Source organism: Prionailurus viverrinus, chromosome B1 (assembly GCF_022837055.1).
Source record: "Prionailurus viverrinus isolate Anna chromosome B1, UM_Priviv_1.0, whole genome shotgun sequence".
NCBI lineage: Eukaryota > Metazoa > Chordata > Mammalia > Carnivora > Felidae > Prionailurus > Prionailurus viverrinus.
Window position 1 is genome coordinate 172,521,268 of NC_062564.1, and position 60,707 is coordinate 172,581,974.

Below are 60,707 nucleotides of genomic sequence, written 5' to 3' on the forward strand. Positions count from 1 at the left end.
ATTACAGCCCAGTCTAGGGAGCTCGGCCTAAGACTTCTGAGTTGCCAGGGGTCACATAATTAGACCCTTGGAGAGTTAATTGAATAATGTTAAGGACCAGTAGCCAAAATATGAGACATACTGAATAAAATCTTGGAAAAATATGCCAATCAAGGAACTTCTTTATTCTAAAATGCTAATATTATTATTAGCTTACCTTTGAATAGCATTTCACTGTCCACAGAAGGCTTTCTTCACTTTCTTCACTTGAGCCTCAGGACAATTGTTAAGACAATTACAAAAGATATTCTTCTCCTTTCCCTTCTCCTCATTCATTCATTTGTTTATTCAACAAATGGTTTTTGGGGAAGGGTCTTGGGGTTTTGTTGTTTGAGCATCTGTTGTGTGCTAGGCGTTGTGCTGGGACCTTAAGAAACAATGGTGAACATTAGTATCTCCATTTTATCAAGGAAGAAATTGAAGATGTCACCCAAGATGACAGTGATACTCTACATAATATAGTGTGACTGTTTGCACTGTGCCAAAGACTTTAAACACAGCATCTCATCAAGACCTCATGACAACTGTATGAGGCAATTACCATTATTTTAAGTCCCATTTCGTGAACGTAGAAACTGAGGGGCAGAGAGAAGTTAAATGGCCACTGAGTCCTCACAGCTGTGTGGATGGAAGAGCCGGCATCCACACCCTCGTTGGGTCTGACTCTGAAAATGAGAGCATAAGCATGACCTTACAGATTCAGTAACCAACGTCCTATTTGGGCCCTAACTCACAGGAGCTTTGACTCTGAGGCAAGCAATAGAAGGATAAGAGCTGCATGGTTCTGTGGGATACTGGAAAGGGACTTGGTTGAGCCCTACTTCTTGGGCAAAACAGGTATTTCAGTGGATCTCTCACAACAACTTTTTCACCCAAATGTTAAATATGGCCATTCAAATGGAACTTTGGAATTTGAAGTTTTAAAAAAACATACTACAATATCTTGATGCTTTCATTCACTCTGCCCTGAATAGAACTAGGTTATCCCACTGACAGAAGGGAGATTGGCCTTTGAAGACTTCACTTCAGCTTTTTAGAACGTTCCCCCTCATAACCTGTTTCTGTACCTCATTCCTCCCAAGGTTGGTCTCACTAAGGTTAATCACATGACGTAGTGTCTGGCTCCTTGTGTTTTCAGATTTCAGTGAGAAGAGACAGCATCCCATTTTTTTTTTTTTGTATGGAGCACCAGCAACACCCTAGTACTGTTCTACAATAAGAACACTGGCACAGGCAGCCTCCTCAGGGGTCTTCTTGCCTCCATTCTTACTCCCTTTCCATTTTCTATGCACCCTCCACACGGAAGCCAGAGTGATCTTCCTAAAATCAAACTGGAATGATACATCAGAAGTCGTCAGTGGCATCTCCGTGTTGACTGCACAAAGTTCAGACACTAGCTTACAATACACATCGCCCTCTATAACTTGGCCTCTGTGCAGCCTTCTAGAATTAGTTCCTGCTTGTCACATACAGGCAGAACTGACATTCAGGCGATATGCCCCAATATGGTCATTCTAGCCATTTACCTCCAGAGTCCCCTCTCACTGACCAGAGCCTGCGCTGGTGGCTGAAGATTTTGACTCTGTTGCTTTCACCTGGTTACCATTCTCTCCAATTAAACAATCTTCAGTTCTTTGTTCAATTCATTCATTTTTTTGAACATCAAGTATAGAGTAAGCATTGTGCTAGGTGCTCAAGATAGAGAGCTAAAAGTCCTGCTCTCAAGAAAGTTCTGGTCCAGTGGGAGAGCTGTTAGGACAGAAAGATATTCAAGTGCTTGTGAGGCACTGAGGAAGGACACTTAGGCCAGACTTGGTGTTCAGGGAGCTGTTCCTGGAAAGGGGGAAACGGTTTATGCTGGGTTCTGAAGGCTGAGAATGGGAGAAAGAATCTTGATAAAGGGAGCAATTGACCTGTAAACAGCACCAAAGAAATAAAGGCTAAATAGATAGGGATGAGACTAGTGATATAAGATTGAGGAGAGAGGCTGCTAGTGTGTGTGTGTGTGTGTGTGTGTGTGTGCGTGTCTGATGGGAGAAGATGCATTCAGTACAGAGCTGGCCATTCAGGAGCATGATTCCATCCTGACCACAGTGGGGAATTGATAATTGATTGTCATCAAAGAAGTGACTTGATCAGAACCACATGTTAGAGAGAATGCTCTGGTCACATCATGTAGAATAGACTGGAAGGGAAGAACAAAAGGAAGGAGATCAGGAGGCTGTTGCAGGAAACAGTTTAGAGATGAGAGTAGGCTGGATTAAGGCACTAGCAAATGGGTTACTGACAGAATGGACTCAAGAGGTGTTACGTTAAAGTCAACTAGTCTGGTGACTAGTAATGGGGCAATGGGAAGTGAAAAATAACTCCCAAGTATATGGCCTGGGTAATTGGGTAGTGGCACAGTTTTATATAGCTAACATCATAGAGCACTGTGTTAAGCACTTAACATGAATTGACCCATTCAATCCTCTTAACAACTCCATGACATATTATTCTTGTTGTTGTTGTTGTTGTTAGGGTTAGGGTTAGGATATGTGCCTGGTATTCTGCAGTTCTGAGACCTCTCCAGAGAATAAAACCCCAGACTTCTGCTGAGGTGACAGTAGACATAGCAGCCTTCTACCCAGCTGAGGCAAGGAGGGGATTTGGAGCTCTAAATGCTCTTTAAATAGAAATTCAATTGGTCCTTCTGTTTTTACATGAGGTATTATTCTTACCTCCATTTTAGAAACAGGGAACCTGAGTCACAGAGGGGTTAAGTTGTCCACCGTCACATAGCTAGTAAGTGACAGAATCAGGATTTAGACACAACAGACGATCTGAGTACAGAATCCACATTCTTAACCAGACCACTGGATTTCAATTTATTTAATTGAAGGGTATAGAGGAAGTAGCAAATTTGGCCAAGCACATGACAAGCTCATTCTGGGGATGTGTTGAGCTTGAGACACCTGTAGAGACTCCAGGCAAGGTCCAGAAGGTAATTGGCTATATAAAGTTGGGTTAAAACCATGGGTTTTAAAAAGATGACTCTTTATAACAAAATATTTCTGGCAAATTTCAATGAATGCATTTTTTACTTGATTTAAATCATAGTGCTCTGGGACTCCTCATACATGGGATCAAGGGGATTCAATGATTCAAAGAGTGAGATGCCAGTTTCTTTTCAGTCCATTGTAAGACTAGTTTTGAGAGTCAGGTATTATCAAAAGAGAAACAGAATTTCTGAACTGTGACAACTCCCTTTTCAAGGGCCAGTTCTGTCAAGTCAGACCATTGATCACTGTCAGGATTGTTCACCTGACAGCACAGTCAATATCCACTCTGATTGACCAGCATCCACTGTGATCTGTGGATTCTGTGTTATACCCACCCAACAGGAAGGGAGGGGGAAGGGGCAAAATGTAAGAGAAGGATAGGAATCAGTGGCAAAAGCTCCAAACCAGAGTCAAAAAAAAAAACAAAAAAACAAAAAAACTTGTTAAAAGGAAGAGCCTGGATTTTTAAAATATCTTGGTGCAGAGAAGCAGGATGAGATAACCCAAATACAATAGGGACCCAGACATGTCCAAAGAAAGTCAAAGAATATTGCAGCCAGTACTCTACTTCTCTGTCAAATTCAACACGGCCTAAGAAGCAGAATAATGTTTTGGAGGCAGGTGACTGAAGAGATATTTCCAAGATAGTGCTACAGGTTCTAGGTTCTTCACAATCTTATTATGATGTTTTCCCACATGCTCCCACCTGTCTCCAACTCCCCCCCCCCCCTACCATGCCCCACTTGCCCAGTGGGGAAGGGAACATACCAGAGTGACCATAGCAAAGGTTGCCATGGACACCCAAGGCAAAGGGATGGCAGAGGATGTGACTGAGACTCCAAGGGGTTGCAGCTCCAGCATCATGGAATGCTGTGGGGAGCCAGATAAAGCTTTACTCCTATGCGTGGCCAAGAAAGTCAAGCACAGCTTCACCGGCCACAGACGTCATTGGTTAGTACCAGGACGAAACCCTCAGAGATCAGATTTAACAGCTCACTGCATCAGAAACCAGCACCCACAGACCAGCCTGAAGATCCAGAGCTTCTCACCTCCTGCCATGATGTTACATGAGCTCCTAGCAAATAGCAAGCGCCATTTTGAAGGAGAAACTAGAGGAGCAAAAGAACTCTGGAAGGGAGGTGAACTTTAAATAATTGAAAATTGACTGAAAAAGACTTTTTAATCTAAAATAGATTATTGTAAACCAAAAGAGCCTAAGGTACCTTTACTGCAAGACCAGACGTTGCAGTTATCGTGTCTACTCAGGAAAACAAAGGTGCAAACCATTGTATTGAACTGAGAAAACTATTTTTCTACATCTGAGTGCATATTTTAACTGAGGAAAATGTCATCCCTTCTCCTGATGTTTCTCTTTATGTGTAGAGAGTTCAATGAACATAAGTCTTTGCCCCACTTTTCTTTTTACTCCCGGAATGATAGCTTCACATGTGATTGATCAATTTGGGGAAAATCCTGCATTCTGGGCTAAGCAGTTCCCTCCTCCTCTTGGGAGGGAACCTAACAGTAGATGAGTTCCTCTCCGTTCCTCCTCTCCTAAATCCTCCCAGACCCGGGGCTGCCTGTGACTGGGTAGGATAAGTCTGCCTAATTCAGGAGTTTAACAGATCTGGCTTATGCCAAGCCAAGTCCTCGAGCATCCTGTAGTCTCCTCCATCAGTAGTAAACATGATACACCTCTATTTTAAGTTTATTTACTTCTGAGAGAGAGAGTGCACGCACATGAGCGGGAGAGGGGCAGGTAGAAAGGGGAGAGAGAGGATCCCAGGCAGGCTCCATATTGTCAGTGCTGAGCCAGATGGGCTCGAATTCACAAACCATGAGATCATGACCTGAGCCAAAATCCAGAGTTGGACGCTAAAGCAACCGAGCTACCCAGGTGCCCCTATTTTTTTTAATTGAGGATAAAACTATAATACTCACCATTTTAATTATTTTAAAGCATATAATTCAGCTGCATTTATTATATTCACAATGTTGTGTAACTATCACCACCACATAGTTCCAGAACATTTTCATCACTACCCAACCCCCCCAAAAAACCCATCCCCATTAAGCAGTCACTCCAACCCCCCTGCAACCTCTACCTGCCTGCTGTCTCTATGAACTTGTCTATTCTGGACATTTCATATAAATGGAATCATATTGTACGTGGCCATTTATGTATGACTGGCTTCCTTCACTTAGGATATCTTGAAGGTTCGTCTATCTTGTTGCCTGTATCAGTACTTCACTTCTTTTTATGCTTCAATAATATTCCCCTGTATGGAGATGCCACATTTTGTTTGTCCATTCAATTATTGATGGACATTTGTTTCTAGTTTTGGGCTATTATGAATAATGCTGCTTTGAATATTCATGTACAGCTTTTGTTTTAACACTTGTCTTCATTCCTCTTGGGGATATACCTAACTAGGAGTACAATTGCTGGGTCATATATTAATTCTATGTTTGAGGACCCACCAAACTTTTTTTTGTACAATAAAGGCACCATTTTACATTCCCAACAGCAATATATGAGAGTTAACAATTTCTCCATATCCTTACCAATACTTTTCCTTTCTTTTTCTCTCTTTTTTCTTTTCTTTCTTTCTTTCTCTTTCTATCTCTATCTCCCTTCTTTCCTTCCTTCCTTTTCTTTTTTAAAAATTTTTTTAATGTTTATTTATTCTTAAAAGAGAGACAGACAGAGACAGAGTGTGAGTGGGGGAGGGTCAGAGAGAGAGGGAGACACAGAATCTGAAGCAGGCTCCAGGCTCTGAGCTGTCAGCACAGAGCCTGACTCGTGGCTCAAACTCACAAAACTGTGAGGTCGTAACCTGAGCCGAAGTCAGAAGCTTAACTGACTGAGCCACCCAGGTGCCCTTTTCTTTTTTTATTATAGCCATCCTAGTGGGTGTGAAGTAGTATCTCATTGTGGTTTTGAGTTGCATTTTCCTAATGATTAATGGTGCTGAGAATGTTTTTATATGTTTATTGGCCACCTCTACATCTTCTTTGGAGAAATATGTATTCAAGTTATTTGCTCAATTTTAATTGGGTTGTCTTTTTGTTGCTGAGTTGTAAAAGTTCTTTATATATTCTGAATACCAAACCCATTTCTTTTTTTTATTTATTTTTTTAATGTTTATTTATTTTTGAGAGAGAGACACAGAGTGCAAGTGGGGGAGGGGCAGAGAGAGAGGGAGACACAGAATCTGAAGCAGGTTTCAGGCTCTGAGCTGTCAGCACAGAGCCCAATGCAGCGCTCGAACTCATGAACAGCGAGATCATGACCTGAGCTGAGGTCAGCCACTCAACCGACTGAGCTACCCAGGTGGCCCCCAAACCCATTTCAAATACATGATTTGCAAATATTTTCTCCCATTCTGTGGGTCATCCTTTCACTTCCTTGGTAGTGTCCTTTGATGAAAAAGCTTTTAATTTTGATGAAGTCTAATTTATCTATTTTTTTTTCTTTTGCTCCTTGTGCCTTTCATGTCATACTTACAAATCCATTGCCAAATCCAAGGTCCTGAAGGTTTTTCCCTGTTTTTTTTGGGGGGGGGTGCTATCACCAGATGCAGAATTGGGAGGAAGGTGCAATTATCTAGCAGCCTTTAGCATTTCCACCACACAGATAAACAGATACAAATAACCTTATGCGAGTGTTGAGTATTTATTACCTTTTTAAATATAATTTATTTTGTTATAAGTTTATATAATTTGATTTTTAATAATGGCCCTATTTAACAATTTGTTCACAAAATTCCTGAAAATTAAACAATCAGCTCTCATGAGCAAGCACAGGCCAGCTCCAGCCTGGGCTGGAGGCATGCTTTGACCTAAGGGACACATGTCTCCACGTAAACGAAAGAGCATAGGCAATGAGGTCAGATGGACCTCTCTCAGACTTGTGAGAATTTGGGCAAGTCACTGAATCTCAGCTTCTTCATCAATAAGATGAGATGATAATGTTAATCTCTCAGGTTTGTGATAAAGATTAGAGGTAAATACATAGAGTCTGATCCATAAGAGGTGTTCAAAAATGCTAGTTTAATATTATTTTGCCACAGCTTTAAGCATACCTTCAACTTTTCTTTGTACTCAGAGAGACACCTGAGAGTCCCCCAGGGTACAATTGGGAGTTACCAAGACCCACATTAGGTATAGCATTTGCATGAGGACACAGATGCAAATACGTTTCACTTATTATACACTTGGCATGGCCAGAGCCTTGGAAATCTTGTCTCTGGGAGTTTGGGAGGAGGGGAAGCAGAGTGTCAGGTTCATGGCAACCCTAGAAATTGGAGAATCCGATTATGATTATGTGATTCCCTGTAAGGCCTTCGTGCTCCTCAAATAGATTTCTGACAAGACTGCTCAGAAACTCACCAGTTCTACCCTTTACCTTTCAAACGTGTCACCTAAAGGGAACAAGGGTTGGCCCTGCACACATCACAGGGATCAGCTTATCAGCCAGCCTAGAGGGCAGAGAGCAGGGCCCCAGGGAAATGTCACGCAGGCAGGTATGTCTTTATGTCTTTATGGTACGGAGGGAGGGAGGAATGGGGCAAAGTTTCTGGCATAGAGGAAGGCTTTGCAGGGGGCAAATGAAGGATATGAAGAAAAGAAAAGATACCAAGCAGTGGTGAGAAGGGAAGGGGCAAGAAGAGACACAAAACCTGTTCTCCCCCACCTCCCAGAGCTGCACGTAACCTCCGCCTTCACACCCCCCTGTGAGAAAGCTCACATCCTCTTTGCTTTTTGTGTTCTCAACTGCAAGTGCCAGGGATGCAGTTAATCAGGAAGTAAATGCACAGTGGCTGGCGCTTGATCCAACTTCAACTCGTTTGTCAACATTTCACAGCCTCTTTAGAGAGGCTGGTGGAAAGATGACCTGAGACGTATAATCCTTTTGCCCTGGGGAGGCCAGGTGCTTTTCCCCTTCATTACTGGCCACTTACAAAATAGCAGTTGCCTCCTGTCAGTCATTGTTTAGGTATGGAACATCCAGCATGCTGACAGCCACCAACAGCAGGGTCTTCATGCAGAGAATGGTGGCCAAGAGTGTACAGGGAACCCTGGCTTTGTGCTCAGCTGGAAGACCCTGAATAAATCACCTGCCTTCTCTAGGCTTCCTTATCCTTTCTGTAACTTAGAGATAATAGTACCTCCCTTGCAAGGTTGTTGTGGGAGACATAACTGGAGTAAAATGCTTTGCCCAATGGTAGGCGATGTAATGTGCATTCAATAAATGGGAGCAGCTGGTATTATTACTACTGCCTGTGTGATCTTGGGCAAACTATTTCATCTTTTTGGGTCTTAGTTTCTTCATTTGTGTATTGTGGAATCTGGCTCTATCTACAGCAAGAGATTAGACCATTGGCTTTTTGCTATTGCAGTGCTCAGATAGCAAAGAACTAAGACAGCAGAGAAGGCTTGTTCACCCCTCCCTCTGAATGGAGTTTTAAGGCTCTGGCACAAGAGCAAAGTGGGGTGTTTCTCCAACCACAGGATTAGAAAAGGGGATACGGTGCTAGGCAGTGGGACCTGGGTGTATTAAAACAATCACCCTTAAATGCTGCCAGGAGGGGGGAATAGATGTGCTCTCTGGCCGAGGTCATGACAGACATGTCAACATTTGCTTAGGTGCCAGGATTCTACTCCCCAAATAGGTGGTGACAGAGTGGGGATGAGACACCTCTACAATTTCAGAAGAAAATTCCCCCTCTGGGCTCTGGTTGAATGAGGCAAAGCTTTCCTTTTCTGAATGGGGCCCTGTGAATAATTATAATAAAGAGAGACAGAGACAGAGAGAGGTGGGTGAAGTCAAAGCTGTGTCTCTAGGTTGGAGGGGATGAAGGGGTAGGTTGAAGGACAGTGGAACCCTATCAATTCTCTTAGTCTTGCCTAGTATTTTGAGTTGTCCTAATGTCCTTAATTCAGGCACATAATGGAATAAAGATTGATGTTCTTGGATACAGAGCAGAGGAACAGGCATCTTTTCCTCAGACCTGGGCCCCTAGGGCAGGATGCTAAAGACTTCGGGCTTACTTATTCCCAGCATATCTTGGGTCAACCCCATCTCCATAAAAAAGAAAAGACAAGAAAAACAAAACAAAACAAAACAAAACAATACATATGATTATATGCAGGGCACATTTTCTACAATCTGCATTTTCCCAGAGCCTCATTTATTTCACTTATTTTGCTCCCCCCCCCCCCCAATTTCCATTAGTGATTTCCGGATGTGCATTAAGGAGAGCTGTTTTCCAGCTGGTAGAAAGCATTGCTCATTAACAACATTCACAAGACCCCAGGCCTTTGGATGACAAGTCCCAGGATTCCTGTCACCCTCCCAGCTGGAAGGTCTCTGCTAAATGGCAAACTTCCTGAAGTTTTTCCCTACACATCTTGTACTGTGATAAACTTTCAAGATCATACTTTGGTTTTTTACACTGTCTTGAATTCTGTGCCACTAATTCCATGCCTCCCCATCAGGATCAAAGAAGCATCTGTCACAGAAGAGTGACTTGAGTGGGCCAGGAGCACCCAGCTGCCATCTGTGTGTGTGTCTGGCACTCTGTCTCCTACCTGGACCCAGAAGGGTGAGAGCTGTTAAGTCCTCTCAGAGATTGTGTATTCTCATTTATACCAGCCTGCTCACTGATCCGTCACACCATGGCCACACTTTTATGCTAAATGATGTCAATATATTCTCCAAGTCCTCAGAACAGGACCCCCATTTTAACTTAATCACCTCTTTATAAGACTTATCTCCACATATAGTCTTCTTCTGAGGTACTGGGGGCTAAGGCTTCAACATATGAATGGGGGGGACACATTTCAGCTCATAAGAGCTTCCGTTTTTGGTGTTGTTGCTGATGTTGATGAAAAGGAGGCGAAGGAGAACATACTCTAGAATTTCAGAGGAATATAAAAGTTCAGGAAGTGTCCAAAGGTTAGCAACTAGAACCAAGAATGTGAAATTAGAAGGAAAGTGAAGAAACCCTCAAATCACTGGGCCTGAAATAGAAAAGGCTGATTTTCTTTTATTGAAATGTAGGGTGGCAGGCTTAAATACGGATGTGCGGGGAAAATGTTTTCTTTTTGTTGTCATCCTATTTGTTGTTATTTGCTAGGTAAAGAGGAGAAATATAATTGAATGCCCAATCCAGCTTAAAACTTAGTTCAAATCAATCTTTTAACTGGTCTCTTTTGGGCCTTGCTGAGGGTCTCTGATTTCTGCTGGCCCCTCCCCCATTCTCCCTGAGACGGTTTCTGAGCCTTTGGCCCATGGCATTGTTGGGGGGTGGGGGAAAGAAGGCACCTTGGCTTTATGGAGGCCCTTAGGTGTGTGCTTGTCTCTGGAGGTTCGGCTGGTGCCCTATTAGTGTCTACAACTAGCATACCTCCTGTTCGGTGCTCCCTTGTCCCCAGTTCCTCACCTCACCTCAGCTCCTGAAGCTCTGGACCCTTTAGAGCTCAGCCCCAGCCTTCCTCTGCCATTCTGGTACAGTGGGCATCAAGGCTGGCTTGCAGGTTTACCAATGGGAATGGAAGAAGGTTTGGGACTGTAGAGTAAGCAGTAGGCGCTCTGTCTCTACCTGCTCAATATGCAGCCTGCCTTTTGTACCACCTTGGACTGCCCGCTTCTACCCTTGGCCCCTATCCCAGACCACATCCTGCTACTAGAGATCTCCTTCCACAGTACTAAACAAACAGGGAGTGGAGAAGAAACCTGTCTTCTAGGTGCCTCTCAGTTTGTCGAACATACCTTTTAAAGGGACATCAGAGGATGTATCTCGCCATTTCTCTGCTTAACTAGGCTTCTGGTCATGGCGTCCTCTTCCCACAATGCTCTGGGACAAGAAGACACATCCGACTCATTTACTTTCTCTGCTTATAGCTTCCTGACTTGAACCTAAACATAACCTACAGACTGCCAGTTAAACCCAAACTGTTAACAGCATTATCTTCTCTGTCCTATGAGAGAAACTCTGTGATCCTGACCAACTGGGAGCTGAAGTTATTTAGAAAAATCCTTTCTCTCATTCCAAACCTAACTTTCAAGTTACTGTCTTTCTGTGAAATCTTATTTTGAATGTCAGAAACTGAATACTACCACTCTTTCACTTTGAATTCCTTTAGGAACCATTCTAATCACTTCTCTAGATAAACAGATTCCTCTAGCCAGTAGCAAGAAAGCAAAAAAGAAAAGCACATTAATTCCCCCAATTATGACTCTCATTACAACAAGGTGTGTACTCCTTGGTGGGCAAAGGTAACTTCCCCCAAAGCACTTGCTTAATGTTTTTTTAAGGAAGGGAAAAGAAGGAAATTAATATTTTAAAAATAATAATTAATTTCCTCCTGTTTTGATAAGATAGAACAAGCAAAATTTGAGTTCAATCAAAATGGAAACTGTTTTGAGCAGTCTGAGAGAGGCTGAGCATGTACCCATACTTGGGAATTGGAGTAAGGAAGGGTAATTTTGCCAAAGATGAAGAGGTGAACTAAATGACCTGTGCAAATCTCTTCTAGATTGTATGCCCACTCGTCTAAATCCCAAGAAGACCCGGAGTTGATATCAGAGACTTCTTTTCTCGAGTGTAGTGTATGTGCATGGCCAAAGGGGCCACATCCATCATGGTGGCCTCTATGAGAGCTAGTACATTATGGGACCAGGAAGTCTTTGGTTCTACAGTGTGTAAATCCTTCCCAGCCAGGGGAATGAAACTCTGTACACTTTAGGGGACTCAAAGGCTTCTGGCAAGAAGCACATCAGAAAAGCAGCAGAGATTTCTTTACCCCTGGATATTGGGAAGCTGAGGGGACTTCGGGGAGAATGAACCAGCCCCACCAGAGGGCCTGCTTGTTGACTCTATGCAGGCTGCTTTTAAATAGGGCTCTTGAGAAAAATGTCATTTGGTTTCTCTAAGCCCCAGTTTCCTCATCCATGGAAAGAGGGTATTGGTACCTACCTCCTATACTTACTGAACGAGTTACATGAGATAACATAGATCCAGCTCCTAGCGCAGGGCCTGGCACATAGCAAGTTGTCAGTAAATGATAGTTGTTTTTATGACTACCATTCTTTTTAGTGAAACTCTGAAAACAAAACATACGCAAGGTAGAGTAGAAAAACCTGCATGAGGATCCTCTGGTATACAAAATAAACAAACCATGATTTGTATGACTTTTTCCCCTCCTTCTTGGGTAAAATCAAGGAGCAAAGAGATGATTCTAAACTTGTAGCCCATGTTGTCAAAAAAGAACCTAATGTGACTCGGATCATGTGGGTTACTGAGAAAATGAAAAGTATATTAGACTCCACCCTGCCGGGTAAGGGTCAAATGCTGAGAACTCAGTCCCTGTACTGTTCTCTCGTGACCCCAGAAAAGTCAGAATCCTCAGGCTGAGTGATTTGGGGCAATGTATGCGTGATACTGAGTGGGAGGACTCTGGGTGGAGTAAGGAATGGAAAATTCCCATTTTTTATTGTGCTTTATAACTGGTGGGTTAAAAATGAACAAAAGGAATAAAAATGATGCCAACCAGAACTAGGGGTGAGAGAACCAGGGAAGTCAGAAACCCATGAAGCAAAATCAACAACAACAAAAAAGATACTCGATTTAGAACCATAATCATAATGATTCAGCAGCTCCAGGAATCTTTATCATCACCACCCCCAAGATTTTCCAGATAAGGAAACTGAGGCTCATAGAGTTAGATTACTTGTCTGAGTCCACAGTGAACAAATCTGGGTCTCTCGGCTTCGACTTAGCACTCTTTCCACATCCAGGGATTATAGAGAAGACCCTGAGAGGGGAAGAGCCACTAAGGAAAAAAATCTAGCCAAGTCCCAAGATCTATGATTGGTTAACTGGCAGCTTGCAGCTTCATGAAAGGAAACTTGACTCCAAGAACCGCAGCCAGAGAAGGCCCTGGGGATGGAGGCCCAATGTGAAAATAGCAAGAAGTCAGAGTTGAGCAACAGATGGCAGGACTCCAGTCCCCAGAAGGGAGCACATGCACCTGTTCAGGTACTGGAGCATGACAGGACTTGGGCAGGCCTGACCCCAACAGAAGGGGAGCTGGAACAGGGCAGAGCAAAGGGCCTGGTTGAAAAGCTCATTTTACAACACTCTCCGTATTTCTGGCATGTTGGTAGCCATTCTCTCTCTCTCTCTCTCTCTCTCTCCCCCTATCTTCCTCTCTCTCCCTTTCTTTCTTTCTTTCTTTCTTTCTTTCTTCTTTTCTTTTTTCTTTCCTTCTTCCTTCCTTCTTTCCTTTCCTGCCCAGCATCTAAATCCCCCTTCTTAATTTTGAGGACCCCCCCACCCGCTGTAAGTCAGAGCTGGTGTCCCTTGCACCAGCATCTCCAGAGTCAACCAGAAGTTACGAACGTACTGTAACTATGCTAGAACCCCCAGTTGCTAGCCAATGTGTGTGTGGTACAGATGTGAAAAAACAGAAATCCTGTCCTTGTTCTCGACCGCGAAAGGAACCACACAGGTTCTAGGACCCCACCACCCAGGACTTTGAACTATGTGAAGTCACAGAAACGGTGGTGTTGGATCCATGATGGCAGCTGAGGTGGTCTTGCATTAAGATTCCTATCCAAGGATAGTGACCATGGTTGGCGATGATGGTGGCATCCTGGCCACATTGTGTCTGCTGCCCGGCCTCCTTGGTTTCCAGGCCTGCTTCTCCAAACTTCTTACAGATTCTGTGAGCAGGCTTCCATGAGTTCATTTTCCACCATTGGCCAGCATTCGACTATAGATACCTGGCTGACACAGGCACTATTCCTCACCTGTAACAGCAGAAGCCAAAGAGTTTTAGAAGGCTAGGACTCAGCTCAATTGTGACTCTTATAAAGGCAGATGTGAGAGCATGATGGCAGATAAAAATGTTCACAGTGGAACACATGCTGCAGGAACACATTTGCAAAACCGTCTGTTATCCTTGCCAAAACCACTTACGTGATGCTGGGAGAGAGTTTGGCCTAATAGTCCTGTCACTGCTGCTCTCCATTAGGAACAAATCCATGTTCAAGTCTGAGGCTTAAAAACTCACCCAGGGTCACACATGTAGCCAAGGGACAGAACGCATGGAAGCTTTTGGGTTCAACTGAGCTTTGAAATAAATGTCAGGAAGAAAAGAAACTTTGGCTCCTTCTTAAAGAGGCATTGGATGCTAAAGGTCTGGTCTGAGTTATACAATCTGCACCAAGGACTTCCTTAGCTCCATAAACAATGAAGTATTGACTGAGGGAGAAAGGGAGTTGAGAACCGTTTCCTGATTGGAACAAGGAAGACAGTCCCACGTTTTGTAAGCCACACTGAGAAAGTTACATTGCCACACTATGTCCCTGCTTTTCCATGCTGTTCCTAAAAGAGGAAGAAGGAAAAAATCCATGCTGGATTTGGGGAAATGCCCTCTACTCTTCCATTAGGCTTTCATTTTCTAGGCTCATGCCCTAGGCTCCTCTTTCCTTCTTTTGCAACAAGCCCCAGGAACTTACTCTGTTTCCATTTCCCACTTGCTCTGTTCTCTGGAGTTCTTATCACTCCTCCACCCCATCCCAAAATGGCTACAGAAGAACAACATCTCATTCCAGCTGCCTCCAAAGACAAATTCAAGCCCTGATTCTCTTAAGGATTTTCTTCCTAAGAATTCAGGACAAACAGGCAACAACAACAACAACAACAACAACAACAAAAACCCACAGAGTCAGTTCCAAAAGCGTAAAAATCTTACAAGGCTCACATAGCCGTGGTTCCTGCATGCTGAGCGGAAACAATACTAACCATAGCTAACCATAGCTAACATGTACCAGGTATTTATTATTCACCAGGCACTGGGCTGTTCCAATAGGTGTTATCCACTCTATATTCCCAACTCCCCTTGGCATGTTATTAATGGGACCGAAGCTGACAGAGATTAAGTAACTTTTCCAAGGTCAATTGGTAGTTAGCTGCAGAATTGGAATTTGAACTTGTCTGTCTGACTCTAGCTGCTGCTTTTCTTTTACATTTTGTTTTAGTTTTAAAATGCTCACCGCGATCTTTGTCCTTTCTTCCCAGCCTCCTTCCCCCTTATAAATTATTTCTGTTCATTTCTGACTTATCTTTGTAATATTTTGTTTTGAGAATATATGTACACACACACACACACACACACACACACGGGTTAAAATTGGTACTCTTTATACCATTCCCAGTCTGTCTTTTTTAAAAAATCAATTTAATCAGAAGGAAAGGATTTTCGAGAGCCAAATAAGAGGGGAATTGGAGGAAGTGAATGCTGCTTTTAGATAGTTGAAAACAGACACTCAAGAATTTTCCAACATTGCCCCAAACCCCCCAGATAGTTTTTTTTTAATTTTTTAAAAATGTTTATTTTTTTTTTGAGACAGAGACAGAGCATGAACAGGGGAGGGGCAGAGAGAGAGGGAGACACAGAATCTGAACCCAGATAGTTTTTTACAGTGTCTCAGCAACAAGATTAGCATTTGGATATCAGAAACAAAAGTGTGAATGAACTGGAAGTATGCCTAACATAAAATAGAAATCAGCTATAATCCAGTAAGAGCAAGGTGCCCATGTGGCTGAGTCTGTGCACGGAGCCACAAATCAGGACGCAGGCTACTGTAAGCAAGAGTGATGAAAACTGAATTTCAGTCTTCACTCAAATCCTTCAAAGAATAGCAACAGAAATCGGACGCCTAAGCCTCAGCAAATTTCTCAAATCCAAATTCCCTCCAGTATTCAGTCCATGATATTTTTTCTTCCACCTTTCTCCCTTTCCCCTAGCTCTTGAGTATGCAGATCACCTTACTTTCTTTTTTTTTAAATTTTTTTTAACGTTTATTTATTTTTGAGACAGACAGAGCATGAACGGGGGAGGGTCAGAGAGAGGGAGACACAGAATCTGAAACAGGCTCCAGGCTCTGAGCTGTCAGCACAGAGCCCGACGCGGGGCTCGAACTCACAGACCGTGAGATCATGACCTGAGCCGAAGTCGGCCGCTTAACCGCTTAACCGACTGAGCCACCCAGGCGCCCCAACCACCTTACTTTCTTGTGCTAAGTTGTGCTAAGTCTTCTGCGCTTTCTTCCCACTTCTTATATCTGGCCTATTCTACCTATTTATTCCTTCCAGAATCTAGGAAATTGAACTGGCAATGATTCTTTTTCAGTGGCAGGAGAAGGACTACTTTAAAGAATCCTTATGTGCTGATAAAGCAATTTCATGTACACCGCACAGTAACTCATCATTGGTAATAGATGCAATTTAGTGGAGAAACATATCAGATATGCCTCTGGTAAGGAGAAAGAAATTACATCAATTACGTGAATAAGGAAACTTCACAATAAAGAAGGGTTGACTAGTAAAAGGTGATTAACTACTGAAAGGAGGAAGAGAGGCCCACAAGGGGTTCAGCAGTAGCCAGTGTGATGAAAAGAAGCTTCTACCTTTAGCCTGAAAGAGCCTGGACAAAGAAGGGACTAAGGGCTTGGGAGACCTCTTCAGAGAGGATGTGGCTGCTTCAAGAACACCAGCTGGATGTGGCAAAGGCACTTAGCAGAGAGCACAGGCTAGAGCTGTCTCTGGAAGCGTCCTCTACTGTCAGAGGTTGTGGGTGGATCAAAGCTGCTTAAAAGTCACAGTAGGGAGAGCAAGCTGTTAGGGTGCAGCTGAAACCTGTCCGCATGGACTGTTTGTTGGGCAGTCATATTGACTAATAACAATGGCAGGAACTAGAATGAGTAGCAACTAGAAGGGAGGGAACTATAACGAATAGCAACTGGAAGGGAACTCTCTTTCTGTGGCTATGCCCTTGCAGTGTCACTCCAGCACCTTCTTGAAGAAACCCAACATTCTGTCAGCTGGCAAAGGAGAAATGTTTACAGGCTCCAGCTCTGATATCACCAGGCTGTGTAAAGAAGGTTGAACTTAGAACAGAAAGACAATAAATTGATCAAAGGCACAGGCCCTGGCCAGTCACAGTGGATGCCAGTGGCAAACAACCAGTATAGATTACTGGTTCATTTCAGGTAAGTACGTGAGTTGTGCAAAGATGTCATATTTCTCTAGACTCTGTTTCAGCTTTCTGCCGTATCCCTAGAGATTGCATGGTAGAAAAGCCTGAGATACAGGATATCCTGTTCTCAAAAATCAGAAAGATTCAACATGAACAGGGCAGGTGATGGGGGGCAGGGTACCCAAAGGCTAATTTTTATGGAGGACATTTATAAAGTACCAATTGTGAGCTAAACATTGTACTGGAAAATTTACAAGAATTATCTAATTTAGAGCTTATAACAATCTTGGAAGGCTGGTGTTATTCCTGTCTTTTAGGTGAGAACCCTGAGCTTTGCAGAGGCTCGGTAACTTTATGGAGTCCACACAGCTAGTACGCGGTGGAAAAGGGGTATGAGCTGAGGTCAGCATAATCGCCACCAAAGCCTGTTTGATCTATCGTTTCTTAGAGGGATGTGTTAAGTTGCTATAGTTCTGTAAGTTGTTGCTTTACATATCTTGAGGCTATCTTCTTAGGGGCATATTTGTTAATAATTGTTGATAAAGGTCTTATAACCAGCATATAATGTCCTCCTTTTCTGCTTATGATGATTTTCAACTTAGATTCTATTTTATCCATTATTGAAACTGCTACCCCACCTTTCCTTTGGCTTCCTTGTTTGTGCTTCTTCATTCCTTACTTTTAAATTCTCCATGTCCTTTTACTTTAAATATGTCTCTACAGACAACATAATACTGGATGGAGGAGAGGAGAATGTTTTGTTGTTACCGTTTTAAAAATTCAATCTAAGAATCTGTCACTTTTTATCTTTGATTCTAAAGTCTGTGTACTTTATTTTTTTATGTTTTTATTTTATTTTTGAGAGAGAGAGAAACAGAGTACCAGCAGGGGAGGGGCAGAGAGAGAGGGAGACACAGAATCTGAAGCAGGTTTCAGGCTCTGAGCTGTCAGCACAGAGCCTGACGCCGGGTTTGAGACTGTAAGATCATGACCTGAGCCGAAGTCACACAATTAACCGACTGAGCCACCCAGGTGCCCCTAAAGTCTGTGCACTTTAGATCAAAGCACACACAATATATCTCCTCAGAACAAGCTGGCAGGCAGCTGGGAAGATTCAGAAGCAAAGACAAAAAAAAAACCCAGCCGTGAGACCAGTGGTAAGTGTGTGGGTGCCAAGCCGTGCAAGGCCTGTGAGGAATGGACCAGATAGGACCTCAGTTTTCAGAGAAATACAATAACAAACAGAAAAATGATGTAGAACCACAGATCTCTTCTTAGAATAGGCAGTGCAGGTTGGGAGTCTGACCACAGAGTCACAAGAAAGGTTGGGGTTATCAGAGCTGGGAACAAGCCAAATGAAGTACAGAATATGAAAAGACATGGTGTTTACAAATATGAAAATACTTATGATCCCATATCCCAAGATCACGTGGACTTTTTTTTTAGCAGGTGTGCTAAATGACTTTTCCCAACAGTGCATTCTGAAAAAATTGCTTCCTTCTCTCAGCGTTTGTTTTCCCATCTCTGTTGTTGTAGTGGTTGTATTTGAGGGTAAATCAAATTCCTTTAAAACAATTGAACAAATGGTTTCCAACACAATGTAAATCTGGCAATTAGTCTTTTACTGAAAGATTGAATTACTTAACCGCCTTTCTCTTCCCATTCTGTGCCTACTCCCTGCCATCAAAGCACTCATCCGCAAAAGGGAATGAAGTCATCGAACACCGTACTTCTAGATCTATTCATCACAGAAAAAGAAGCGGAAAGATTGTCCATAGGACAGTCCCAAAGGGTCACCCATTTGACTCATTTATTACTTTCCTGTGATAGTCACTCAGATTATTCAATGTCGCAGAAATTGAAAGTTTGGAGTTCTATCGACTCTCACTTTGGTTCACTAACTATGGAAAAGTTATCTTGCATCATTTGACCTGTGGATGCAATCCCTTACACCCAGGGAGCATTTTCCAGGTGGGAAACACTTCCACCTTGATCATTTCTTTTAAGGCCTCCCATTGCTCACTAAACAGGCTGAGAATGCAGGATGATGTTTTAAAGGTGAGTGACTGAACTGGGCCTCAAATCAAGTTAGTTCTCTTTTCACTTTTCATAGTTTCCTCCTCTCCTTCGATGATTTTATTCTCTGTTCTGCCTCAGCCATTGCCATGGTCATACCTGAGACCTTGTCATTACTAATAACCTACTTACAATGTTAGTTTTAAGTATCTCTACTACCACCAACTTTTATTTTTCCAGCTCATTCCCTCTTGACACTGACCTCAACATTTCTTTGATCCCACCAGGACCTGTAATCCATTAGTCCTGCCTCTCCAACGTTCCCAGCTCAGATTCTGTGGTATATCTTTGTCGTCATCCCTTTTATGTACATCTTCAACTCCCTCGCCCCCGTGTCCTTCCTGGTAAAATCTCATTTGCCACCAACTTGGCAATTGTCCCAGGCAGCTGAATGTTGCCAAACACTCACATCTGCATACACACACACACACATACGCCCACACGTGCACACACACACATACCACAGATTCATTTTCAGTCTCTGAGGTTTTCCTTCAATAAATAGCACCCCTCTACCCCATCCACGTCCTCAACAAGTTGAGAAATAATGCAAAATAAATGGGGAGGCCAAAAATCGCCTTTATTACTAATAAAGACCAGAGTAGAGGATAGGCATTAGGTCAGTTGGTCAAGGTGCTAAGTCCCAGTACCCATCCAGCTCCAGCAGCAGCAGCAGCAGCACTGAACTAGGGCTCCACCTTAAGTTATTTCCATAATCCAGCCCCTCCTCACCATCTAATCACTACCCCCACAGCCTGGGCCACCATCAACTCTCCGCTGGTACTGCAGTAGCCTCCTAAGTGTCTCCATCCATCCATTCTTACCCCCACTCCTCTTTTCTCATCAAAACAGCCAGAGTGAGGCTTTTAAATCAGTAGGTCTCTACCTTGGCTTGACATTAAAATCACCTGGGGAAGTTTTAAAAGTCTTGATGCCCAGTCCTCACCAATTAATTCAGAGTTGGGGGTGAGACTCAGGCATCATGATTTTTTAAAGCTTCCCAGGAGATCCACTGTGAAGCCAAGGTTGAAAACCTGTGCAGTCAGATCTGTCATTCCTCTGTTCTAACCACCTCCATATGACTTCCCTTTTCACCCAGAGTAAAAAGTAAAGCCCTTTAAAAGGCCTGCAGAGCTGCACATGAGCTGACTTTCCTATGTCTCTAACGTCATCTCCAACCCCACTGGCCTTCTCACTAATCCTCAAACATGCTAAGCGAGCTCTTCCTGGAGGTCTTTACACTTGCTGTTTTTCTCGCTGTCTGGAGAGCTTGTCCTCAAGAGAGCCACATGCCTCACTCCACTTCCTGTACATCTCTGTTCAAAGATTTCTTTATTAAGAGGCCTGTTCCAAGTACTCAATCTATAGAAACACACACACACACTTCATCCCATCAGTCTCTGTCTCCATTACTCTGCTTAATTTCTCTTCAAGGCCCTGTTGACTCTTGCCCCTACTGGAATGGAAGCTCCTTCAAGGCAGAAATTTCTCCAGTTTGTTCACAGACATATTCCCACACCAGGAACAGGGCAGGACATAGTGGGGGAACTTAATATATAAATATATAAATATCTGTGAACGAATGAATGAATGAACTTCCCTTTGCAGAATGTTGGCTCCACCACACTGTCTTCTTTAGGTGTATGAAACTAAACAGTTACCATCAGCCAAGATATATCCAACTGAGGATACCAGGCCTGACTCTTAACTTGCTAAAGAAAAATATGAGTGGATAGGAAAAATACCCTCTCTCCCTTCTCCTTTCCATTTCCCCAGCCCTACCCGCACCTTTGAAACAACATGAACTCTCAGCAAAGCATGCTGAATTAAGCGTGAGGGTCCCCGCTGGCGAGGTGCCCTGCCCAGTTCAGCTGTGATGATAAGCAGTGTGGTAGGGTGTCTGTGGATCAGCGCCATTGAAAGACACCTCCTGCAGAGCTCCATCCATGTTGGAGGACAGCCATACGATCACAGTCCAAAGCCAATAGCAAAATCAACAAAGGAAGACAGGAGGATCAAAAACAAAATCCACAATGGGTCATCCAGTGCCTGTCATTACCAGAATAAGTAGGCTTTGGGTTCGCAAAGGGAGGGAGGCAGAGGAGGAATGGAAAGGAGGAAATAGATTTTTGTCTAATGCATTTATTTTCAAATACATTTTTCTTACAAGTAAATATTGGAGAAATCTAAGAAAATCTTAAAACAAGTAACAAATTTTCATAATTCCACTACGCAGATATAATAAGTGCTCAAATTTTATGAGTTTCTTTACAGTCTCCTTCCTATGTGCTTTTTGCCTCTCATGTAAACAACATAATGACATCCCTTTCATTGCTGATCATTTCTATAGGATACTGCTCCAACGTTTGCACCCAAACAGATGATAATTAAAAAATTTTTTAATTCAAGTATAATTAACACACAGTGTTATACTAGTTTCAGGTGTACAATATAATGACTCAATAATTCTATACATTACTCAGTGCTCATCATGATAAGCGTACTCTCAATCCCCTTCATCTTTTTCACCCAGCCTCCCACCCACTTTCCCTCTGGCAACCACCATTTTTATTTCTATAGTTAAGAGTCTGTTGTTTTGTTTGTCTCTTTTTCTCTTTGTTCATTTGTCTAGTTTTTTAAGGTCCACATATGCATGAAACTATATGATATTGTCTTTCTCTGACTTCTTTCACTTAGCATTATACCCTCTAGATCCATCCATGTGGTTGCAAATGGCAAGATTTTATTCTCTTGTTTGATGGCTGCATATTATTACATTGTATATATACTCCATTTCTTCTTTATCCAACAGATGATCTTTTTTTTTCAAAATATTTTTTTAATATTTATTTTTGAGGGAGAGAGACAGAGTGCGAGTGGGGGAGGGGCAGAGAGAGATGAGACACACAATCTGAAACAGGCTCAAGGCACAGAGCCCGACTCGGGGCTCAAACTCATGAACTGTGAGATCTTGACCTGAGCCGAAGTCAGATGCTTAACCGGCTGAGCCACCCAGCTGCCCCACAGATGATCTTTTTTTATTTGAGATAGAGAGAGAGAGAGAGGGAGTGAGGGAGGGGCAGAGAGAGGAGACACAGAATCCAAAGAAGGCTCCAGGCTCTGAGCTGTCAGCACAGAGCCTGACACTGGGTTCAAACTCATGAGCTGTGAGATCTTGACCTGAGTCGAAGTAGGACACCTAACCGGCTGAGCCATCCAGGTGGCCCCATAGATTTCCAAAGAGTTTTACTAATTTACATTCCTTCCAGCAGGGCATGAGAATACATACCTCACTTGGCTTCCCCTGGCCTAACCTGGATCTCATCTCACCAGTGCTGACCAAAATCACCTTGAAAACATTTGAATCATGACACTGTGTAAAAGATGCAATCAATGGGAAACTGCCTTCTGACTTTGCAGAGAAGCAGTGAAAAGGCAAGGGATCAAACCTGATAGGTTGAGGTGCCCTCTTGGTCTAAAAACAAAAGTGCTGCTTGCCCCCTGCCTCGGTCTTTTATAACCACGATTAACTGCCTCCCAGTTCTCTTTTCAGATCTATGGCCAATCAAATCCTTGCCTCCAGGACTTCTCTTCTCCCATAATGTCATATTAAGCTTTTTTTTTTTGTAATTTCCCTGCTTTAACTCCCTATGAGTCTCCTGAGCTCAGAGCCCATGGCCCTGCCCACAGCAGCTTTCTCAATAGCTCTCACCTGTGTCTTCTCTCCTTCCGGGTTTGCCCGTGGCTTCTCTTTCTGTCATTTGGAGATTAGGAGTATACATGCCAGTATCCCTAACCTGGATTTTTCTTCTGTCGGGTGTGTATGTACATGCATGTGTTTAAGGACTCAAAATACTTCAGAGATCATGGTGATGACGAGATCATGCTCTCTGCAGCAATGCCTGGCCTTGGCTGAACATTCCGCTCACTGTGCTCAGCGACTGGATACATGTGTCTTCTTAACCCTCACAGCTCCCCTATGGGGTGGGCACTATTATTACACCCATTTTACAGACTAAGGAGATTTAAGGAAAGAGGTTTGATTTAGATCACTTAACCTGTAAATAGCAGAGCTATGTCTAGAGTTCCATCTCAGACCAAAGATGGTGTTCTTAAATCTTCCCCTGGGTTTTTTGGGGCGCCTGAGTGACTCACTTGGTTGAGCATCAGATTTCTGCTGGGGTCATGATCTCACGGTTGGAGCGCTCCAGCCCCGCAACCGGCTCTCTGCTGTCAGTGCGGAGCCCATTTGGGATCCTTCGTCCCCTTCTCTCTCTGCCCTCTCCTGCTTATACGTGCTCTCGCTCTCTCTCTCTCTCTCAAAAATAAACATTAAAAAAAAAAAAAAAAAGCATGACCTTAAAAAAAAAATCATCCCCTGGGTTTTCAACCTATCCATGCCAAGCATTCACAACGTTTTCACTCAGCTATTTCTTTCATAACGTAATAACAACAATAACAATATCTTGAAATCACATCTTCTATATGTGTAGGAAGTCTCTTTCCCTTCCAAAGATTTCTCAAGATCTTGGGGAATGGGGAACACTGTCACCCTCAGTACCGACAGCTGCTCCAGGCTGCTTGGTCGATTGTTCCTGCCGTCTCGTTGCTTTTCTCCAGGCAGCCGTTCGCCTTAAACACTGCTTCTTTCCCCCTCTGCCCTCTCCCTTCATGACTCCACTACATCCAGAGTTGAATACAGATTGCTTTGCTGAAGAATTGGGAGGAACAGGAGATTACTGAACAGAACCGGAGGGATTAAAATTGGCTCTCAGACTTGATTGCTGAAAAGCCTGGTGATGAGACGGCGTAGTAGAGTGTGTCCCAGAGTAGAGGCTCCGGAGCCCAAGTCCTGGCTCTACCACGAAAGAGCGAGTTCTCAGTGATGGAGCCGTCCTCGTTGTTTACAGTGGATTCAGTTCTGATTGGTTAGAATTCATTCTGGCGTCTGTTCTGATTGGCCAGTTTCTACTGCTGTCTATTCTGAGTATTTGCTATCAACATCAGGTTGGTCATTAAACGTTTTTAATATCACTCTTTTACTCGGTGTATAAAAGTGAGCCCATTACTTAAGCATTTTTGTGCCTCAGTTCCCTCATCTTTTTGCCAGAGGCCACAAAGCCCTTGGGAGATGGCTAGAAGGAAGCTTAGAAAATGAGAGAGCTCTGCACATTGGTGCCGACATAGACCATCATCCATATAATTTAAGGCCTATGAGTGGGACTGGGCCCTGGATGGCACCATAAAAAAAATCCTATGCCGGCACGACTGTTTGCTGACCATTACAAACAGTGCAAAACACTTTTGTGGTTATTACTATAAAAACTCCTTACAGTCTCCTCTTGCATAAAAACAACTCACTGTCATCTGCCCCAGGTGAGCAAGTTTCAGATAAATGAGCTTCAGAGGGCTCTCTGGAATGAGATAAGGGGAGATTTCCCGGGAAACTGACAGAATTATGAAAAACCGCTGCTTTGAGGCTAAGCTTGCATCAGAAGAAGAATTCACAATAGATTTAACTACTATAAAAATGTAAATTATTTTGTTTAAAAATATAAAAAGACTAACCGCAAACTAAAAATATATGTTACAGCACATGGCAAAGAGTTTAATCCCTTTAATACATAACTCGTGCCCGTAACAGTTAAAGGAGAGATAGTACAGCAATATGGAGAAAACCTTGTCTGTTGGACCTTAATTTTTAAAATGGCCAAAGAAAATAAAAATAAAAATGGCCAAAGAACGTGAGTAGATAAAACATAGAGAAGTAAACATAAATGACTAAAAACTTTTTGGAAAAAAACATTCTCCAACTTTCATAACTAAGTAAATTTTAATTAAAAAATACTTCACCTGTCAATAATTTATTCATATCATTGTATATTTGAAAGTTGTAAGAGAATAGATCTTCAAAGTTCTCAGCACAAGGAAAAAAAACCGTAACTGTGTGAGGTGATGGATGTTAACTAGATTTATGATGGTGAACATTTTGCATTGTATACAAATATCAAATCATTACGTTATACACCTGAAACTAATATAATGTTATATGTCAATTATATCTCAATTAAAAATTATTTATTCATTCATTCAATGATAAACATGAGCATGAACAACCAGGAAAATGGAGTTCTTGCTTATTAATGGGAGAAGATATAAATGTGAGTAGAGGGGGTGGGTGTGATAGCAAAATCTCCATTTGGTATTTAGACGTGTTAAGCTTGAAGTACATATCAGACATCCAAGTAGAGCGGTGGTGTAGGTAGTTGGATCTACGAGTCTGAAGTTCAGAGGAAAGATCAAGGTGCACATAAACATTGTTGGAGTTAATAATTTTTAAAGTCTTGAGACTCTGAGAGGTCACCAAGAAAGTAAGTAGATAGAAAACAGTAAATTATTGTCAGTGGAATTCAAATATACTGCTGATAGGCATCCAAAGCACCTTGGCAATATATATCCAGGATCTTAAAAATAGTTTGGGCTGGTGTTCATCCTTCCTTTGACCACCTAGCATCTGAACCCTCTTCCTTATAAAATGGAATCTGGTGCCCATCAAAGAAGTAAAATTTGCCAAATACTTCCTTTCCTGGTCTCCCTCGTAGCACGTGATGGAGGCTTCACCTATTAGATATACTGGCACAGACCTGGAACCAGTGTCACGAATGTATAAAAGTGGAGACTTTATGGAACACCTGCTGTCAAACATGGCAGCAACAGAAGTTAGTTCCAGGGCCTGTGTCCACTGTCCAAGCTCTGTGGCATCTGTGCTACAAACTGCAGAATCTGTGCCCTGCAGGAATGGCCATGTTGAACTTCTATTATCAGCACTATAGTATAATTTGAGGCATTGTTCCCATCTGGGAACTCTGAGCCTGGTTCTCTTGTCCCAGAGATCCTGTGTGCTTGACACACTGGTCTTTCAAGAAAGTAAAATTAGTTAAGGGGGTTGGTGGGGGGCAAAATGCGTGAAAGGTATCAAGAGATACAAACTTCCAGTTATAAAATAATTAAGTCATGGGGAGGTATTGTATAGCATGGGGAATATAGTCAATAATATTGTATTAATTTTGTATGGTGACAGATGGTAACTAGACTTATTGTGGTGATCAATTCGCAACGTGTACAAACGTCAAGTCATTATTCTGTATACAGGAAACTAATAGAATATTGTAGGTCCATTATATGACAATTAAAAAAGTAAAATTATTTTGTTAATTAATTCTGCATAAATGAATCCGAGTTGGAGTTTTGGGCTACAACTAAGAACTCTGATACAAGTCATTTTTTAAAAATCAGATCTTTTTTGTGGTGATTCTACCCTAAGAATCATAATAAAACTGTAGAAAATTCCAACTGAGATTTCTTTTTCTGTTGCACTTATTACCTTCTAACATACCAAGTATTTGACTTTTCCCACAAAAATGTAAGCTGCACAAAGTTAGGGGTTATCTGTTTTGTCCACTGCTATATCCATGTGTAGGAAGCAGATTGTAAGATCTCCCCCAATTACCCCACACTCTGGTGTTCTGCCCTTGGTAATCCCATTTCTTGAGTGTGGGCTGGATTTATTGACTTGCTTCTAACAAATAGAATACAGCAGAAGTGTCATTTTGACATGAAGTTATTAAAAGGTTTGTGACTTTTGTCTTGGGTATTTCTCTTTCTCTGTCTTGGACCACTTGCTCTGAGAGAAGTCAACTGCCATGTTGTGAGGCAACCTGATGAAGACATCCAAGTAGCAAGAAAGTGAAGGAGGCCTCCAGACAAGAGCCAGCAAGGAACTGAGGTTCTCAGTCCAACAACTATGAGGAATAGAGGCCCATGTGAGTGAGCTTAAAAACAGATATTTTCCTAATTGAGTCTTCTGATGAAACTGGAGCCTATTGTGGGTACAACCTCGTGAGACACCTTAAATCAGAGGCATCTAAGTATATGCCATGCCCGGATTTCTAACTCACAGAAATTGTGAGATAATAAATGCTTGTTGATTTAAGCTGCTATGTTTTGGAGTAATTTCTTACTCAACAATAGATAATAATAATAATAATCCCAGCACTTAAAATAGTGCCGTGTAAATACTGGTTGAATGAGTAAGTGAATAGCAAATACACATAGAGAGGAAAAAAGAAAGAAAACACCCAAAATCATTGATAGTGATTGTCTCTGGATAAATCTGTAGGCTCAACAGTGATTATTTCTATTTTTTATTTTTTAGGGTGATTATTTTTAAATACTTATCACTCCCATAGTTTGTCCCAGCCTTTTTTTTTTTCTTTTTAGAGAAAGAGAGAGAGTGGGGAGGAGCAGAGGGAGAGAGAGAGACAGAGACAGAGACAGAGACAGAGAGAGAATCTTAAGCAGGCTCCACGCTCAGCTCGGAGCCCAACATGGGCTGCAAGATCATGACCTGAGCCAAAATCAAGAGGTGGACACTCAATTGACTGAGGCACCCAGGCACCCCAGTCCCACCTTTTTATTATGAAATATAAACACAAAGATGTAAAGTTGCATAAACAAACAGCCTGATGGAATGTTACAAAATCAGCACCTATGTAGCCAGGTGAAAGACTAGAATCCTGCCTACACCCCATAATCATGAATTCTTTTTAAAAACATTACTTTCTGCATAGAACCCTCCTATCCATGTATTGTTTATATCTTTCTTTTTTTCCATTTTTATTGTGGTAAACTACACATAACATACACTTTATCATTTTAACCATTTTTAAGTGTAGAGTTCAGTAGCATTAAGTACATTCACATTACTGTACAACCATCACCATCATTCATCTCTAGAACATTTTTCATCTTTCCAGACTGAAACTCTGAACCCATTAAACACTCCATCCCTCTCCCTTCCAGCCCCTGGCAACTGCCATCCTACTTTCTGCTCTATGAATTTGAGTACTCTATGCAGCTCATATAAGTTAAATCATATAGTATTTGTCCTTTTTATGCACTACTTCTTAAATTAAAAAAGACTTTACATTTATAAGATTCAACTCGTGAGAACAAGTTCAACTTGGTTGAAACCCCATGATTCATCATAAACAGTTCAAACATGGCTGAAACAGCTTACTGAATGGCACAGCATGACAAGACTTAGCAGTTGCTGGGCAAAGACATATTTTTGCTATGTTTCTACTATTTCCAAGTTTCCTCAAACCACTTTGGGTGGGAGTGAAGCAGAAGCTAAAGAACAGGGGGATGTTTGGGAATGCCAAAGCGTCATCACAGTATGCCTGCCACCTCACCCCAAATGACCCTTGGCCTGGAAACGTTCACAGCAAAACAACAACTACAATAGGACTATTAATAATTAATTATACCAGCTGCCACCTATTAAATACTTACTGTGGGTTAGGCCCCATTTTATTTACTTTATATGCATTAACACATTCCATCCTCACAGCAGCTCTATGAGACAGATATCACCATTATCCTCATTTTGCAGATGAGGAAATTGAGGCATAGGGGCAGTTGAGCAACTTGCTCAAGAGGAAGTCAAAGTAGTTTCAACACTGGCAGTCTGGACCATCGCCTTTGCTCTTCATGAGTGGTTCTCAAATGTGAATGCACATCAGACTCCTAGGCTCTTAAAACCCTGATTGCTGGGCCCATCCCTGAGTCTCTGATTCAGCAGTTCTAGGATGGAACGCAGAATTTGCATGTTGAATATTTTCCTGAGTGTGCTATGCTGCTGGCCCGAGGACCACACATTGAAAACCACGGTTTCTAACAGGGAGGTGAAGGTGACCTACCATGTCCTGAATCAGGCACTTGACAAGAACAGCAGTACGGGAAGAGGTTGTTCCCATTTTAGAGCAAGCATGTGAGAGTCAACAAGATTGAGAACCTGCTCACATTCATGGACGTAGAAACGCTGCAGCCCTGCGTTCAAGACCAGCTTTCCGAAAGCCAAAGCTCCTGTCTTCCCACTGTCTTACTGACAGAAGCAGACTTGGTGCTTTGACAGGGTAATGATTGGGCACCTCTTCAGAGCAGTGTTCAGTAAATATTTGTTGTTGATTTGAGGGGAGGCAAGAGATATAGCTTTTCTTTTAATAGAATTATACATATGACACATAATAGCTTTTGTGTTAAAAAATAGAATTAATTCCCTGTGCTGAACATCTCCTAACACTTTAACCTCTGTGGCAGTGTCCTTCATTTTATATTATTTCTGTCACTCATAACTATTATTTGGTCATTTATAGTCATTAAGGATGATTTAATGGATGTAGTTTTTTTCTAATATATTTTTTTAATGTTTATTTATTTTTGAGAGAGAGAGACAGACAGACAGACAGACCATGAGTAGAGTAAGGGCAGAGAGAGGGAGACACAGAATCCAAAGCAGGCTCCAGGCTCTGAGCGTCAGCACAGAGCCTGATGTAGGGCTCAAGTTCATGAACTGTGAGATCATGACCTGAGCTGAAGTAAGACACTTAACCGACTGAGCCACCCAGGCGCCCCTTAATGGATGTAGTTTTAAAGTCTTGTTCAACATTTAAGTTTGCTTCTTTCTTCTTTTCTAATTTTCATATTGGGATAATATTTCTTTTATTTCTAAAGCTCTTTTTCAATTTATCAAACCAGACAAATTCTGAGTAAAACTAGTGAAGGGTTTAAGTTTCAGAATGTCAGTTGGCTAGGAACCAACTTTATATTATTATCAGCTGATTGTTCTCAGAGTTGGTGGGTTCTGTAGTTGGGCTATTTGCAACATACATGGGCCCAGAGACGAGATTTTGCTTCTCATTCAAGGTCGCCATCTACTTTGACAAGATAGGGACAAATTTATATTTGCACTATTATGTAAAGAGTGGCATATAGATATCTGGACTAATTGGTGCCTTATTTTCTATTCTTCCCAATGTTGTTGTGGGTCCACACTATTGGCTATCCAACCAAAATCTTCCTGCAAAAGAGCCCTTTTGTTGTTCAGGTAGTAGGAGTGGAACAAAGTCATGAGAAAAAGTGGGCTTCTTCCACAGCCCCCGAGAATAAATCTGATTGTTTTAAAACCAGTCATGCAAAGGTGTGGCCTAACCTTTGTCAATGATTGGTCTAGGGGTGTGCATGTGACCAAGTTCTAGCCAATGAGATATAGAAGGAACACTGCTGGGGCTTCTGGGAAAATTTTTGCTCCCCGGGAAAAGTTGGGAAAGCTCTTCCACTTCTTATTCTTTCTCATTGCAAGTCTTTTTTTATAGCACTTGTTCCATGCACGGAACGCCTTTAGAATAGCGTAAGTTACTATGGCTTCTCCTCCTTTTGGCTAAGATCAAGTGTAGAATAGTATAAGTTACTAATTTTCTTAGAAAGAGTTGAACCAAATGGTAGAGCTGCTCTCCGTAAAGAGACAGAACGCCTGGAGTTCAGTAGCCTTGACCCAACAGAAGTTGCCCAAGACGGGGCAGGAATTGGAATGCTGAGTCCACTCTCAGGGACAAAAAAACACCTGGATGTCAGCCAGTTTTCTGCCTGCTAGCCGGTCTCTGGACCTTGGCCCGGTAATCTGATGAGAGAATCTCAATTACTGTATGTTTTACAGCTAAATTACATACGAAGGCTCAGACAGTCTCATGGCTTAAATAACTTCCCACAAAACCAGCCCCTAAGAATTCAACGTAGCTGGTACAGAACAAGACAAATCTGTATCTATAGGCTGATTTTCTGGATTTTCAGGGACACCTGTGGGCTACATCTAGATCCTTGCAACTGCTACTTTCACCACTAATTAATTGAATTAATTAAGAAAACAAGGACTATAACATCAGTTTTGGCCTGGAATTGATTTCAACCCAGCCCAAGACTGTCAAGGGTAGGGAAGAGACCCGCTTCAAATTTCCAAGATCTTGAAACAAGGCAGTTCGCTTGGCTTTGGGTATATATTTTATCCATCTAAGGTGGGACCTCCAAGTGCAGTTACTAGTCTGTAAATGACTGAAGTCAACAGGCTCCAACCACAGTCTTCATGACAGGGACTGGCAATGCAAGCCTTTCCTTCACTTATAGCCAGAAAGGGGATCTTGCAGCCAGACTTTGTCAAAATGCTGTTCCCCTCAAACTCAAAAAAGAATCAGACTTTCACTGTCCCTGTAAAAATACCGAACTGTTTGCCAGTTCATGATTCTGCATTAGGCTTCTTGTCTCTTCTTGCCTAGTGTTTCTCAACCTTGTTTTTCTTTTTTAAACTCAGACCCCCTTCAAAGCTTTCTCACGCTGAAATCTTTATACCCCTGCCAGGCCAGATTTAGTCAGTTTTGCTTCCTATAGTCTGATTAATGAAAACAATAGCCTTGTGGAATAAATGTTTTTGAACTAAAGACTCTTCTTCATTCTCCTGGGTGTCCTGGAGTTCTCTTCCCCAATTTGAGAATGTGTGTCCTAATCTTACACATTGTGTCCTGATCCTTGCACTTTAAACTTGTGGTGAGTCATTTATTTCTAAATGTGATTAAGGTACATACTGCATCAAGTAGAAATTGTATTATAATTAAGTTTCTGTGACCCAGATAAGGAAACATGTACAAAAGAAAGAGCTCTTTTATTATATTTCTCACAATCCCTATCCTCTTTCTTACTTTTCTCATATTTACTTATTTTTATTACTTCCTCGCCAATTGGCATAAATTATTGTCTACAAATCATGTACACTTCTCTTTTACTTCACTGCCCCTTAGATTACTAAAACATTATTGCTTTTTCATGAATTTTTCTTTCACTATGAAGACTCTATGACTAGAATTAAATTGAAAAATCACTTTACACAAGTCTCCTACATGACTCTTTTGGGGTGACTCATGTCCCCCCAAAAGATATGTTGAAATCCTAACCCTCAAACCTGTGAATGTGACTTTATTTGGAAACAAGGTCTTTGCAGATATAATCAAGTTAAAATGAGATCATACTGTAGTGTGGTGGGCCCTAAATTCAAAGACTGGTGTTCTTATGAGAAGTGAGAAATTTGGATAGAGACAGAGATGCACGGAGAGAATGCAAATGGAGCCAGAGATTGGAGTGTGACAATTTCAAGCCAAGGAACGCCAATGACCATGGGAACCACCAGAACCTGGAAGAGATAAGGAAGCAATCTCCCTTAGAGAGTTCAGAGGAGGGGTGCCTGGGTGGCTCAGTCAGTTAAGCATCTGACTCAGCTCATGTCATGATCTCACAGTTCATGGGTTTGAGCCCTGCATCTGGCTCTGTGCTGACAGCTCAGAGCCTGGAGCCTGCTTCAGATTCTGTCTCCCTCTCTGTCTCGGTTCCTCCCCCACTTGTGCTCTGTCTCTCAAAAATAAGTAAAGGTTAAAAAAAAAAATTTTTTTTTTTTAAAAAGAAACTTCAGAGAGCATGACCTTATAGATACCTTGACTCTGGGCTTGTAGCCTCTGAAATGTAAGACAATAAATTTCGATTGTTTTAAGCCCCCCAGTTTGTAGGATCTTTACTTATTTTTATTTTATTTTATTTTATTTTTTTATTACTTCCTCGCCAATTGGCATAAATTATTGTCTACAAATCATGTACACTTCGCTTTTACTACACTTCCCTTAGATCACTGAAACATTATTGCTTGTTTCATGAATTTTTCTTTCACTATGAAGACATGAATACAATGCTCAACTTGACAATGAGACATGAAGATAAATAAGAGATGAATCTTGTCATCAGGGCCCTCACAATCCAAGAGAGGACACAGCTGTGGACATTTTTCTTTTTGGACATTTTTAAATTACAGCTTTTTGGTGTGTTTTAAATGAATATATAAATCTGTACACGTTATAGAGACAACACAATGAAGGCAGTAATTAGCAAACTGAAAGTACAGAAGAAGCTTTGCAAGAAAATATGAATTTTTTAATTCTTAAAAATTTTTTTCTTTAGCGGCGCCTGGGTGGCTCAGTCAGTTAAGCCTCTGATTTCAGCTCAAGTCATGATCTCACAGTTCAAGAGTTCGAGCCCTGCGTCGGCCTCTGTGCTGACATATTGGAGCCTGGAGCCTGATTCAGATTCTGCGTCTCCCTCCCTGCCCCTCCCCTGCTTGCGCTCTGTCTCTCTCTCAAAAATAAATAAACATTTAAAAAAATTTTTTTAATTGTTTTCTTTATATATAAAAGCACTGTACTTTTTAAAAAATTTTTTTAAATTTATCAATTTTTTAAAATTTACATCCAAGTTAGTTAGCATATAGTGCAATAATGATTTCCGGAGTAGAATCCAGTGATTCATCCCCTACGTATAACACCCAGTGCTCATCCCAACAAGTATCTTCCTTAATGCCCCTTGGCCATTTAGCCCATCCCCTCACCCAAAACCACTCCAGCAATCCTCAGTTTGTTCTCCGTATTTAAGAGTCTCTTAGGGTTTGTCCCCTTCTTTGTTTTTATATTATTTTTGTTCTCTTCCCTTATGTTTTGTATCTTAAATGCCACATATGAGTGAAGTCATATGATACTTGTCTTTCTGACTAAATTCGTTTAGCATAATACACTCTAGTTCCATGCACATTGGTGCAAATGGCAAGATTTCATTCTTTTTGATCACCAAGTAATATTCCACTGTGTATATATATCACATCTTCTTTACTCATCAGTCAATGAACACTTGGGCTCTTTCCATACCTTGGCTATTGTTGATAGTGCTGCTATAAACATGGGGGTGCATGTGCCCCTATGAATCAGCACTCCTGTATCCTTTAGATAAATAGTAGTACAATTGCTAGGTCGTAGGGTAGTACTACTTTTAATTTTTTGAGGAACCTCCGTACTGTTTTCCATAGTGGCTGCACCAGTTTGCATTCCCACCAGCAGTGCAAAAGGGTTCCTCTCCCTCCACATCCTCGCCAACATCTGTTGTTGCCTGAGTTGTTAATATTAGCTACCTGACAGGTGAAAAGCACTGGCCTTTTTACGTAAATCCATTCTCCCTTTTTTGTTTAGCTCCATTCCCTCTCTCCTCTCCTTTAAATGTGTATCAACCAGCACACTTTAGTCCAGTTAATCTTGTTAATTCTCTTATTTATTTTTCCATATTTTTCTCCAAGCTTAGAAATTAAAAAAATTTTTTTTAACATTTTATTTATTTTTGAGACAGAGAGAGACAGAGCATGAACGGGGGAGGGGCAAAGAGAGATGGAGACACAGAATCGGAAGCAGGCTCCAGGCTCTGAGCCATCAGCCCAGAGCCCGACGCGGGGTTCGAACTCACGGACCGCAAGATCGTGACCTGAGCTGAAGTCGGATGCTCAACCGACTGAGCCACCCAGGCACCCCCAAGCTTAGGTAATTAATCATATTCATATACATGTATATGTTGTCATTACTCATTTTACAAAAATGTGATCATATCATAGATATTTTCTGTATTTTTCTTTCTTTGGCAAAACCTTGTAGACAATTCTACATTTCCATTGATATTGCCCTAAGTTATTCCTTTTTTTGACTGCATAATATTCCACCCTGTAAGTGTACCGTATTTTAACCGTTTCCCTTTTGATGGGTATTACAAGCATTGTTGCAATAGATATCTTTGGACATAATTTTCTTGCCTGCTGCTGCTTCTGTTTCTATGAGCTAGATTCCCAGGAGTGGGATTTTTGGGGGCAATAGACTTTCTTTTAATATTTTATTTTTAAGTGCTCATGTGCTTTTATTTTTTAAAGTTTATTTTTGAGAAAGAGAGAGAGCAGGAGAGGGGCAGAGAGAGAGAGGAAGAGAGAGGATCCCAAGCAGTCTCTGAACTGAGTGCAGAGCCCAGCATGGGGCTCAAACTCATAAACCATGAGATCATAAACCTGAACCAAAAACAAGAGCCAGCACTTAACCGACTGAGCCACCCAGGTGCATTTAATATTTCAATATTTTACTTTTAATATTTTAAAAATGTTTTCAGTGTGCTTTTCAAAAATACTACAACACTTCACATTTTCACTTGTGTATGAGAATAGACCTTCCTTCCCCCACCCATTCTCACCAGCCATAGATGTCAAGATCTTTTAATATTTACCAATAAGCTGGGTAAAAAAAAAAAATGAGATAGCATTAATTTGCACCTCCTGATCTATTTGTGTATTTTTGCAACTTTTAATATGTTTTTAGCCATATCAATTTGTTTCTCTATGAGTCGTCTTTTCATATTGTTTGTTCTCTGTTTCCTGTTGGATTTAGTCTTTTGATCAGTTTGTAAGAATGTTTTGAATATTAGCAGTATTACTGGTATATTTATCATTTATCATTTGACTTTTTCATTGACTATGTTCATTATATCTTTTGTCATAAATTTTTTAGTCTTTATGTAATCAAATATGTTTATCTTTTGGTTTATAGCTTCTGATTTCTAATTTACGTTCAGAAGATCCCCATAAATAATTTATGGGGCTATAATGTACAGTATGGTGACTATAGTTAATACTGTATTGCATTTTTGAAAGTTGCTAAAAGAGATCTTAAAAGTTCTCACCGCAAGAAAAAAAAATTTTTGTAACTGTGTGAGGTGATGGATGTTAACTAGACTTATTGTGGTGATCATTTCACAGTATATAAATATCAAATCACAATGTTGTACACCTGAAACCAATAAAATGCTATATGTCAGTTATACCTAAATTTTATTTATTTTTAAAAACTTTTTTTTAACATTTATTTATTTTTGAGACAGAGAGAGAGCATGAACAGGGGAGGGTCAGAGAAAGAGGGAGACACAGAATCTGAAACAGGCTCCAGGCTCTGAGCTGTCAGCACAGAGCCCGACACAGGGCTCAAACCCACACACGCGAGATCATGACCTGAGCTGAAGTTGGACGCTCAACCGACTGAGCCACCCAGGCGCCCCATGCCTAAATTTTAAAAAGTCTCCTTTTCTGCTTACAGGTAGTTTCCTAAATTTTTTTCTCTTTTTTTCCCCCAGTTTTACTGAGGTATGATTGACAAATGAAAATTATACATATTTAGATAGTACAACATGATTTTTTCATGTGTAACAAGTGATGATTTAGTATATGTACACATTGCGCAATGATTACCACAATCAAGTTAATTAACACATCCATCACCTCACATAGTTACCATTTGTGTGTGTGTCGTAGTGAGAACACTTAAGATGAAGATTTTAATCCTTCATTCTGTTAATTATGGTATATCATGTTTATTGATTTGTATCCCAGGGATAAATCCCACCTGATCATGGTGTATGATCTTTATAATGTGCTGTTTAATATAGTTTGCTAGTATTTTGTTGAGGATTATTGCATCTATGTTCTTCAGGGATATTGCTCAGTAATTTTCTTTTCTTGTAGTGTCCTTCTCTGGTTTGGTATGAAGGTAATGCTGGCCTTGTAAAATGAGTTTGGAAGTGTCCTCTCCTCTTCAGTTTTTGGAAGAGTTTAAGAAGGATTGGTATTAATCCTTTAATTTTTTTTTTTTTTAGTTTATTTATTTTTGAGAGAGAAAGTACATGCATACATGGGGCAGAGAGAGATGGAGACAGAGAATCCCAAGCAGGCTCCCCACTGTCAGTGCAGAGCCTGACGTAGGGCTTTGAGCTTACAAACCGTGAGATCATGACCTGAGCCAAAATCAAGAGAGTTGGATGCTTAACTGACTGAGCCACCCAGGTGCCCCTATTAATTCTTTAAATGTTTGGTAAAATTTACCAGTGCAGTCATCTGGTCCTAGGCTTTTCTTTGTGGAAAGCTTTTGATTTACTGATCATATCCCCTTATTTGTTATTGATCATTTCAGATTATCTATTTCTTCAAGATCGGTCTTGGAAGGTTATATGTTTCAAAGATTTTATTCATTTCTCCTAGGTTATCCAATTTGTTGGTGTCTCATTGTTCATGGTAGTCTCTTATAATCCTTTGCATTTCTGTGGTATCAGCTGTGATGTCTCTTTCATTTATAATTTTATTTATTTGAGTCCTCTCTTTTTTTCTTGGTTAATCTAGCTAAAAGTCTGTCAGTTTGTTTATATTTTCCAAAAACATTCTTAGTTTCAGTGATCTTTTCTATTGTCTTTCTAGTCTCTATTTCATTTATTTCTGCTCTAATCTTTGTTGTTTCCTTCCTTCTGCTAACTTTGGACTTAGTTTATTCTTTTTTTTTCTAGTTCCTTGAAATGTAAAGTTATTTACGGTCTTTCTTTTTTCTTAATGTAGGCATTTATTGCAATAAACTGCTTTTACTGCATCCCATAAGATTTGATATGTTGTGTTTCCATTTTTTGTCTCAAAGTATACTTCTGTTTCCTTTTTGATTTATTCTTTGACCTACTTGGTTTTCAGGAATTATTGTTTAATTTCCACATATTTTTAAATTTTCCAATTTTCCTCCTATTATTTATTTCTAGTTTTGTATCATTGTGGGCATAGAAGATACTTGATATGATTTCAGTCTTCTTAAATGTGTTAAGACTTGTTTCATGGCCCAACATATGCACTATACTTGAGACTGTTCCCTGTGTACTTTAGAAGAATTTGTTTTGTATTGCTGTTAGATGGAATGTTCTGGATATGTCTGTTAGGTTCATTTGATCTAGAGTGTTATTCATGTCCACTGTTTCCTTATTGATTTTCTTTCTGGAAAATCTATTCATCAGTGGGGGTATTGAAATCCCCTACTATTATTGTATTGTTGTCTAGTTTTCCCTTCAGTTCTGTTAATATCTACCTTACATATTTAGATACTCCAGTATGGGTTGCACATATGTTTACAGCTGTTATTCCTCTTAATGAATTGACCACTTTATCATTATATAGGGATCTTCTCTATTTCTTGTGACTGATATTGACTTGATAATCTATTTTGTCTGATATAAATATAATCATTCCTGCTTTCTTTAGGTTACCATTTGTGAAATATCTTTTCCCATCACTGCGTTTCAGTCAATGTGTGTCTTAAAAGTTAAGGTGAGTCTCTTATAGGCAGCATATTGCTGGATTCTGTTTTAAAATTTTTTCCAGTCTCTCTGTGTCTTTAATTAGGTAATTTATTCCATTTACATATAAAGTAATTATTGATAGGTAAGGACTTGCTATTGCTATTTTGTTCATTGTTTTCTAATTCCTTTATTCCTTTCCTCCTCTCTTGCTGTCTCCCTTTGTGATTTGTTGATTTTTTTTTTGTACTGGTATTCCTTGATTTCTTTCTCTTTACCTTTTGTATATCTCATGGAGATTTCTTCTTTATGATTATTATGAGGTTTACCTGAAACATCTTTGTTATAATAGTCTATTTTAAGATGATAACAACTTAACTTCAATCACATACAAAATCTCTACACTTTTACTTCTCCTCTACACCCACATTTTATGTTATTATGTCACACTTTACGTCTTTTTTTAATATTGTGTATCCATTAACAAATTATTGTAGTTATTTCAAATACTTTTGTCTTTTAACTTTTACACTAGAGTTAAAAATGCTTTGCACACCATCAATACAGTATTTGAGTATTCTGAATTTGACTATATATACCTTTACCAATAAATTTTATACTTTCATATGTTTTTATACTGCTACTTAGCCTCCTTTCAACTTGAAAAATCCACCTAGCATTTCTTGTAAAGCAGGTCTAGAGTGATGGACTCCTTCAGCTTTTATTTGTCTCTCCTTCAGTTCTGGAAGACAGCTTTTTCAGACATAGTATTCTTGGTTGGTAGGTTTTTGTTTTTGTTTTTGTTTTTCTTTCAGCACTTTGAATATAACTTCCCATTGCCTTCTGTCCTGCAAGATTTATATGGAGAAATCTGTAGTAGCCCATAGGTGGTCCCCTATATGTCACAAGTCTCTTTTACTGCTTTCAAAATTCTCTTTCTCTTTCATTTTTGACACCTTGATTATAATGTGTCTTGAGGTAATGTTCCTTGGGTTGATCTTACTTGGGATATTTGAGTTTCATGTATCTGGATGTCCATATACCTCCGAAGATTTGGGACATTTTCAACCATTATTTTTTTAAAAAGACTTTCTGCCCCCTTCTTTCCCTCTTCTTCTGGTATTCCCATAATGCATATATTCATTATTTTGATGGTATGCCATAAGTTCTACATGCTTTATTTACTTTTTTACATTGTTTTTTCTTTTTTGTTCTCTTTCAAATGGCTTATCTTCAAGTTTGCTTGATTCTTTTTTTTTTTTAATTTTTTTTTCAACGTTTATTTATTTTTGGGACACAGAGAGACAGAGCATGAGCGGGCGAGGGGCAGAGAGAGAGGGAGACACAGAATCGGAAGGAGGCTCCAGGCTCCGAGCCATCAGCCCAGAGCCCGACGCGGGGCTCGAACTCACGGACCGCAAGATCGCGACCTGGCTGAAGTCAGACGCTTAACCGACTGCGCCACCCAGGCGCCCCTTGATTCTTTTTTCATCATGATCCAGTCTGTGTTGAGCTGTCTTGAATTTTTCAATTCTGTCATTATAGTCTTCAGCTCTATGATTTTGATAGTTTTTTTTTTTGTTTTATATTTTTGTGTGTGCATGTTTTCTATGGCTTCTATTTCTCTATTAAATGTCTCATTTTTTTCATGCATTGTTTCTGATTTTGTTTAGTTTTCTATCTGTATTCTCTTACATTTCATTGAGCTTCTTTAAGATGATTATTTTGAATTATTTGTCAGGAAATTTATACATCTCCATTTCTTTGAGGGTCAGTTACTGGTGCTTTATTAGTTTCCTTTGGTGGTGTCTGAATTTTTATGGTGCATGTACCCTTACATTGGTATCTGTACGTTTGAAGAAGCAAATATCTCTTCCAGGCCTGACAGACTGGCTTTGGCAAGTAAAGCACTCTGTCTCAGGTCCCTGGACTGATGATATTGCCTCCTAGATTGCAGTTGAGTGGAGTTGGAGCTGGGTCATGTGGTTCCTGCTGGATCTGCCATGGGGTTCACAGTTGGCAGCCCAGTTACCAGGAGTTTGGGCAGGTGTGGATTGCCTGGTCTCTTGGGCAGGTGTAAATTCTGTCTGGTTCCTGGGTTGACAAGATTGCCTCTAGAACCTTGGTCAATAAGCTGTCACTGGGACGAGGATCTTCTTCAGGACCCTTAGATGATAGGCCTGTTACTAGCATGTGGATAAATGTGGCTCCTTCTGCGTCATTAGAAGAGCTCCCAACTGGACACTGAAGAGAAGGGATCCCTGGGAAGACAGAGTTGGTTTCAGACCACAGATGAGAGGAACTGGAGCCAAGTCGCAGAGCTGCTTTAGAATCCAAAGTTGGGCCAAGATTGTTGGGCCTGCCTTTGGAAACATGAGAAGCATATCTCCTACTGGGTTCCTGACCTGGATTGCAATTGACCCTGCTCCTGGATTGCAATTGAAAGGAGATAGAACTCAGTCATAAATCCGCTTTAAGGTACTGGTGAGACTGAGGTCAGTGGGCCTACCTCTGGAAGCATGGTTGGGTATGTCTCCTTGTGAGTCCTTGGGTGGATAGAAATATTCCTGGCCCATGGCTGAGAGGAGTTGAAGCCCAGTTGCAGGGCCATTTCAGGATATAAAGTCAAACTAAGGTTGGCAGTTTACCTCTGGGGATATAGATGGGCATGTCTCCTTCTGGGTCCCTTGGCAGATGGTGCTGGTGTAGGTCCAAAGCCAAATGGGCTGTAGCCAAGTCATGGGAACTGTTTCCAGGTCTGTACCACAACTGGTGAGTCTGCTACCTGGACGTGTGCCCACCTTCTCAAAATGACTTTCCTCAGTCTTGGGCTCCTTTGGGGTTTCACAATCTTCTCTCTGGATCTCACAGTACTCCCACAAAGGCACTTTTATCTGTGAATGGCTGCCAAATTGTCATTGCTGAGTGGGGGATATGAGGGGACCTCTTAGTCCACCATCTTGTTGAAGTCCTCCTAGATTTTCTTACAGATTTGCTCTTGTTTGATTTTGTTTAATCCATGTTAAGTTAGTACTTGTATCTTACTTAAGACAAAAGTGCAATTTTTTTAACATAGTTTTTCCCCACTGTTTTGAACTACATTCACTGACATATATTAAATTCTCACACATGCTGAGGTCAGTTTCTGGATTCTCAATTCATTTCCACTGGTTTTATTTGCTTTTGTCTATTTCTAACCTAATCCTAATTTGATTTATTTATCATGACCTCCAATATCCCCTTAGGCAAGTACCTTTCTTTCACCCTCTTACTTTGCATATTTTTCTTGGCTGTCAATATTTAGTATATACTTTAAGATCAAGGTCTCAAGTGAAAGTGTATGTCTAGCTCAGCCTGAGTCACATGCACAGGGTAGGAAATCAGCTTTGCAACTCCTTTTTATTTTTATTTTTTAAATGTTTATTTATTTTTGAAAGAGAGAAAGAGTCAGAGCACGAGCAGGGGAGGGGCAGAAAGAAAGGGAGACACAGAGTCTGAAGCAGGCTCCAGGCTCTGAACTGTCAGCACAGAGTCCAACATGGGACTCGAACTCACGAACTGAGATCATGACCTGAGCTGAAGTCAGACGTTCAGCCGACTGAGCCATCCAGGCACCCCTGCAACTCCTTTTTAAATCATCAAACACCTAAGATGTTATTTCTAAAACCCCTCTCATAATGAAGACCCTCATCACTCCTGGGGTCTCAGACTCTCACAACAAAAACAGATCTGATTACTTCTCTTTCAAGAGATAGTAGAGTGGTTACTTTCTATGCCAAGAAGATAATTTACATTCCCAGGGTGAACAAAGGAACACCTCTTACTAGAGAAGCAGAAAAGAAAACATATATACACACATTTTTAATTGCTGCTATATCATATTAAGGAAGTTGGACTTTACCCAGCTTGTAGGTATGTAGTTAGCCATTTAAAAGTTTTAGGTGGGAGAATCACAAGATCAAGTTTGGCTGCAGCAAAGAAGATGAAATAGAAAGGGAAGAAACTAAAGACAGGGGGCCCTGTTAAGGTACTACTGCAAAAAAAAAAAAAAAAAAAAAAAAAAAAAGAAAAGCAGTACTTCAGTAGTCCAGGCAAATATGACAAAGACTTTAAATAAAACAACCACCAGAGGCATAGAGAAAAAAGGACAGTTTTGAAACCATGTAGCAGGTAGAACTGATAGGATCAAGGATTGATTTGATGTCAAGTTAGATAAGAATCCAGAATAACTGCCTGATTTTTAGTGTAGGGGATAGCATTGACAGTGGTAAGCTAAATGACACAGAAATACAGAGGAGGAGTAGACTTGGGTGAAATGTAGATAATGAGCTTAGTTTGGAACATGTTGAATTTGAAGGTCTGTGAGACATTTAAGTGGTGATACTCAGCTGACATGAAGATTATACTGGGTTTGGAACTAAAGGGAGTACAAGGTAAAATAAGTAGTTTTAGGAACCACCAGAATATATGTGGTAGTAAAAACCATGGAGGAAGAGAGCTAAGGATGGAACACTGAGGGATATCAACCTGTACCAGAAGAAGAGGAACTGGAACCAGCCAGAGGTTCTGAGGATTAGCCATTTAAGAAGCAGAAAGTGGTAAGATAGAAAGTAAGAGAGAAGAGGTGTAAGAAGGAGGAAGTGGTCAGTTGTGTTGAAGGCAACAGAGAGGCCTCAGAGGTGTCCAGTGGATTGGGCAATCACTGAATGGTGAACTTTGCTAGAGCAGTTTGAGTTGAGCAGGGTGAAAAGAAGTCAGGTTCAAAATGTAGAACGAAGTCACAGAGTGAGGGGACATGTCAGATGCCTCCCCTTTGTCCCTCCAGATCCATGCTCTACCCTCCACCACTCTGCTCTGTGTCCTAGATAAACAGCAACATCAACAGGATACCATTGAGTGACTCCATTGAGTTTGGCCAATAGTGAGCCCTGAGAGGAGATTGGAGGGAAGAAGGAGTGAGGCAGGTATATATAGTCTTCCAATTCCCTCTGTACGGAGTCTGCTGCATTCACTCAACCAAAGGTCACAACTCTCTCCAGCTTGGTTCAGGTGACCACCTTCTCCTGGCTTCTTTCAGCCCCTAGAGTGGTAATAGCTCTGCTTTACTAGTCCTGGTGTTCTCTAACCACCCCACCCCCTTGTTTCCTCTACATCCTGCCCACATTTCTATAAGCCTTCCACGAGTTATCTTAATTTGAGCACACTATCTGTGTCCTGCTGGAACCCCGAATAATGCAAGGAGGAACCCTGACTGGAAGGAGCAAACAGATAGAAATATGTCAAGATAAGGAAGGTTTTGTCATGGGGCTTATTTTGTAAAGGTTGGAGAGGTTTGGCTATGTTGACAAGTTCATGAAGTTTCAACAGTGAGGCCTATTTCAGCGGTGTGATCTGATAGGAAGGAAGAAATGGGCAGAGAGCTCTCGCACTTGCTTCTGGAGTTGATGACATTATTGGTGGCCTCACCACTGTTTCTTAAGACTTTCTAGAACCTGTGTTTCCAGTTTGACCAAGACAGCCCATTTGCCAGGTTTGCCCATGGCTGTGTTGGCAAGTCCTGGTCTGAGTAATGAGCTCATGGAAAAGTAGACACAGAGACTAAAGAAGAAGAAAGAACAAAGGTCAGGACCTTACCAAACGCAGTGCACTAAGGCAGTCAGATGATAAAGTCATTGGTGTTTTTTTAAACTTTGCAAGGCTCTGTACGAACCAGCCTCCTCCTCTTGCCAATCTCCTCTGTTGCTCTCCTGTTGCTGCTTTCATTGTTCAGCTCTGCCTCATGGGCCTCCTCTCACTTTTCTCAAATAATAAGCCCTGTTCTGCCCTTGAGCCTGAATTCTGACCTTTCTACTCTCTGTGACCTGGCACTTTCCCCAGCTAACTCCTTCTCATCCTCAGATCTCATCTTAAATGCCAATTCCTCAGCAGCCTGACCACCCAATCCAAACCAGTCCCCTTTGTTCCTCTTCTTCATGAGCCCTGGACTCCTCTTTCCTGTAGTTATCACATTTTCAAATGTATTGAGGTGGAGAATTTTATTTGGGAAGTCTCCTAGATCTTCTGATAAACCTTTCATTTTTATTTGTTTTTACCTCTAAGTCTATAATTCATCTGGAATTTATTTTTGGTATATTGTCTATGGAGGGAGCCCCTTCCCAGTCTGTGCTTCTAAAGCATTCAGTTGGACACTTGTACAGCTCTTCCTCTCACTTACTCATCCACTAACAATCTCTCAGTGGCTAATGACTTTGTACTAGGCCCTTTATTGCACACAAAGGATAAAAAGAGAATACCCTTATCCCAAAGGGTAAAAAGAGAATGACAGAACTTCTGGGTGCTAGGCCAGAGAGGATATCAGTATACTTGGGGAAGCAGACACATGAATGAAGAAATGACAGCATAACAAGGTAAATGCCTTAATGACAGGCAATGGTTATAATCTTACAGAATTCTGGCAAAGAATGTGTTTCTATTCATTTCAGTCTCTCAGGTTGTAGCACTGCATCTTACCCACTGAAATAACTTAGTAAATATTTTAACAATTAGCTTGAGTTGTAAAAGCTTTTGCTTGTCTCCAAATTTCCAAACACACGTTCACTACTCATTGGACATCTCCACCAGGTGTCTGATATGCATTTCCTATACAAGATGTCCTAAACAGAATTCTCTCCTCCATAGCTCAATCCTCCTTTACTCTTCCTCTCAGTTGTCTGGTGTAGAAGCTCAGAAGCATTCTCAATACTACTCTCTCTTTAACCCTACATCCAACCCGTCACCATGTCCTGTCTGTTTAGTACATAAATACTTAGGTCATGAATGACTCTTTCACTTATCTCCACCATCTTGGGTCAAGCTTCATTATCACTTCCCTGAATTGGTCAAAAACAGGCCAACAGATCTCTCTGCCTTTTCTATCCTTTCTCTACAATCTTCTAACTGCCCCCACAGTCTTGTTTCTGAAAAACAAATCTGACATTATCATTCTCTTGCTGAAAATCCTTTTGTGGCTCCCCAGTGTTCTGGGGATAAAGTTCAAAATTTTTAAGCATGTCTCAATGGAAACATCTCAATCTGGCTATAGGTAAGTCTATCCCAAACAAGCAATCTAAAACATGGAAAAAGTTATATACACAGAGTTGTTCATTGGGTACTATATTAGCTTTCTATTACTGCTCTAACAAATTACCACAAATTTGTGCCTTACAATATCACAGTAGAAAGATGAAAAGGTCCCTGGACTTTGTAACTCTAGATTTACCTTTGTGCAAATGAATAACTTTTGTCTGTTAAGTCAAGGGACATTGAGTTTTCTGTTATTTTTAGTCAAATACAACTGTTAACTGATAAAACTAGTTCTATAATTAAAATAAAGAAGAAAAAAATGGTTTGATTCCAAGTTATATTTCTCTAATTCCTCATAATCCATTCCATGAATAAACCAAGACCTCTGTTCTAAGTTCTGCTCATCCTCTTTTCTCTTTCCTAATGCCTTCTAATCCCTACCTTACCTCTTTCTTAGTCTAGCAAACTCCTACTCATCCTTCAAAGCCCAGCTCAAATGTTACACCTCCCACAAAGTCTTTCCCAAGCTTTCCCTCAAACAGATTCGGCATCATTTTTCCCATGGCATTTTGGCAATATTTCTATACACTTCAGACACTATATTGTATTTGTCTGGGGAGAATTTGATGACACATTTCATTGAAAGTAGGAAAAAAGTGGAAAAGCATAGGAAGTACTTCAGGGCAGAAAATCAGAATTCAGAATGAGGATCCCTCAGTCTCTTGTATCCTAAATCATGATCTATCATGACCAAAAGCAGTGTGATTGGAGCAGGCCTGGTCCAAACTCAGAGTCACAGTGATGAGGGTCTGAATCCCAGCTCCACTTACCGCTTGGTTGAATGTTGAGGAGGTGGGTCACTTCCATGCACCTTCCTCTGACATAGTTTCCTTCTCTGACAAAAAAAAGACTAGAAATACCTGCTTGGCTGGCTCACAGAATTGTTGTGAAGATCAAAAAGGATCAGACCTGGGGCACCTGGGTGGTTCAGTCGGTTAAGCGTCCGACTTCGGCTCAAGTCATGATCTCGTGGTCCGTGAGTTCGAGCCCCACGTCAGGCTCTGTGTCAACCGCTCAGAGCCTGGAGCCTGCTTCGGATTCTGTGTCTTCCTCTCTCTCTGACCCTCCCCCCCGTTCATGCTCTGTCTCTCTCTGTCTCAAAAATAAATAAACGTTTAAAAAAATTAAAAAAAAAAAGGATCAGACCTGTGCATAAGATTTGCTATGATACCCAATACAAATGTGAATCATGCAACTTTATTATACATAAGAGAAACTCAATAGATATTTGGTGAATAATTGAATGAGCCCAGTTTGCTGAACATCTTATTTAAGTCAAAGACTAAATGCAGGAGTAACTTCTTCTTTAGGGTTTATATAAAATATAACCACTATATCACCATATATGACATTGTCATTATGAAGAAAGTTCTCTTACCCATGAAGCTACTGATTCTTAGACTGCCTTTATATATGGAACAAAAATTTTTATTCCATCATTTGAGAAATGACTTGAAATGCACCAGTCCTGAGAAAGGTAACATAGCGACTTTAAATTGCACCGAAGAATACATGACTATTTTCCTTTCTTTTTTTTTAAAGCATGTTTTAATAGGGACTAAGGGGAGAATGAGCTTGTTTCATTTTGTTTTCATTTTTAAAGAGTAATATAAGGTTCTGTGTTATCTGTACTACTAAAGGGGCCAGCTGCCTACCACCCCGGTGGGCTGCAAAAAGAATCCTTTTTTATTTCCTTCATCTTCCTACCCTTGAAATTTTGGACCTCCTGCTTAACAACTTTTCTTTTTTATGCATCACTTAACTTGAAAGATATATTATATAATATTGATTTGAAATTAAAAATAAAAGGGGTGCAGGAGGTAGCTCAGTCAGTTAAGCATCCAACTTTGGCTCAGGTCATGATCTCATGGCTCGTGAGTTCCACATCCGTGTCGGGCTCTGTGCTGACAGCTCAGAGCCTGGAGCCTGCTTCAGATTCTGTGTCTCCCTCTCTCTGCCCCTCCCCCACTTGCAGTCTGTCTCTCTGTGTCTCTGTCTCTCTCTCAAAAATAAATAACCATTAAAAAAAGAAATTAAAAATAAAAAGTAAACACAACATAACCACTAAATTTTATATGTATGTTTACATATATATGTGTGTATGTGTGTGTGTGTATATATATGTATATACACATATATATATACACACTCACTATATATATATATATTTGCATGTGTGTATGTAAATCTGACTTGGGAAAATATTAGAGTAGATCACAGGGAATTTTACTGATTTATTTCCATATACCAAATGCCCACTAATCTGCTCTGGCTATGATCAAAACAGTCATCACAAACACCATAATGAAAAAAACCCACATGAAGAATCGGTCTATGACTTTTGCAACTTTCTTCCACTCACTCCCCTTGGAATTGGTGGCCTTGTGGTCTTTGAGGCACTTGGCAATGTACTCGATATTCCTTGTCAGCACTTTGTACCGTGCACAGTAACTGTCAGCATCCTGTGGGTTCTCACCCTGGCATCCCAAGTCATTCTTTAAGAGCTTGTTTATTTCCTTCTTTCTGGGAAGGTCTTTGTTTCTGTCCATGTTCAGATTTGGCTCTGGAAGTTTGCCATAAACCTTTGTGAGGTGGGTTCGCTCCCTGTTGTGGCGGGGACTAATGCAGCTCTCACCCACATCGTAGACACACAAGACCCTGGACATGTATTTCAGGATGACCACCCTGGCCCAGTGTGGCACTGGCCGGGCCTCGGCCCCACAGAAGTGGATATTCATCACCATAATGGTCAACGCGGTGGAGGCTGTGATCAAAGCCATTGTGGCTATGTAGTATTTGCCTGGAAAATAACCACAACTGAGTTAGCTTAAAATTGTCCTTATGTTTGCCCCCCCCCCAAAAAAAAGAAAGAAAGAAAAGAAAAGAGAAGAAAGAAAAAGAAAAAAGAAACGAACACCTTTTCTAGGGAAGCTGTATACACTAATGGTTACTAGTATAAACTTCTGAAATCAAACTTTTTGGGTTCAAATGACAGCTCTATCACTTAGTAGACTTGTGGCCTAGAGCAAGCTATACCATCCTGCTATGCCTCAGCTTCCTTCTCTGAAAATGAGCATAATAATTAGATATACAGGCATACGTGAGGCTTAATGGAGATGATACATGTAAAGTTCTGAGGACTGTCTCTTGCACTGAGTTAGTTTTCTAAATGTTTGCTGAGATCATGATGTGAAAAAATTCCACTTTCAACAAACAACGATCTTGGCCAGCTCCCAGAATTGTCTTCAGACCTCTTTACTGTTGGGTAAGAGAGGAGGCACTATGTCACTGTTTGTCTTTAACATGTGATTGCATAAAGCAAACATTCATGAAAAAGGAAAGTTAAGGAAGGAATTAATAAAGGTGAAGGCACAAATTTATAAAATTTAGAACAACAACAAAAAAAAACAAAGCAAACCAAAGAAAAAGCTATTTGAAAAGAGGAATAAAATTGATAAACCTCTGATACAGCCACTCACAGAATACAGGCAGGGTGGTGGTGGGGAGAGAGAGAGAGAGAGGAGAGAGAGAGAGAGAGAGAGAATATAAAAGAAGTAACAGGATAGAAATTTAGAATACAATAAAACAATATTATAAATAGCTGTACAATAATATATTTGAAAACCTAAATGAAATTTCTAGAAATATATGACATAAAATTTAGCATTAAAAAAAAGGAATAGGAAAGCTCCAGAGTTGGTTTTATAGATGAGTTTTACCAAACTTTTACAAGTTTGTGCATGTCTTATACAAGTCTTACCATGTCAAGTTTTCCAGAAATAGAAAAAGAGAAAATGCCTATCTCCTATTATGAAGTCAATTTAGCCTTGATTCCAAAAATAACAAGAAAGGAAATATTAAGGTCATTTTACTTACAGATGTATTTGAGAAAGTCCTATAAAAATTATTAGCTAACTAAATCTAGTAGTGTCTTAAAATGATAATTCACCATGATAAAGGAGGGTTTAACTCAACATCAGAAAACCTAATTCACTATATTAATGGGGTAAAGGAAAAAGCTCAGATGATAATCTTAACAGATGAAAACAATGTACTTGATAATTTCATCATCCACTCATTATTTGTTAAAAGCTCAAAGTAAACTCAGAATAAATGGGATCTGTCTTAATATGCTAAAGACTATGGGCCAGAAGCTTAGATCCAATACTACACTTCTTTGGAAAACTTAAACACATTTCTATAAGATTAGAAATGTATTTCATAGGTGCTGCAAATGACACATTGTAATAGTTAATAAACATGCTCAAGATCTGTGTGCACCTTTCCTAGAAAGGAATTATTTCCTAGAAAGGAATATTATCACAGACACAGAATAAGTAATGTTGCAAAATTTCTGACACACATCCCAAGACTTCTCTCTTTAAAGCTTTAGCCAGCTTTCCATTGAATGTCACTTGTAAAGAAGAAAGAGAGATCTGCCAATTGTTCTTGCCTCAAATAGGTTCTGATTAGAGGTCATCACTGTCAATCATTTCTGTCTCAGGAGAGGTAATAGAAATGCCAATACACTTCTTCCTCTTTATTAGTGGTGTGGGGGTGGGGCAGAGAGAACTCTCTGTGTCTATTTCTCAAAAAGGTGAGTGTGTGTGTATGTGTGTGTGTGTGTGTGTGTGTCCGTCCGTGTGTACATGCATCTATGTTTTTTGCTCTCCAAACAGGGAAACCAACATAGCGATGTCTGAATATTGGGTAATATTGGATTCAGTAGAGGATAAAAGGGCAGTACAACATCCCTTTCATATTGGTCTCTAAGTCTCTAGGTGTCCTGAAATTTCTCCTAATTGTCTACTTTAAGAACCAGAAATTAGGTCTAGCCTCTGATTCTGGGAAGCATCTATTACAACAGCAAGTCATTGAGACAGATGTGTTGGAGCTGAGTAGGACCCAGGTGGCAGGGTGCAGGTAGGAAAGGTGTTAGGAGGGGCCTCAAAATGAGGTAAGGAAAAGAAGGGGAGGCAGGGGTGGGTAGTCTCTGTTTCCACATCTACCCTTAGAAGGACATTTTATTAGAGCAGAGTATTGAAAATGTGGCCTATCCTAGAATCACCTTAGATTCCCAACTCTTGCCCAAGATTGCTAAATCAAACTCTTTAGATGTAGGAATCTACATTTTAACAAGTTCTCCCATATCTACTATACCCAATAAAGGCTAAAGATTATTCTCTTAAGGGAAGATGATGGGCTTAAAAATAGTCAACTATTTCTATCATGTTCGCCGGTCTTTCCCAAGAAGAAATCCCTTGTGATGTGAAAAGATAATAATAGTCACTACTTACTGGATACTTACCATATGCCAGCTCCTACCCTAACCAATGACACAATTGAGTAGCAATTACACAAAATTTTCAGGTGATGAAACAGAAACTAAAAGGTGCAGTAACTTGCCTAAGATTGATCATTAAGAAATGAGTGGTGAGATCAGAGTTCAAATGCAGATTTCTTTAACTTCAAAATCATGGCCTTAACTTCTAAGTCAATGAAACAGAAAGTGCATCAAAATCACCCAGAGGCCTTGTTAAAACAGATTGCCAGGGTTTGCTCCCAGAGTTTCTAATTCAGTAGTCTGGGTGGGCCCTGAGAATTTGCATTTTAAAATGATGCTGCACCGTGGGTCCAGGGACCACACTTTGAGAAGCACTGCTCTAAACTATATTACCTCTCATTTCCCTTTTGTGTAAACCCGGAGGCCATAAGACTAGTTTTGGAAAACAGCCATATCTGTTTTCAAAGATGCCAACTGAAGACACTAAATGAAGTATGTGACAGCCGTTGAGTCTGAGGTTGACCTAATTGTTATGAGTTTAAAGGAACAGATACAATCCCAGTCACTACAAAGCTAGTCTCAAAGTGTGAGACACTTGAACTCACCTATCAGAGGTACATTTTCTGAGGCCGGCATGATCTCTGCCACCATGAGCTGAAATACAGTCATGGCCAACAGGATGGTCACTCCCAAGGAGACCTTTTCCCCAGAGGCTGCTGGGAGATAAAAACTCAAGGGAGCCAGAAAAGATATGAGGACGCATGGGATGAGGAGGTTGACGATATAGAATGAGGACCTCCTCTTCAGAAGGAGAGTGAATGTCACATCTGGGTAAGGCTCAGAGCAGCAGCCATAGGAGATCACATTCTTCACAGCAGGCATGCCATGGACCTCCCACTCCACATCTTCGATGAAGTCAGAGAGGTCTCCACTGTCTAGGGCATTGAATATGTCCACCTGGTTCCCATTGTAGGTCCAGGAACCAAAGGTTAGATTGCACTGCTGGTTATCAAAGGGGAAATAGGTGACATCCACTACACAGGAGCTTTTGGTGATGGCTGGTGCGTCCCAGGTGATTAGCCCATCATACCGCAGAACCACGTTAGTGTTCACAGGCTCAGAAGATTCGTCATCAGCCCTGGAGGCCAGAGGAGGAATATGAAAGCTGCTGGTCAAGACAACTCATCAACTCCTTCACTCCAAACAGCTCATGGCCCTGTGGCCATCACTTCAGTGCCTCTGGCAATGGGTCACCATTCTCCCTGTCACCCTGGCTGAGAGTCAGAACCAATTCCAATTTGCCCCTCTCCTCCATCTCCTGTAACTACTCAGGGCCAACTTCTCCGGAATTCTTCCTTTAAAGCATCTCTGCTCTATGTCCTTTCCTCTTCGTTTCCAAAGCCAGTTTCTTAGTCCAGGTATAATGATTCAAGCATCTAGACAAAAAGTAACCCTGTTGAGGCTGAATTCTAACAGGGAGGCCTGCTTACCTGATTTTATTGACCTTGGACACAAGAATATTAAAATAGCCTTTTGTTGCGATTGGAAGAGTTGTACATGTTTATCATAGAACATTTGAAAAATGCAGACAAAAATTCATTTACCCATAACCTAAGAAATAATAATTTATTCTAGGTATATCTTCTTTTTGCTTTATCAACATTTATGCCTGGGTACAGAATTTCTATTTTCCTTTAGAGAGTGACTTTTTCTACCACCATTAGAAGGCAGATGAAATGTTCATCAAGGTGCCCCAGCCTCCTCTGGCCAAGGGCTAGATCCAACTGATTCACTCTCCCTGGAGTTTAGATCTTATGTAGAGGGACCCAAAGACCAAAAACAGTCGCCCTGGTGGTGCTTCCTAATAAAACAAACCAGCTCAGGAGTCCTTGCTTCCTCAAACTCTAGAGCAGTCTCAGGGTGTCCTTTCTAAAAACTGGTCATTGATTTTTTTCCCCCTTTATTTTTTAAAAATGTTTATTCATTTTTGAGAGAGAGACAGAGACAGAGACAGAGACAGAGCACAAGTGGGGGAGGGGCAGAGAGAGAAGGAGACACAGAATCCCAAGCAGGGTCCAGGCTCTAAGCTGCCAGCCCAGAGCTTGACATATGACTCGAACTCATAAACCATGAGATCATGACCTGAGCCAAAGTCAGACACCGACTGAGCCACCCAGGTGCCCTTTTCTTCCCCCTTTAATTCAATGAGTTGCACCATGCCCTTCCAACAAACCCCTTTTTTCACAAAGTAGTCAAAGTCAGTTTTCAATGCTCACAACCTTAACTGATACGTTTTCTATTCACATTTAATGCGTATTTTCCAGTCTCCCTTATAATTTTTTCCCTACAAAACATATTATGGTTAAATGTAATATGAAAGGCATCCTGGATTGGATTCTGGAATAAAAAGCACATTTGTGGAAAAACTGGTGAAATCCAATAAAGTCTGTAGTTTAACTAATAACATTGTATTAGTTTTGACAAATGTACTGTTATATAAGATGTAACATCAGGGGAAGCTAGGTGAAGGGTATATGGGAACTCTCTGTACCATCTTTGCAACTTTTCTGGAAATCTAAAATTATCCTGAAATAAAAAAATTATTTTAGCATAAAAAGGATGATACAAAATTTAAAATATAGTTATTCATTCATATTCTCCTGCAACATTATTTTCACGGCTGATAGTTTTCCTTTATATTCCATTATATAGAGATGCCATACTTATTTAACCCATCTGTTGATGCTCAACATTGTCAGTTTCCATGATTTGCATTTATAAACAATGCTGTAGTGAATGTCCCTGTAATTGAATCTTTGCATTTATCCACTGACTCTTTCCTTAGGTTAAATTGCTAGAAGAACATGTGCTGGATCAAAGAACTGGCATGTTTTAAAGTATTTTTTTCCACTTCTTAAAAATTGGGCACCACAACATTAATTGTAATGGTCTGAAGTGGACCAAATCAGACCATTATAGTTAACCTTGTGGTGCTCAAATTTTAATGATGGCCTTTAATGAGGGTTTAGAGAGAAGGATCTTTAGAATGGGTCTTTGTGAAGATAACAAGCTGAAGTCATTTGAAAATCCCTGAACCTATCCTCTGTAACAATGAGAAATGTATGTAGTTAGCTAAATGAGAAGTGAGAACTATGTGTGAACAGAGAATATCACTCACCCATCCTGCCTTCTTGGTATAGGAGGAGAGAATCTCAGGATCAGAGAGAATCTCTTTGGACATTTCCAAAACAAAAAGAAGCCCCCGCTTTCTTTCCAAGGCTAACTTCCTTTCTGATACTGTGATTCCTGTCCTCCCAGGTCTCCTTCAGGATTCTGCATCTCTTGGTTCTCCTTTTTTTTTTTTTTTTTTAATGTTTATTTATTTTTGAGAGACAGAGAGAGAGAGAGAGTGGGGGAGGGGCAGAGAGAGAGGGAGACACAGAATCCAAAGCAGGCTCCAGGCTGTGGGCTGTCAGCACAGAGCCTGACACAGGGCTCGAAGCCATGACCGTGAGATCATGACCTGAGCCAAAGTCGGATGCTCAGTAGTCTGAGCCACTCAGGTGCCCCTCTCTTGGTTCTTCTTATTCTATATCATCTAAACCTTTCCCAATGCTGTTCCATGAAAGGGCGGGCCTACTCCGGCCGACTCCATCTTGTTCTGTGTCCTTCACCTTGACCACGCCTCCTCCCCTTGAGTAACCTCCCACTCACCTGCCTAACAGGACTCAGACCCTTCCCCAGACCCTTCCCCAGCCAATCGGCTGAGGCCACAGCCATTACCTCACCAACTGCCCCTAGGCCCCAATAAAACCTTTGTCCTTTTGAAACTCGCTCTCTCTCCCCGGTATCTCACCGCTGCATCGGTGCAGGTAGGGGATTGAGCTCGAGCTAGCTCGAATAAAGGCTCTTTTGCTTTTGCATCAGACTCGGCTCCCTAGTGGTCTTTGGGGATCACAAATTCTGGGCATAACATTCCATAGTCTCTCCTACCAGCTTTCCTTCCTCTCAGGCACTTCTCACTTCCCGCCTCTTTTTCTATACACTGGAAGTGATACACGTTACTGTCACTTCCCCATCTTGCTTTTATTCTTACAGTTTGGCTTCTTCCCAGTGTGTCCTCTTTCAAAGGTCATTCATGACGCAAACAGCAAATATAAAGACCTATTCTAAATTCCTATCCTGTTCAATTCTTCCCAAACATTTCACACTGTAAGTTTCTAGACATCCTTTCTTCCCTGTGATTTCTATGACACAACTCTCTCTCACATCTTTTTCCACCCTTTTAGCCATTTCTTATATATGTCTTCTTTAAATGTCTTCAGTGAAGAGTTTCACCAGCTTTAACCACAGTCATTTTCTTTCCTTCCTTGAGTAGTTCTATAAGGGCTCAAAGGGCTTTTGATATCTCTATCCCTGACCTTCTTTCCAGGTTTAACAATTGCCTTTTCAGTCTCTTCATTGGTTGTCTCTATGTGGATGTTCCTTTGGTCCCCCAAACTGAATAGATCCCACACCAAAGTCATCATTTTTTTCCTCAAACCTGTTCCTCTTCCCCTCCTTTACTTCTAAACTCATCTAACAAGTTTGCCATTTTCTCAACCACCTAGATGACTTAAGCGAGCCCTAATGCTAAATTCTAGACAAAGTCTGTCCATATATGATAAGGTACCCAATTCCTTACCAGGTCTAAAACAAGTGTTAACATGACCCACTGAAACCCAACCATTAGGGTCACCTGGCTATCTCAGTTGGTGGAGCATGCGATGCTTGATCTTGGGGTTGTGAGTTTGAGCCTGACATTAGGTATAGAGATTACTTAAAAAAAATTGGGGGGCACCTGAGTGGCTCAGTTGGTTGGGTGTCTGACTCTTGATTTTAGCTCAGATGATGATCTCATGGTTCATGAGTTCTAGCTCCCGCATCACATGGTCAGCGTGGAGCCTGCTTGGGATTCTCTCTCTGCCTCTTTCTTTCTCTGCTCCTCCCCCACTCATGCATGCACTTTCTTTCCCTCTCTCAAAATAAACAAATAAATTAAAAAAAAAAACAAAAATTAACAAATCTTGAAAAAAAAACAAACCCAACCATTAGAACTCTCTTATGGGGCATCTGGGTGGCTCAGTCAGTTAAGCTTTGGACCCTTGATTTTGGTTCAGGTCATGATCTCAGTGTTGGTGACATCAGGCTCCCATGTCAGGCTTTGCACTGTCAGCCAGGAGCCTGCTTGGTATTCTCTCTATCCCTCTCTCTCTGCCCCTCCCCTGCTCTCTCTTGCATATCCTCTCTCTCTCTTTCTCTGTCTCAAAATAAATACATGAACTTAAAAAAAAAAAAAGAACTCTCTCATAATAAATGTACACTCAGAATGTCTATAATCCAGTCTTTACCCAGTGTAATATTAGGAATCCTTGTAGCCTTTTGCACTAACCATTATATTGGCCATATACATAGACTAAACAACCTTACTAGAACTCTGAGCCAAAATTTATTTATTCTTTTACTGATCTGGTAACAGAGCCAGTATCTGCTTGAATAACTATATTGCTAAAGAGCTCACTATCTTTTGGGAACATTCATTGCTCAAGTTATTCGCTATGATTATTTTTTAAACTGTTTATCTTCCCTTTAACTTTTAATAGTCTTGGATTTTAGAGCAATTCTCTCTTTTCTTTACCTAATTTTCTCCTTGGTTGACTAACATAGCTATCAAGTCTTCCCAAGGACTTCTTGCTTCCAAACTAAGTATCAACAAATTCAACTGCTCCTCACATGAAGTAACTTCCAGACCAATAACCATCCTGAACACACCCTAACAAGTGTAGCCCTATGGGTTCAGGCACCAGTGGTGAATCTAGATGTTAAGCATCTTCCTGCCCAATCTATATTTATCACAACTGATTGGATCACTACCATATACTCCTCTTTCCTCTCCCACCACCACTCAGAAAGCCTATTTTGTGGTCTACAAGGTTGTGTACTACCTTCTCAGAAATAATATTATATCTGGGATCAGAAGAGTCTGCAGGTCCAGGAATTCAGCGGGAAGGGCCAGGGTCAGGAAAATGGCTATGACCAAGGTCCCTTCTTTGCCTGATCCTATAACTCTCTTCTATTCTCATTTCAGCTGGGTATAGGAATGCAAATGGCATCCAACCATAACTACATTTAGAGTTTCCTCTAAGTAATAAAATTCTGACATTATTGAGAAGGAGAATGCAAAGCAGAATAAAGGATCTGAAACAGAACTATCTGGGACAAGAAGGCAGAGAAGACTGAAGAGTCAACCCAGAGGAATAGAAAAGAGTTGATTAATCAACGTGGTGAAAAGATTCCCTGAAAGGGACAGGGAATAGAACTTACACACCTCAAGGCCAATGATCTGGGGAGAAAGGGGGAGGGGAGAATGGGGATAGAATTTAGGAAAGCCACAGTAGGTTTGTATGAGCTCATGAGCACACAACTGGCTTCTGTAACAACAGGGGACTGGGGTAGGTCTAACTTAGGTTACCATGCAAGCTTGCAAAGAAGCATGTCAGTAAGAGTTGCTCACACCTTTAGCCAATCAAAGCAGAGGGAGGAGAAGAACTAGCACTCTACTTTCCAGGAAGAACTGTTAGAATTGATAGGATACTGATAATGATCTATGTAAACTATATTCTCTGATTACCTGTGCCCGGTGAGTGAGAGGAACTAATGGACAATGTGACTCATTCTCTTGCCTTCTGTGTGTGTGTGTGTGTGTGTGTGTGTGTGTGTGTGTGAGAGAGAGAGAGAGAGAGAGAGAGAGAAGAGTGTAGAAACTGGACTAATAAAGCACTAACACTTGGATGTTGTCTTGCTTGAAAAGAATATGGAAGGTCCACTCAGAATGGAGAAAGGTCAGAAGGATAGGTACTACAATTCAATAGGTCATGTCCCTTGGATGAGTTCTCTGAGTTGGCTGCAACTCACCAATGTTTCTTCCTGAAGGGAAACTCATGTGCACTAGAAGGCTGAGTTTTCAGGAGAGCTCCCCTGAACTGCCCCTCATTCACCCTGTTCTGAGTCAAAGAGGAACCTTTCCCAACCCACAGGAACTTGGGTTCCAGAAGAAAAAGAGAGAAGCTCCTTCGAAACAGGTGGAGCTACTGAACATGAACTGTGATAGAGCAATGTGGTTCCTTCTCAAAGTGTGGTCCATGAACCAGCAGCACTGACATCTAAAGCTTACAGAAATGCAGAACGTCAAACTATCTCAGACCTACTGAATCAAAATCTGTATTTTCACAAGCTCTTCAGGTGATTTATGTGCACTTTACAATCTGGGAAACATAAACCGTACCTACCTGTTTTCTCAAGGTTCCTAGCTCTGAAATCAGGAAAAGGCCAACTGATGATCTTATGATCTAGTTTATCTTCCACTGCAATGTCCGAAATCCACAGGTCAGCTACTAGCTGGCCCATTCTGATTTAATCTTAGTAGTATCACTGTTACTGATACATGATCTTGGAGAAGGGAGCACAACTGTTATGGGTTGAATTGTATCCCTCAGAAATGAATATGCTGAAATCCTAGCTCCCAGCACCTCAGAATGTAAATTTGGAATAGGGCCATTGCAAATGTAATTAATTAAGACAAGGTCATGCTGGAGTAGGGTAGCCCCTAATCCAACACAACTTTTGTTTTTATAAAAGGGAAAAAATGGACATAGACAACACATTGAAGAATGGCATGTGAAGAGGAGGGCAGAGGTCAAGGTGATACTTCTACAAGTCCAGGGAAAACAAAGATTGCCAGCAACCACCAGAAGCTAAAGGAGAGGCATGGAACATATTCTCCTTCATAGCCTCAGAAAAAACCAACCTTGTACTTCTAGCCTCCAGAACTGTGAGCTAATATATTTCTGCTGTTTAAGCCACCCAGTTTGTGGTACTTTGTTAGAGCACCCTAGGAAACCAATACAACCTATAAAATTGTTTCTCATCCAAAAGGGGAACATAGCTCTAAGCTTTTATGACCCATTATTATATTACCTAAGATTCTATGAACATGATTTCAGGGTCTAGATACATGAATTGGTACTTCATGCATGTTTTAAATATCTTTTTTCATTATGTCTCAATTCTGTTAAATCAGCAAGTTCACTCCCAAGTAATGACTGACTTGTACTTACTTGTTATATAGGACAATATCTGGCCTCCATACCAGGTCACTGGGGATCCTGATGGAATCCAGTCCATCATACTGGTCTCGATCCCACGTGAGATATGCATCATGCCAGATTTGGCGGATCCATAAATAGGCAGTCAGAATCTGGTTTCTTTCATCCTGCACAAGTAACCATGATAGAACTCTGTCCAGTAGACACCTCAACCAAATGCCTTCCATCTCTAGAACACTTGTTCCTTGCAACAGAAATTCCAAGGGCACAAATCTACTTTCATTAAATAAATGAGAGCTTTTCTAGTCTAACCCTTTGACTGACTGCCAAGGCCATATTTTTTCTACTTAATTTACTGTTCTGAATGTAAAGTGGGCAAATGTTGAAGCCATCAGATCTTTGCATGGATCAACAGCCCAAATTTCTCTGAAAATTGATCAACTGATGATTCACTTGAATGAGAAAGTCAGAAAACATCTATAATATAGAGAAGAAAGTCTTTCAAGTTTCATAACTTTGTGTAATTAAATGCCTATAAGCACTGAATAAGATATGCCATGTTAAAACACTACCTTTCTTTAAAAAAAAAAACAGGAATAAAATTCATGTAACATAAAACTCACCATTTAGCCCTCTTAAAATGTATGATTCAGTGGATTACAATGTTGTAGAACCATTACCGCTATCTAATTCCAGAAAATTGTTGTCAGCCCAAAAAAGAAACCCTATGACCATCAGGCCACCACTCACAAGTCTCTGGTTCTTCGACAGCCCCTAGCAACCACTACTCTGCTTTTTGTCTCTATGGTTCTGCCTATTTTGGACACCTCATAGAAAGGGAATCCTACGATATGTGACACCATCTCTGTCTAGATGATCAAGACTTACTCTTAATGCCCAGGATCAGGTAACATTTAGTGAAATTACTTTTGTAGAGAGCACCTCTCCTTGGTATTCCCTTCCTCCACCAGCTTGTACATGTTGCTGTCTGTTCTCACTCCCTCTCAAATTCTGGGTAAGACATCTCTTTGGAAAGCACTGTTAGCTTCATCCTTAGCACGATTTCAAAGAGTCACCACTTTATGTTACTTACCATGTCCTTAATCTGAGAAAGTGTAATCTGCAGGGTGACATTCAGGACTTTATCTGTATCTTCTACTGGACGAAGAGCATTGGAATAATCTTCAAAAAGGTCATTAAACAATTTCTGAGCATATTTTCCATCTGCTGTTTCTACAGCTGCTCAAAAAGAGGGACCTGGATCAATATTCAATGTCGTATATATTTCAAAGCAAAGAACAACAAACTGAGGACCAGAACTGGGCAGGACCCAGCATCAGCTAAGGACAAGCTTTGGGTATATTTTTCTGGTGAGTCAATAAGAGGCACAAACACTTCCTGGCAGTTAGAGCATTTGTTCTGTTTGCTGGCCCACTCCCACCAAAGAAGTGGCCCCCAAATGAGCTGAGATGGTAACACACCCATCAGCCTCTTACCTCTCAGTGTGGAGACAGCAAAGTAAATCCAGCAAAAGGAGATGCAGGAATGGGGCCAGTTCATCTTTTTCCTGAGCCTTTAGAAATTCCCAGCCACGCAGCAGTCTTCCACTTGCCTCCGTGAATTGGAAGGGTCTGGATACAAAGATCTCACTCTGCCACAGGCAGAGTTTCGCCAAGGCAGATGGAGAGTTCAGGCTTGCGGTGCACCTGGGGCCCCAGATCCTGAGATCCATACCCACCCTCCCTCCCCTCTGGTAATCTGAGCCAGGCAGCTCTGGCAGCAGAGATGCAGGAGGCTGGGTGGGCTAGATCCGGCAGTGGTGATCTAGGGGAGCTGTCCCAGCTGGGGATCCCTAGTCACTTTCAGCAGGGATATCCAGACCAAATTTTCAGATGAAGACAGGTAGGAACCCAACACTCCGGAGACTCTGCCAAAGCAGAACGGGCACTTTCTCCACATGCAGCAAGCAGATTCAGCCTGAGTCTAATGACAAAGGGAAGCCAAGCAGAACCTTCCCTCATGAGGCAGCCTCTGGAGAGGCCCTACGAATGCGCTTCACGAGGCATT

The 60,707-nt window shown here is 41.0% G+C and overlaps 1 protein-coding gene across 1 annotated transcript; it reads right to left on the reverse strand.

The window, feature by feature from the left end:
• Positions 1-47,470: 47,470 nt before the first annotated feature.
• CHRNA9 (cholinergic receptor nicotinic alpha 9 subunit) lies at positions 47,471-60,487 on the reverse strand. Its single transcript, XM_047856835.1, has 5 exons — positions 60,137-60,487; positions 59,734-59,879; positions 58,653-58,807; positions 51,102-51,634; positions 47,471-48,012 (listed from the first exon to the last, which is right to left on the reverse strand). The coding sequence occupies exons 1-5, from the start codon at positions 60,198-60,200 to the stop codon at positions 47,471-47,473; spliced, it is 1,440 nt and encodes a 479-aa protein (XP_047712791.1). The 5' UTR covers positions 60,201-60,487.
• Between the last annotated feature and the right edge of the window lie 220 nt (positions 60,488-60,707).

Excerpts from the sequence above, each read along its gene's own strand:
- CHRNA9 (XM_047856835.1), bottom strand. The coding sequence starts at position 60,200 with ATGAACTGGCCCCATTCCTGCATCTCCTTTTGCTGGATTTACTTTGCT. Across the intron at positions 59,880-60,136 it reads TGCTGTCTCCACACTGAGAG|CTGTAGAAACAGCAGATGGA; the intron begins GTAAGAGGCTGA and ends CTTTTTGAGCAG. Across the intron at positions 48,013-51,101 it reads AGAAAATGTACCTCTGATAG|GCAAATACTACATAGCCACA; the intron begins GTGAGTTCAAGT and ends GTTATTTTCCAG.